Raw genomic sequence first — 72,089 nt, forward strand, 5'->3', positions numbered from 1 at the left:
ACAGCTCGTACTAACATCTAGTACTAAAGTTCTACCCATATCCGCCAATATCTGGTTACTACACGCTGACTACCTGTCAATCTGTAACAACTCTGCGAGAGAGAACTCATGATATTTCCGTCACAAGTACCGCTCCATCCAAATCACAATCTGATATCATCTAATGCAGCATTCTAGTAAATCTGACAATTCCTTTGACATTGATCTATGTCATCTGGTTCTGTTTGTACGTAATCTGGTACAAACTGATAGATATAGATTGAATATTCTGTCAATCATAATCATATCATATCATAAGCTGTAGAATTGACGGTACTTTTATCCCGAAAGCCATACTCACATTTTCTTATTCAGAAATATACTAAATCGGTAATCATCTTCTGATTCATATCTTTCTGGCTTCTTTTGTTCTCAATTCAAACATATCAGTACCATTTCTACCAATCTTACAACATAATTTGCTGTCCCAACTGATCTCATCTATCTATGCCACATTATCTGTTCGAATATCTTACATTCGGAAATAGCTGAATGAAACCTGAATCCACCCCAGTGCAGTTCTGACACTACCTGTGACTTCAGATTCGAACTAATGATGTACAAGATCAGTTAATAACATAAAAGAACGAAGAAATACCTACCTGGTATTCGGCTCTGACTATCAATACCCAAAAGCTGTAACAATTTGAAACCTTCTGATATAACACGATAATCGGTCTTATACAAAACACAAATTACATAGCTGTTATACTGATCTGATCAACAAAATACAGTTCTGAACATTCTGATTACATTTCTGAACTGTTTACACTAGTCTGCATCACACACTGACTCCCAATAACATCAAATTCTGAATAGAAAGAACCTATACAGATCTAGTGAGTTTAAGAAAACTCATAACATAATAGATGCTGGCTGGCTGACTAATCTTCATACTGCCCAGATCAACTGCTATATCTCATCTGCAAATAAAATATACTCCCAACCAATATAAGATGTCTCAAATACTGATTTAGAATCATAACAATACTTAGCAGACATAAAGCAATACAAGAAAAAGAAAATCAGAAGAAGATAATCTGGTTCTGACATATCTGACATTCTGCTAATGCTGACATTTCTGATACCGCATAGTCTGAATGAAAACCTGTATCAGTAACTACATACCGGATTCATACCTGACCCAGTGCTGTATACAATAATCACAATTCTCGAAATATTTAACCCAGGTCTTCAAATATTCAATATAATCAATTGAATGCTGCCAATATATCAATAAATCATAGAGATAACAAGCATTATTCTTCAGACTACCCTTGAACACATAATCTGCCAATCTAGAAACAGAACTGAAATGTCTTCAAAAGAAATATGTAATCAACTGGATTCTTCAGCCCATACCTTAATCTGTCAATTCTTTCAGTTCATTCTGATATAAAACACATCTGACATCCTATCTAGGCCAACACCAGTCAACTATTAGATTACTAGCCCATGTGTTACTGCTAGACTCGATTTCAGTGGATCTACTGAATACATAAGGATACTATCTATTCCTTTTTGTACTAATCGAGTCAAGAACAGTACAATGATCTAAGGAATTCTAGATCTAGAATCCTCATTTATCAACTATTTCCAGAACACATGCTACAATATTTCTGTACTTGTTTAGCAGTACATATCCATACTGAGATCGAAATCATATAACACAAGTACATCATAATCTAGCCCAATCCCGGTTTCATTCTACTGTAGTATATAACATGACACAGAAATCTCTGATATCAACATATTCCTCCAAACAGTAAGGAAATCAATACTACAGCACAACCAGACCCCATAAATATAGCATATCACCATGCTACTCAATCACATATACTCATGAAGAATGCATTAATATATATCAATACATCTGCAATATAATCATAAAGAATAGTACCTGTTGTAGTTTCTGGGTTTGTTTCTCAGTCATTACCACTAATGACTCTGCTCTTTAAGATCTTCGAAAATGTTTCTGAGGACAAACTTTAGCAAAGTGTCCCGTCTGCTTACAGATATTGCACCTACCAAGCACTCCTTTGCATTGCTCTGGGGAATGTCTCCCTCCGCAATTCCTACAATACACTCCGGTATATTTCGGACCAGGACTGCTAGAACTAGAGGAATCACTTCCTAACTTCTTGAACTGTTTCTTTTGAATTCTCAATGGTTCTTTTTCCTTACCACTATGACTGCCAATCTCTACTCTGGAAGGCAGTTGCTGTGCGGTCTGTTTTGGAAAAACATATGATGCTCCCTGTTGTCCTATCAGAACCGTTTCTGCTCTTTTAGCTCTATTCAAGGTATCCGCAAAATTACTTGATTGCTTCACATTCACCAACGTACGTATTTCTGGATTCAATCCTTGAATGAACTGGCTAGCCATAGCATCATCATTTCTAGCCACAAGAGGAGCAAAACGTAGAAGTGTGAAGAACTGTGCCAGGTATTCATCAACACTCAAAGGACCCTGTCTCAGGTTTGCAAATTCTGCACTTCTATCCTGTCTATATGAGGTAGGGAAGAATCTTTGATAAAATTCAAATCTAAAGGTCTTCCACGTGATCACTGAACGACTCTGCTCTAAGGCTCCTTTGGTGAGTAACCACCATCTTCTAGCAGTCTCTTGCAACTGGTTCTCAATAAGCCTAATTCTACACTCATCTGTGAAATTCAGGAATTCAAATAACATTTCTGTCTCCTCTAGCCATTTCTCACAATCTACTGACGTCTCAGTTCCTTTCAGAATTGGCGGTTGAAACGACTGAAACCTCTGTAACTGTGTTTCCATCTGAATTTCTGCCACATCTATCTGAGATTCTGTTCTATCTGTCTGATCATATGACGTACTGCCTTTTTCTGGAATTCTGCGGGGAGCTATATTTGATTACCAAAACATCAGTAATCCCATACCACAAACCTGTTTCAAATCTTTTCCTGACCATCTTACTGCTGGTCATGAATCCGATCTGATTCGTATTCAGTGATACATAATACCAATCTAATTCACATAATCAGGTAAACATGTATCTTTAAGCAGTAACACATAGTCTCATGCTAGCACACAATGTCAGTCAACATTAAAATCAATCTCATGCTAGCACACACATGCAAGGAAAGAAAATTCATCTACCCCGCTCATTCTCTTCTATCTCAATCTAAGTCAGTCTAACAGATCTCTCAGTTCTGACTATCTCAATCTAAAGATCTATCTCTAAAGGATCTTCGCTCTGATACCACCTGTTGTGGGGACCCGGACGCTAATCATTTTCTTAATCATCGTTGGGATTTAATTATCAATTAAGATAAAACAGGGTCTAAAAATTTTTCTTTTTAATATACAATAGCGGAAGGTAATGGAATCTAAATAATATACATATCTGTATAAAATACATTTCAGTATTAACATACGATAATCTAATCTAAGGTTCAACTACTAAATTCAAGTAATAAAACCCAATCTACTGTAAGTCCGGAGTCACCACGCTAACTCGTCTTCTCTCATCGTCATCTCGACCCTGATCCAGCCCCACCTGTTGTCATGCACACATACAAAACAAGACAACAGCCGGATAACTCCGGTGAGAATAAATCCCAGTATAAAACATGGTAAACATGTATATACATAAAATAATTCATGAAACATGCTGTTACGAATAAATTCGAAACATTAGATTTCATAAGCTATGAAATCTAATCACACAACAAGCATGCACTTCAAATCAACCAACCATGCATATGACCAATCTAAATCATAAAAACATGCTAGCACAATTGGAAGCAATAATGATGGGTCCTATGATCTAGGAACCACATCCATATAAGCATGCAGTCCTAATCAAATCACGTCTAGACTTGACTCGACTAGAACTCTAGGGATCCCGGTGTGAATAAGACGTCACTACCTACCCTCCAATCGGGGTAATGAACGTCTCATTCCTAGACTTCGGTCTGAGCTGTATCAACGGCGGCAATAAGAGTAATACCTACTCTTATGCTGAGATACACCGAAACGTCTAGATATTTGACAATGCCTGTCAAAGACTTTCCTATCTTAACTGCAATGAATAACAATCTGTAAACAAAGCATAATCATATTCATAACTGAATATCACAATTATCTTACCTGCTTGAATACAGATTCTATAATCAAAGCATAATCAGATAACAATATAACAATAATCTAGTATGTGATTTTATTGGGAAACTCAAATTAATCTAATTTGAGTTATGCGTCCCAAATATCACATGAATTATACCTTTGTCGTCCCCGTCTGATGCAGACGAAGTCTCGAAGTCGAATTTGTTCATCCCTGATCTGAAACGACAATAACAAATACACTGTATCAATGTGTAGCTCAAAACACAATCTGTTCTGATCAATACCCAATTCAGTACAAAATCTGATCACATCAACAATATCACGAGATAACAGAAACCAATACTGAATCTGATCAATCTGTACCAACTGATGTTTAGACGGCATAACACTACAGTCTTGTAACCCCGTCAGTCTTAACATCACAATTACACTACCAGAATTCCTAATAAATCTCAGTACAATCTATAACTTCAGTATCTGTACACTTGAAAATGAATAACAGCATAATTCTGATAGCAATCTCAATCAAATCAACTCTAAAATTCATAACAATTCTCTAAACAATCTGTTTCTAAATCTGACTTCGATTCTACAATATCTACGGTAGTAGAAACGCTATATCTGAATCATATGCAATTCTGACAACATCATAAAATCAAATCTTGTCTAAACGTAACAAAACTTACGTCCAATTGTAGCTATCGTTGCCAGGAACTCGGTACTATACTCAGATTCAAAATCAGACGGGTGGCTTAAAGTAAAAAGGCGTGAGAATTTCTTAGCTTCCTCCTTCCTCGATTTCCTTTCTTCTTTCTGAAGAAGGAATCGCATATATATATATATATATATATATATATACACGTTGCATTCCCAAGAGACAAGTGGCGATTTGACAAAATGCATGCCGCTCGCTAGGGCGGACGAAAGGTGCTCGCTAGGGCGAGTTGGTTTCGGTCGAGATCCTCGGCTGAACATCTCCAGTCGCTCGGGCGGTCAAAATTGCTTGCTAGGGCGAAGAACTCTCGGCCCTCACAAATTAAACATCTCGCTCGGGCGGACAAAAAGTGCCGCCCGGGCGAAGGACTCTCGGCTTTCTACCATTAAACCCTCTCGCTCGGGAGGTCATAAACTCCCGCCCGGGCGAATGACATTCGGCCCAAATCTTGTGTCCCTCATAATTTTTCCAATTTGATCTCGAACTGGCCCGGCTATAATTACATCAAGTCATAATCAACAAATCATCTCAGATTACGTTAATTAAATTTTCGGGCATTACAAGAAGAATTTTGTATTTTTGATCATTTGCAAGAAGAATATCAATGGCATCAACATCTACAACACCACATGCTACCGTTGCACCGGGAGAGAAACCGGAGAAGTTTTCTGGTGCAGATTTCAAAAGATGGCAACAAAAGATGGTCTTCTATCTCACAACCTTGAGTTTGTCAAGGTTCTTGAAGGAGGATCCTCCCACCGTTGCTTAAAACGAGACAGACATCAACATGAGGGCCACTTTGGATGCATGGAACCAAAGTGATTTCTTGTGCAAGAACTACATCTTCAATGGACTTGACAATGCATTGTACAATGTGTATTGTCAAGTTAAGACCGCCAATGAACTTTGGGATATGCTTGATAAGAAATATAGGGCGGAGGATGTAGGCTTGAAGAAGTTCATTGTTGGGAGATTTTTGGACTTCAAGATGGTGGATACAAAATCAGTCATGAATCAAGTGCAAGAATTACAACTTATCTTTCACGAGATTCATGCGGAAGGAATGAGTCTAAGCGAGTCCTTCCAAGTTGCTGCCATGATCGAGAAACTCCCTCTATTGTGGAAGGATTTCAAGAATTACTTGAAGCACAAAAGAAAAAAGATGGGATTGGAGGATCTCATTGTGAGATTGAGGATAGAAGAGGTCAACAAGAGCACCGAGGCCAAGGCAAGTAAAATGGCAGCAAGGGTGAACATTGTTGAATTGAGTGTCCAAGGGAAAAAGAGGAAGTTTGAGAAGCAATCACAACAAGGCCAACAACCACCAAATAAGAAGAAGTTCAAAGGCCCTTGTTATAACTGCAGAAAACCAAATCACATGGCTAAGGATTGTAGGAAGCCATAGAAGGGAAATCCTCAAGCCAACGTAGTTCAAGAAAGGTCGGTACCATTTGATTTTTCTGAACTTAATTTGTCTGCAGTTATTTTGGAATCAAATTTGGTGGAAAACCCCAACGAGTGGTGGGTTGATATGGGAACAACTCGACACATATGCTCCAACAAGGGGATGTTCTCCACATACACTCCATCGACCGGGAGAAAACTATACATGGGGAACTCCGCTACATCTGAGGTGGTGGGCACCGGAAATGTGGTACTGAAGATGACATCGGGTTTGGAAGTAACCCTTGTTGATGCACTTCATGTACCAGACATAAGAAAGAACCTCGTGTCACGCTCTCTGTTGGTCAAACATGGGTTTAGACTAGTATTTGAGTCTAACAAAGTTGTATTGACCAAGAATGGTCATTTTATTGGAAAAGGATATCTCGATGAGAACTTTTCAAGTTGAATGTAATGGCTATAAGCCAAAATGTTGTTGAATGTAATAAAGACAAAAGTTCTATTTACTTGCTCGAGTGTTCTCATTTATGGCATGTTCGTTTAGGACACGTAAATTTTAATACCTTGCAACGTTTAATGAAACTTGAATTATTGCCTAAACACAATGTCGATCCAACTCAAAAATGCGATATATGTGTTGAAGCAAAAATGGCAAAAGCGCCTTACCACTCGATTGAAAGATGTACAACTCCTCTAGAACTAATACACACCAATCTTGGTTATTTAAAGTTTGTACAAACTAGAGGAAGGAAAAGATACTACGTGACATTTATTGATGATAATACAAGGTACCGTTATGTATATCTTTTGAGGTCGAAAGATGAATCTCTTGAAGCATTTAAATTTTATAAGACCGAAGTTGTGAATCAACTAGGCAAACAAATAAAAAAGGTTTGAAGCGATAGAGGGGGCAAATACGGAGCACCGTTTGATGAATTCTGCACATTTGTGGGTATAATTCATGAAACGACTACTCCTTATTCACCACAATCGAATGGCATTGCCGAAAGAAAGAATCGAACTCTGAAAGATATGATGAATGGTTTCAGTTTATTTATCATTTTATAATCAAAATTATTTTGTTACGATGAATTATTTTAAGTTGTTGTTTCGAAAAACAATATTTACTTCCGCAGCTACTTTAAACATTTAAACTTTTTATCAGTTTATTTTATGAATGAGGCAAGTTATTTACTTTTAAAGAAATTTTTAAAATAAATCCGCAAATTTATAAATACGAAATACGGGCCTCTACAAAGATACCAGAGTTTAATGGGTAAGACTGGTTTTTGATCGACACAGGACCACCAACAAGGAATTATAAGATTAGACTATGTAAGGTAAAATGAGACAATACCAACAGCAAAACACGTCTTTTTTTGTACTTGTCATGCCATCATGGATAATCAAGGCTCGAGGAAGGCGTATGACCCTTTAGAGTTGTTGGAAGGACCAATCACAAGATGACGAATGAAGAGATTCAAGGAAGCATTTCATGGACTCGTGTTAAGAAACCAAGAAATTCTTACAAGCAAAGTTCCAAGTCTCGAAAGATTCGTAATGCATGGAAGTGAGTTTGGAAGTCATATCAACGTTGTTCAAGTGCTAAATGCTGAAGAATGTAGTCCCTTCTTGAGAGCACCATGATAGGGTGGCCCAAAATTCCCGCCTCAGCTCCCAGGCGCACCTCAACGACATGTTTTTCCTGCCTCAACACTTACCCTACATACCAGCACGCCCCAACAGATGAAATTATCCGCTCCAGCGCGCCTCTTGCGCAAACTTTATTAGACAAGCGCGTCACCCGTCCCAGCGCTCCGCAATGCAGAATTAAACAAGAAAACCATAGATTATGAATTTTAATGTATTTTTACATATAAACAAAATTTGTAACTTTTAGATGGACAATTACTGAAGATTTTATCGAATTTGTGTGTTTTCTCTCAAAATTTTCAAAGCTTTTCTTTGTACACATAAAAATTAAACTTACCAAAGATTTTATCTTTGTGGCGTTTATCTATTGTTTTTCACTCGAATTGTCAAAGACGAGTTATTTGAAGATTTTTTTGAGATCAGTTGTTATCTTCGTGAATATTTGTTTTTAAGTTTTCGTAGCTTAGAGGTGAAATTTCAAATCGTTACTTGTTTCAAAATATCGGGAAAATCCAACATTCTTTATTTCATCGATTAGATGGCGTGACTCCGTTTTTTAGCATGTTTGCTTTTCGTATTTGAAGAATCGCGTCAACTTGTGTACCTAACATATCAATCCATTGGCACATAAATAGATGCAACACGTCATGTACACTCAACTCTTAGTATGGAGCTCTGTCGTAACACAAAAAATATAAGGATATAAAATTGAGCATTTGGTGAAGCGGAATTGGTTGGTCCTATAATTGGTATCAATGCCAAAATTGTATGGTTTTGTGCCCAAAAACAAATGATTTTAATTAATGTGAGAAATATTTCAATATTATTTTTCCATGCATGTTATTTGATGCTTTATAAATATCTGGAATCCAAAGATTATTATTATGTGATTTTATATATTTGTATATAAGTGTTATATACATGATGATAATATTTAAAATATAATGATCTAATTTTGTCCGCAATTAAAAATTAAAGTTGGGATCTTTAATTGAAAATTTTAGCGTGGTTCATTTTAGAATGATCTTATCCGGATTATTATTAATGAGATTTGTATGAAAACGCTTTATAATTTGATTATATAGGATTGAAGCATGATTAATTTTGAATCTCTTTAAAGTTTCGTATCTCTTTGAGATTTCAATATTAATCAATGATGGTCATATATGAGTTGATCTTAATTTTGAGTAATTAATAAACTCCTATTTATGATATTGTGTTTTTTGACATGTCGAGTAACGACACAAATTATATAGTGTCAAAGTTCTTGGTACATTGGAAATACAATAAAATAAATAGCTGTGAATATTAATATACAAGACGAAATCCATTCCTTCGTAAAAGAAGATAGATAAATGGTTCTCTTAAGTGTTGATTCGGGACTTGAATAATAAGAGCGCTCAATTTATTATTAGATCATAAACATATTATTCATTAGAGAATCAATGGGACTTAAGGAAAAAGATATAATTAAATAGGTTAAGCTGAAATTACCTAACTTTATTTATGGACTATTTATGGAGGATTGATTCACATGTAGTGACTATATCAATGGACTATTCATTCTTGTTGAGTAATTTTATATCTATTTTTTCAAGAGTGTAATTCCAAGTTTATAGTGGAATATCTTTGGAATTAATAAAATTAATATATGTAAATTAAAGCGTTTAATTTATTATCCATTTTATTGGAGCTTGAAATTATAGGTCCATAGTTCCCCATGCCACCTCCGATTTACTTCGAACACATATTTATTAACTTAAAATATTTGAATTTTAAGTCATTGCACAATTTCAAATTGTTTGAAAAATCGTAAAGAAAAATGTTTTTTTAGCGATACATTTATCTCATCTCAATCAATTAATTTTGAATTAATTGTCAAACAATATTTTGTGATAGAGATCACAAAAAGATATACATTCCATATATTTAATTTTGAATTACTAATATCAATTATTTTCTCTTTGAAATATTTATTAGATAAATATTTGAGAAACTAATTTTTGAATTATGATGGAGATAAGATCTTCCCCACTATTATTCATGATGATCTTTGTGATATATATAAATATATAAATATATATATATAAAGATATGGAATGATATATATATATATATAGGGAATTGATACCCTGGGCGCCCTTTGGTGAGCGCCCAGTGGGCGACAGCTCCACATGTGCAGTTTATTTTTTTTTAAAGATTTGACTTTTCGCGACGGTTTTACAAATACGTCGCAAATGGCGACAGATTTTAACAAACCGTCGCGAAGCCCACATGTGCAGTTTATTTTTTTTAAAAATTTGACGTTTTGCGACGGTTTAAAAATCCGTCGCAAATGGCGACGGATTTTAACAAACCGTCGCAAAACGTCAAATTTTTTTTATAAAAAGAAAAGAGGGGACAGAGGGCCGTTCCCAAATTTCGTGTCCCACCTTCGCCCAACAGCCCTTCTCCCACCTACGCTCAAATCTTTACGTTAAGAAGATTGAGCGAACTTCTGGAGCTCTCGTGCGGGGAAATATTCCGACGACATCAGAAGGTAAATCGATGTAGTTCTAAATTTCATATTCCGAAGAAATTTCCAATTTATGATTTTGAAGGTTTCCGGTGTATTGGCATACATGTTCTTTAATGTTTGTGAAGTGTAAGTCTGCATATTTAATTAATTGCACTAGGAAATGGTGTTGATGATCTAGCTATTTATGTATCTGGAGTATTTATAAATTTATTCATTTCTAGTATGTTTTGTTAAAATATATTTTATACTTGATGTTGTTTCTCATATGATTATATTGTTACCGTCGCTAATCGTGCTCGGTTAATCCCCAGACAATCCTCGCCAGCACCTTACCGCCCGCAAAGATTTTCGAGCACCACCCCACGTCTGCCTAGCGCCACTGTAGATGAAATGGATCAATATAGTGGAGATGAACAATCGTACATCCCCCAAGTCGGTGATGATCAGAAACCCCAGATTGGTATGAGATTTGATTCGTTAGAGGATGCATTCTCATTCTACAACCAATATGCCCGAGAATCCGGTTTTAGCGCGAGAATGAGTAATAGCAAGAAAAGTAAGAAAACAAACGAAATTGTATGGAAGAAATTTGTATGCTTTAAAGAAGGGCATACAGATGATATTCGATGGAGCAAACAGACAAAAAAAGATCAACCAAGAAAAGAAAGAGCCCGTGGTGAGACTAGAACCGGATGTTTGTCCAAGATTTCAGTTGTCAAGGAACAAACAGGTCCGGGTTGGGTTGTCAGTACTTTCGTTGAAAGTCATAATCATTCATTATCGACTCCGTCGAAGGTGCATTTGTTACGCTCGCATCGCGGTATTTCTGCATCAAAAAAAATGTTGAGTCAACAATTTGCAGAAGCCAATGTGCCAACTTGTCAACAAATGAGATTATTTGAGATAGAGTCTGGTGGGCCTGAACATGTAGGTTTCATAGAAAGAGATATCAGAAACTACGAGCAAAGTGTTAGGGATGAGCATAAGGGTATTGATGCAGAAACATTGGTCGATTTCTTCGAATCTGAGAAAGAGAAGAATTCATTGTTCTTTTTTGATTATGAGACTGACTCGGACAACAGATTTACCAGGTGTTTTTGGACTGATCATGTGTCAAGAAGGGCATACACTGCTTTTGGTGACGTGGTTGTGTTTGATACTACATACAACACCAACAAATATGGGATGATTTTCGCACCATTTGTAGGAGTTAATCATCATCATCAGACCATTCTTTTTGGTTGTGGATTGTTGAGTGACGAAAAAACAGATTCTTTTGTTTGGTTGCTTAATAAATTCCTAGAAGCCATGTGTCAAGGTGCCCCAAACTTGATTATCACTGACCAAGATCCGGCTCTGACGAAAGCCATATCACAAGTTTTTCCTCGAACAACACATCGATATTGTTTGTGGCATATACTGAACAAATTCTCTGAGAAATTAAACCCAATGACTTTCCGTGATCACTACGAAAGCATAAGGAATGCCATTCTACATTCCTCCACAGATGAGGAATTTGAGAGTTCCTGGGAAGCTGCTATGTCTAATGCTAACTTGGAACAACATGATTGGCTGTCGTTGATGTTTGATTTGCGACATAAATGGGTGCCAGCATATTTTAATCATGTATTTTCTGCGGGTATGTCAAGTAGTCAGCGGTCCGAAAGTTCACATGCTTTTTTCAAGAGATATATATCTAGCAAGAACTCATTGATGGATTTTATCATTCGTTTCAATAAGGCACTCCGGCACCAAAGACACAATGAGTTAGTTGCAGATCATGTCGATATGAATGAGCGTCCCAAGCTACAGTCCAAATGGCCAATGGAATCTCAGATGGTGACGGTTTACACGAAAAAGAAATGGTTGGAGTTTCTAGAAGAAATGAGTCAGAGTCATGGTTATTACGTGCAAACAGAATCTGTGGGAAATGAGTTTGGGATTTACAAGGTAATGAATTTTCAAGCTTCTTCTTCTTCGAAACCAAGAGTGCTTACACATGTCATACAAGGGGATGATATATTGTGCAGTTGTATGAAATTTCAGTTTGAGGGCATTCCATGCAGGCATATGTTAGCATTTTTTCGTATAAACCAAGTCTTTCATTTGCCTGATAAATATATACTGAAACGTTGGACGCAAGCAGCAAAGAATGTAGAATTTTTTCCTACAGATGAGCCAAATGTGGTTGAAGCTCCAGAAAGATGTTTGATGTCAAGACATTTGAGGTTATCCTATAAAGCTTCTGCATTAGTTGATATTGCATCATTGACTGTTGAGGGAACAAATTTCTTGAATGCACAGTTTGATTATATTGGCAACAAAATGAAAGATTTGAATATGACTACAACAGTAAGCGGTGGAAGTCAATGTAGAAGAGCCACAGATAGGGCTGTTGATATCGTTGATCCTCAAAAAATTAGAACAAAGGGATGTGGGAAGAGATTAAAGTCATCAAAGGAGAAGGCAACCACACAGGGAAGAAAATGTCGTGGGTGTGGACGCCGAGGTGTGCAGCATGACAAGCGTAACTGTCCAAATTTGCAAGACGGGTATGTGTTTATCAACAATGTAAATTTTTAGTATTTTTGTATATATTTGGTTAATCATCAAAATTAATATATGGTGGCATACTCAACGTTCTTCAGGTCAACTATTAATAATAAAAACGAAGAAGAAAGCTCAGATGACGAAGATTTTGGATCGATAGATGGTAATTTAAATCTCTAAATATATGTTGTTAATCATCAATATTTTTTTTATTCATAACTGTTTTGAATTTTACAGGTTCTAACAACTGGATTTGATAAAGGTTATTATTTTATCAAGTTGAATATGTGCGATGGGGTAACCATTTTATAGTGCTTTATCAAACCTCTGTCGTGGATGAAACATCGAGCTTTGAGGTTTCTGTCACCATGAGAAGGATCCTCTGCTTAATTCAAGAATTAGCATTGTAGAATTTTCAAATTCAATATGATAACCATTCTCTGTCAAGAAATCTTGGTGTTTTAATTTTCCTGCTGCCATATTGTTGTATCGTTCTCTTTCATATGACTTATGGAACATGTATAAAAACCCGCCGTGGTCGACGTAAAACATCATGTTTGTGTCGCGTAGTAAATTATTTCTAATTTCCACCTGTCTAATGCATTTGTGGGCTGTTGGGCGAAGGTGGGACACGAAATTTGGGAACGCCCCTCTGTCCCCTCTTTTCTTTTTATAAAAAAAATTTGACGTTTTGCGACGGTTTGTTAAAATCCGTCGCCATGTGCGACGGTTTTTTAAACCGTCGCAAAACGTCAAATTTTTAAAAAAAATAAACTGCACATGTGGGCTTCGCGACGGTTTGTTAAAATCCGTCGCCATTTGCGACGGATTTGTAAAACCGTCGCGAAACGTCAAATTTTTAAAAAAAAATAAACTGCACATGTGGGCGACAGCTCAGGGCGCTCACCAAAGGGCGCCCAGGGTATCAATTCCATATATATATATATATATATATATATATATATATATATATATATATATATATATATATATATATATATATATCATAATATTAGATTGAGTAGTGGAGGAGATATGATCTCCTCCACTTCAATCACGTAAATCACTTCCCTCTTTTGAGGGAAGTGATATCAAATTTAAACAAAAAGTTGTTTTTATATCATATATAGAATATATGATTTTGGGATGAAATATCTTAACAAATTAAGAGATTCTACACAATAATATATTTTTTCTTGCTTTTTCTCAATGGTTGAGATTTATAAATGGATAAATATATCAGTGTACTGGTAAGCGACAGAAAAGGGAAGAGCAATATTTTGGTGACGCCCACACGTCGGTTCGTTGGTTCGAGAGTAGGCGTGGAAGAATTACGGCGTCTTAGCTCAAAGTTTTCCAACTTCATTCAACAAAGGTATATTCTATATCTTGTTGATTAATTATTATATTAATATAGATATGGATCGTTCAACATTTTGGTGGAAAATGTTGTTTTATACGATCCGATCTATGCCAAGCTTCCGCAAAATATAATTTTTTTTTCTAAATTCGGTTTGAGAAACCAACAATTGGTATCAGAGCGGTCAATACCCTATAATAGTGTAATTTTATAGAGATTTTTTGTCTCTATATTTCGGATACATTCATGCTAATTTATCTTGGTTGGTCTAGGATTATATGTTACACTCCTTCGTCAAATCCTTTCCTGTAATTAGCATGATTTTATTTTGATTTTTCTCCATGCAATTTGATTGTTACATTCATGTTGATGTATGTACTCATCAATGAATATTATGAATTTAATTGTTAAACTTTAAGGGGAACTTGTCAAAAAATCCCTATTCCCATTCCCAACTTCCTCTTTACTCCCGACTCCACTAAAACTTTGTTTCAACTCCCCATATCTTTTAAATTTCCAAATTTACCCTTATATCTTTATTTTGAATAATTTATTTTTCATTTGTAAATAATGGCCCATCATGCTTCCGTAAAATAAATTAAATCTTTTACCTCTTTGACCGGAGTACCACCGAGTTATATCCACCGTATTTTACAGACTGTTCCTCACAGCCCAACCACGCGATCGCAACTGATGGTTACCGCCGTAGATTTCTTCAGCAGTACTTGGCACAACCCTATTCGTTTCCTACCTTAGGGTGTACAATAAAAGATAAAATTTTTAAAATAATACATGAGAGGGCTGAGATCAAAGATCTCTTTATTCAAACACCAACATTTTATTAATACATAGTAAACTCCTGTAGAGGAGGAGAAACTTGTTTAGCTACTCACAATAGCTGAACTCACTACACACATAAACTTGAAAGAGAAAATATTACAAATGGTTTGAAGAAAAATGAAGAGGTTGATCGATTCCTTCATCTTCCTTCTGCCTGCTTATTTATAGAAGGCTTCTTTCAGATTTGAAACTCGGACTTCAAATCTTCATAAGTCTTTATAGCTTGCTTGGGGACCATGTAGTGGTTGGGTGGTCCTTTCCTGTAATGTCTTTTTCTAGATTATTAATCTAGACATCAACTTTTCACATTCTTTTATTTCACCGCACTGCCAGTAGGAATGCGTTTGAAATAGATCAGCTGTAATTTCGTCCCCTTTTTCTTGGAACGTTTGAGCTAATGATCTGAGGGCTTCTAGCTCCTTCCTTTCATACTTGAGTTTCCTTTTTAAAACCTTCAGATATGTAAAATACATTTTCTTTAGGTTTCTTTCTTGGTGTGTTTCAGTGGTTTCCTTCTATCATTATTTATAGATAAAAATTTCGGGACCAGTTGTCTTGCTTTTATTCATTGGATTCTCTTTTTTAATTAGGTATTCAATGATCCTTGTCATTTTCCCTACATTATTGGTGGTCTTGTCCTTCCACTCACATGATGGGTTTTCTTTTGACTTTGTCGAGGAATCTTTGGCTTTCGTTGTCCTCGAGGAAAATGTGATTGTGGTCCTCCCCACTTGTGCTTGTGTCGGTAAAGTGTTCCCGATCAGATCTCGGTTTGAATCCTTTACCGAATTCAGGTTCCTTCTGGTTTTGGCATTCAAGGCAGATGTTTTCTGACCATCTACCTATATGTGCCATGTTACAGAATTTTCGACGAGTCTCTTTAGTAGCCGGCAGCTTGCTGTTCCATAAAAGATTTCTCTTTTTCTCGAATAAATCTTCTGCAAAACTTGTGGTTTTTCCTGTCATGGTGTTTAACAGAAATGATCCGTTCACTGAATGATTATAAAATTTGAACGGGAACTTGACCTTGTCCATCTCAGTGAGACAGACCCATAAACCCCATGCTCGTCGTGTAGACATATCCTCTTCAGAAATTGAAGCAACCAGGAGTGTTTCTTCTGTTGGAGGGTCATTGATAAATTTTTGAACATTTGTATCCGACCTCCTTAACTTGATGAAATGAAAGGCTTCGTGATAACCTTTCCCTGCTGGTTCTGGTGCTGCACTAAAGAAGTATAGCTCCAAAACATCTCCTCTGGACAAATAATCATTATTCACCCAAGTCTCATGAACAGCTTCTTGGATCCACTTTGGTAGACCTGAGATTTCCGGAAAGCTGGGTGATGTAGTATAAACTGAGGCAAGAGCCCCGAATTCATAGAATGCTTTAACCTCCTTTGGATATGAATTTGGTTTCATCCATACCCATGGATATTTTCCTGAAACATCAACCCTGTTAGTAGCTGGGTTGATTCCAATTCTTGTTTTCAATTTCTCCCAATTCTGCTGATAAACCTGAAATGGAGAAATTGTTGCTTCGTTAGTACCAACCTTAGTTTTGTCTTTGTCAATACGAGGCCTAAGGTTGATCTCTCCCTCTTCAATCCCCGAGGTGAAGGGTTGACTTGAAGACTCAAGATAAGGATCAGGAGTCTCAATTTTTGTTTTAGCCGACTCATCCGGTGATGATCCCGACTTAACACTTGTGCAAGGGGTATTTGAATCCCCGCTACAGGTATAGAGTCCTGTACTCGAAAACTCTCCATTTAGGAAACAATGGCTTCTCAATGCCTTGGAGGATAGGCCTTTACATTACAGACCATAAATGAGTATATGCCAGTAGACAACCTGTAATTCGATCAGAGACAATTCTCTTATCAGCTTGTTGTAGCCTTCCCGCAACTTCTGCGTTAACAGCTAACTTGTTGAACTCGGTTTGAAGCATTTCAAGTTGTTCCCTCAAATGCCTCTGCATCTTGATAATAGCATCAATGTCAATGCTGTCCATCTCTTGTTAAAAAATCTGCAAGAATATTTTCATGAGATTTTAATATCACAATAACAAAATTATAATTCTGACATAATGCTTGCCATCTTAATAATCTGGCTTTCTCAGGTTTAGATTCAATTCTATTCCTTAAGAAAGCTTTCACCTGTGTATTATCAACTTTCAGAGTGAATTTCTTTGCAAGTAAGAATAATGGCCATTTTTCAAAAGACCTTTTCACTGCATAAAATTCTTTCTCGTTAATATGCCATCTGATGGCTTCTGCATCTGAGAATAACCCACTACAATATCTACATGGTTGTTCTCCATCTGGTGTGAGCTTAGTAAGAACTGCTGTAGGGGCCAAGATCTTGATTCTGTTAATCTGAGATTTTGATTATATTAATCTGAGATTATTAATTTTAAACTTATGTGATAATTGCCGGGCCATTCCGAGACCAGATTGAACAAAGCATATGAATTGTGCAAATCTTAGGCAGAACGATTGGCGCCCGAGCGGTAGAAAGTGACCGCCCGAGCACCAATGTTCAACAAGAACATGTTCGGGCAGAGGATGTGGTGCCCGGGCGGTCAAAACTACCGCCCGAGCGCCAAGGTGCAAGTAAAAAGTGCTTGGACAGAGAATGCCACGCTCGAGCAGTAGTTTAGCACCGCTCGAGCGCCGACCGAAGTTTAAGAAAAAGAGCCACATATCTTAACCATGCAACTTGTGATATATATATATATATATATATATATATATATATATATATATATATATATATATATATATAACGTTTTCCTTCAGAATTCATTAAAAACGAAGAAAGGTAAAGGAGAAAGATTGATAAAAATCCTTACGCCTTTACATTTCGATCTGTCCGTCCAAACTTGAATCCGAGTACGACACCGTGTTCCTAGCAAAGACAGCTACTATTGGACGTAAGTTTTATTGATGTCTGGTATCATTTGAAAATATGATGTTGTAGGAATTTGATATAATTCATATACAATGTTCTTGACGTAGTAGACATCATAGAATCGAAGTTAGATTAAGAAACATATTGATTATAGAATTGTTAAGAATTTCAGAATTAAATTGACTGAGATGTGATGTCAGATTTGTACGATGGTTGATTATAAGTTATTAGAATTAGTATATACTGGTGTGGTATCACCGGTATCGCAGAATTATACGGTTGTACCGTCAAAATTTAATAAGACAGAGATATCTTGATTCAAATAGAATATTGATACAGAATATTGATATTGTCATTGTCAGATTGAACAGTGACAGACTTTGAGTCAAGACTTCGATTGTATCAGAGCGACAGCAAGAAAGGTATAAATAAATGTTGATTCGGGATTGCACAACTCAAGTTAGGTTTGACTTGAGTTTCCCAAAATCACATACTTTATTTTTATTGCATTGGTATTTGCGGATTATCAGATTGATATATTTAGTCTATTGAATTATAGCAGAGCCAGAGTTTGAGTCTAGGGCAGAACCGCCGAGTCTTTGTCAGAACCGCTGAGACTCTAGACTTATGGTGTATCGATGAGCTTAGATGTAGATCGACGTCTATTGTAGACATTCGATACAGCATACCAAAGTCTAAATTAGATTGGGATCCCTAGGTTAGAAATAAGTTGAGATAAGATAAGAAGTCATTGACTTAAATACAGATTCGTATTTGTTCATGTAGTCAGATTGAATACATGTTTTAATGATTGTTTATGCTTTTATATATGTTTTGTATGATTGCATTGATATATTGTTTATACTGGGATATTTATATCTCACCGGAGTTATCCGGCTGTTGTCTTGTCTGTATGTATGCATGGCAACAGGTGGGACAGGTTCAGGGTCACAGAGGTGAAGAAAGATCGAGATTAGAGTGGTGATTTCGGACTTGGATATAGATAGGTTTTATTACTTTATTGTAGTAGTTGAACCTAGTTTTGAATTAGATGCATGTTATATAGAATTTGTAGTATTATACTGGTTTTTACAATAGAATAATTCCATTACCTTCCGCATTTTAAAAAAAAATTTTAGACCCTGTTTATTCTAATTGATTAAATTAGTCCCAATGACGGTTAAGAAGATGATTAGCGTCCGGGTCCACACAACAGGTGGTATCAGAGCTATAGATCCTTTAGATTAAGATTGAAGAGGGTAGTGAGCGGGGTAGGTTAAGGTTTTGTTTCCTGCTTTTGAATGCTAGCATGTCTTACTGCTTTAATACATGTTACTTGTTTATCTGATTTGATATAGTAATATGTTTTATTGAGATTGGATCTGTACTGATTTCAAATCAGCAGTAAGATGATCAGATGAGGATTGAAACAGAATTGTGGTATTTGTTACTAATCTATTTGATTATCAGATATGCCTCTGAGACGAGTATCAGAACAGGGAAGTAAATTAAATCCTCCAATGGATGTCACCCCGACTCCAATGGAAATGTTACTGAAACGATTTCCGTCATTTCATCCGCCGACTTTGAAAGGAACAGAAAACGCTGTGGAGTGCGAGAGTTGGCTTGATGATATTGAAATGATTTTTGACTCATTGGAGTATACAGATGAGAGGAGAGTGAAATTAATTGGACACCAGTTACACTATGTTTCCATTAACTGGTGGGTTACGATAAAGAGGGCATTGGAGCATAGAGGTACGACTATTACCTGGGATGTTTTTAGAACTGAATTTTATAAACGATTCTTTCCAGTGTCGTACCGAAAGGACAAAGGGGCGGAGTTTGCCAATCTAAGGCTGGGACAGATGAACATAGAAGAGTACGTGTCAAAGTTCTCCACCTTGCTGAAATTTGCTCCACATGTGGCTGACATCGAAGAAGCTACTGCTGATCACTTCATCAATGGCTTGAACCCCGATATTTTCACATTGGTGAACAATAATTTTACTGACGCCCTGAACAGAGCTAATGGAGCAGAAGCCGATCTGATGAGACAGAAAGGGGCTTCATTTGTGCCTCCAGCACCGAGACCACAACAACCACCTCCCAGATTCGAGGGTGGCAGCAGCAGTGGAGGGAAGAAAGAATTTTTGAAAGCCAGGGGGAAGCAATTCAAGAAATCTGGCAGTAGTTCTTCCAGCTCCGGGGGTTCCAGACAGAGCCAGAGTTACACTGGAGTTTATTGCAAGACTTGCGGAGGAAGACATGTAACTGAGCAATGCCAGGGAGTGACTGGTAGTTGGAACATTTGTAAACAGCCGGGACACTTTGCTAAAGTGTGTCCACAGAGAGGTTCTCAAAGATCTCAGGGAGCCGAGTCATCGGGACCAACAGCACGGACTGAGAGAAGATCAGCTGTTGTTCACACATTCCAGCCAGCGCCAGCTCAATCACAGCAGAGGCCAGTAGGTAGCCAGACTGTTAGCCAGACTGTTAGCCAGCCTCCGAGACAGCATGCCAGAGTATTCGCTTTGACAGATGAGTAGGCCCAGGAAGCACCAGATGATGTTGTGGCAGGTAACTGTTCTTTATGTGGTTACCCTGCTTATGTATTGATTGATACTGGTGCTTCAAATACATTTATTTCTGAACGATTTGCATTGAGTCATGCTTTGCCTGTAGAGTCGTTAGCCACTGTAGTGTCTCTCTCGTCGCCTTTGGGGACAGGTTTGATAACTATAAATTCTGTTAAACATTGTGTACTACGGTATGACAGGCATGAGATTGAATTATAGTTTATTGTACTAGGGTTGTCTGATTTCGACTGTATTATCGGTATTGATATGCTGACCAAGTACAGAGCGACAGTTGATTGTTTCCATAAGATAGTGAGATTCAGACCAGATATGGCTGAAGAGTGGAAATTTTACGGTAAGGGTTCTAGATCGAGAATTCCTTTAGTATCTGTATTATCTATGACTCAATTGTTACAGAAAGGAGCAGAGGGATTCCTTGTATATTCAGTAGATTTACTGAAGTCGAGTCCAGCATTGGCAGACCTGCCAGTGGTACGTGAGTTTGCTGACGTCTTCCCAGATGAGATCCCTGGATTACCTCCAGTTAGAGAAATAGACTTCAGCATAGAATTGATGCCAGGTACAGTACCAATTTCTAGAGCGAGTTTTGGTTAAGACATGTAGTATTTCTGGGTCATATTATATCCGGAGATGGGATATCAGTGGATCCCAGCAAAGTTGAGGCCGTGATTTCTTGGCCAAGACCGACATCCGTGCCCGAAATTCGTAGTTTTATGGGTTTGTCAGGATATTATCGTCGTTTCATTAAAGATTTCTCGAGTATTGCTAAACCAATTACTCAGCTGACTCAGAAAAATGCTCCATTTTTTTGGTCTGAAGAATGTGAGACCAGTTTTCTGGAGTTGAAGAAGAGATTGACCAGTGCCCCAGTGTTGACTATTCTGTCAGGTACTGGTGATTTTGTGGTTTATTGCGACGCTTCTCACAGAGGTTTAGGATGTGTGTTGATGCAGCTAGGGCATGTTATTGCTTATGCCTCAAGACAGCTTAAACCACATGAGACTCGTTATCCAATTCATGACCTTGAATTGGCAGCCATTGTCTTTGCATTACAGATACGGCGACATTACCTTTACGGTGAGAAGTTTGAGATATATTCTGATCATAAGAGTTTAAAATATATGTTTTCACAATCTGAATTGAATATGAGGCAACGAAGATGGCTTGATTTGCTTAAAGACTTTGATTGTGAGATCAAATACTATCCAGGAAAATCTAATGCAGCAGCTGATGCACTAAGTCGGAAGGTATGTTCTTTATCCTTGTCGAAGATTGGTGTTTCAAATTTGATAGAAGACTGCTGTTTGTCTGGATTAGCATTTGAAACAGATTATCGACCGTTGAGACTTTATACGGTGCAAGTAGAACCAGAGCTGATCATGAGAATTAAGGCAGCTCAGAAAATTGATCAGAATGTACAAAAATCAGTATCGATGGTCAGAACAAGACATCGATCAGAGTATCAGGTAAGTGATAACGTCTTGTATGTAAATAATCGTCTGGTTGTGCCGAATGTTTCAGATTTGAGACGACAAATATTGTCAGAAGCTAACAACAGTCGATTCAGCATTCATCCTGGGGGCAGGAAGATGTATAATGATTTGAAAAGACAGTTTTGGTGGAAACGGATGAAGAATGATATTGCAGAATTTGTCTCAAAATGTCTGAATTGCCAGCAGGTGAAGGCAGAAAGAAAGAAACCAGGAGGATTATTACAGAGTTTGTCCATTCCTGAATAGAAATGGGATCACATTTCCATGGATTTTGTGACACAACTGCCAACGTTCCTCCCGAGGTTGTGATGTGATTCGGGTCGTGATCGATAGATTCACCAAATCCGCATGTTTTATTCCGTACAAGATGACGTACAGATTTGACCAGATGGCAGAAATTTATGTCAGAGAAGTGGTCAGATTACATGGAGTGCCGAAGTCAATTGTATCAGACCGTGATCCTCGATTTACTTCGCACTTCTGGCAGAGTTTGCAGCAGGCTCTCGGTACGAAGTTACATCTGAGTACCGTATATCATCCACAGACCGACGGACAGTCAGAGCGGACTATCCAAACACTGGAGGATATGCTGAGAGCAGTAGTGCTGGATTTTAGCACTAATTGGCAAGATGCATTGCCGCTTTGTGAGTTTTCGTACAACAACAGCTATCAGACGTGTATCGTAGCGTTTTACGGAAAGAAGTGTCGATCCCCTCTCTATTGGGATGGTATCTCTGAAGTGCCTGAGTGAAACGTCTGCCCTTTTTCGTTTTCTTAAAAAGTGCTAGAAATTTTTATTTTTTTTTTAAACCTCACATACCATCGGCCGAACCACAAAATATTTTTGACATCATTTTAAAAATAAAAATCCAACTGCCATTTAAAAATCTAAAGAAAAGTATTTTAAAGCATAAATCGTCAAACATTTTACCAACCTAAAAACATTATTTGAAAAGTATAGCCCATATTATAACCTCTCAAAAATATCTCATAATATAAATAAAAGACGTAAAAATATCTTTAACATTACTTAAAATCATAAATAATAACTAGTGCGGAAAACTAGCGTCGGTCCTCGGGTTATGTGCTCCTTCAGTCCAGTCAAGTCAACCATCAAGACCTCTATTATCATATTCATAATCAATATAACCTGCATCAATCACACCTAGTGATTCTAAAGACTCAACACGTCATATTCTTGATAACGAGTAGTACATAATACAATTAACATATAACAGTGAAAAATACTTGTACTTAAAAATATCGTTTTCATGAAGATGCATGAACTTAAAACATAACATTTTCGTAAACATTTTCATGATGCATAAAAAAATTTTCGTAAAAACATTCACATATTCATATTCATATTCGTATTCATATTCATATGCATATCCATATTCGTATTCATGTTCATGTTCGTGTTTGTTGAATTTAGATCGTGATTGTGACTCGTATTCGTAATCTTAATGGGCGATGGATCCATCTAGAAAACCATAGTACTGGGCGGCGGGGACACCAGCAACACTCTCACCGGTCAACTGGGCCTTGGCCTACGTATTAACATATTCGTATTCGTATCACGTATTCGTATTCGTATCCGTATCCAAGGAAACACGATCGTCGGGCTCCCACTGGGACCATAACCCTCACGACATTTCCAACATATTCAGTAGTCACAATCTCTTCACATCCTTCAACATGTTATCATCACTTAATAAAAATCATGTATGTACATATCATTTTATTTTTTAAACCAAGCATGCAACATATCTTTTAAATGTCAAAGATTAATCCATAAAAATCCATGAACATTTAACATAAACGTTTTAACATATAAAAATCATAAAAAAACATAAACGTTTTTAAATCAACATCATGAAACTCTTAAACATTTCAAGTAATCATATTAACACATAAAACAGCATTCAGGGCAATGCCATGACGTTTACTAATTTTTAGGTGTAAAAAGACTGTTTTACCCCTGGACGTATAATTTTTCCGTTTTTGACTTTTTCTTAATTTCATTGAATCTAACATGTCCCAAATAATTATTTAATCTTACATTAACTTTCTCATATTTTTATTTAGCTTAATTCGATGACTTTTAAATTAATCTTTAAATGTGACGTATTAATGCGTTTTAATCCCGAATTAAACCAAACCTTAATATAAAATTCCCAAATTAAAAACTTAGACTTATAATAATTATTTAAGTTTAAATATAATTTTTCATAATTTTATAAAGCTTAAAACTAGGCTTTTCAATTAACTCGTTAATTAGCGTTTCGTGCGGCGATTAAATCCCGAATAAATCCAAAACTCGTTATTTCGATCCCAAATTTTAAACATAGCATTTTTATTATTTATTCTACCTTTCCAAGTCATGAGCCACCCCTGTGGACCCTTGGATCTATTTTTAGTTCTAAAAATCTCGTTTTTGACCCCTTAACCGAACACACCGAGCCATCTCCTAATTTACCCGAGCCACGCCCGAGCCACCTTGAACCAAAACCTAGCCAACTCACATAGGGACCCTACTGTGCAAGCCCAGCCCAAAAAACCCGCCTTGGCCCGCCCAAAACACTTCTGAACGTGGCCCAAAACCTGCACATGTTGTGTGTGTGCTGTCCTAGCTAGATAAGGTTTCTAGTTGCCTTAGGACTCATCAAGCCCCTAACCACTTGACCACCCTTGACCCTAACTGACCCTAGAACAGTGCCAGACCCGAGCCACCCCCAGCCCAAGCCCCTGAACCAAGCAGCAAGGTGCTGTACATGGACAGCACCTGCGCGTTTCTTACATACACTCTCGGGCAGGAGTCCTTGTCAACAAGGACTCCTTCCAGCCCACTTAGCTCGAGTCCTAGCATAGCTAGGACTCTTTCCTTGAGCCCTATACGACCCTGGCTAGCCCTGGACAGAAGCTATGACCAAGCCAAGCCATTGGAACCCAAAACCGAATCCTTTGTTTCCCATGACAGCAAGTTGCTGTACCAGCTTGTGTCTTGCGATTTTGTGCATGTTTGTGGCTTATTTTAGGACTCTAACCTCATGTAAAACAATGTCTAAACATGTCCTGATCATGGCAGCCCCTTTAACACATATAAAACATGATTTTGGAAATTAAAAACACCAATTTAGAACACATGAACATGTAGTTACGAAAATTTAACTTGGTGCTATGTTTTTTCTAAAAAAAATCATGCATAAACAAATACTATGGTGTGATGATGTTTTGAAGGAAAGAATAGACGTGACTTTGCGTAATTTACGCACGAATAGACGTCGACGATTTGTGAAGAACGGAGCAAGACCTTGGCTAAACTTTTCCCTTGCAATTTCTCTTTGAAACTTTCGAAGTTTCCTTTCAAATTGTGGAAGTGGGTGCCGTGTGATGTTGGAAGAGTTTTGATTTGCTAACAGGGGTGGGAGGCATGAGTCTTTCCAATTAATGGGGAGGGGTTAACATATTTTATACTTAATTAATCACTAATAAAGCTTAGGCCCATTAATAAATCTAATTAAGCCCATTAGTGTTTAATTAAGATTTTAAAAATAATTTTGTTTAGGAAAGTTTGTGAATTTATTAGCCGGGTTGGTAATACGTTTGTATTTTTGTTGAAAAACCAACACCGATAAAATTTACGTCCCGGCGTATAAAATCACCTCAAAATCTCTTATTTTTCAAAATAGGAAAAAACATCCCCCTTAACTTAAATAATTAAAAACAATTATTTAATAAAAATATTTTCTATTTTTCAGCCCTCGGTCTCCATTCCTCAATCACAACTCGAAAAACCTTTAAAAATTACATTTTAATGCAACCATGTAGAAAATATATTTTTAAACATGCAAAACATAATTAATTCATGCAATTAAAACCATTAATTGAAATGCACATGGAATTTAATAATTTGCGCATGTGGTTTGCGTGGATCTTTAAATTTTCGGGGCGTTACAATCTTCCCCCCTTAAATTGAATTTCGTCCTCGAAATTCGCTTATCCTTAATAACCCAAAGTTCAGACTTAATTCTAGTATCCCAATTAAATTTTCCTTCTAAATCCTTATTTGCAATTTCGCAACTTAAAACGACCCATTATGACTTAATGTTGTTACTATTATAACCCCAAATTTCAATTTTTCTTATGATTCCCAATATTAAAAAGATGGATGACAATACTTATCTTATATTTTTTCTCTTATATTATACCCAAAATATTAATCAACCTAACAATTTCAATCTTAAAGTCCCAAACGCATCTGCTAACGCTTAGATTTTTCAAGCCTAATATCGGTTCATCCTTAAAAAAAACCCTTGATTAACATTCCTTATAACGTTATAACTTAAGATATCTCAAGGTTCCAAATATTCTTAAAAGTCTAAATCCTCATAATTCTTATCATTTAAACCATCAAATTATCGCTTATTGCTAAATTAGTCCCCAATTTCTTTAATATTTGAAAAATAAATTCTTAATTTCCTCAAAAATTTATTTTAATTGGTCCTAAATTTCAAAAATTATATAGTTAACCCATAAATTCTCGGCATTCTTAATTTTCTTCTACAGTTTTCCCATGACATATTTTCAATAAACTTAAACTTATTTACCAAAAAAAAAATTTCTATAACCAATCTCACCTTTCGTCAAAACTTAAAATCCCAAATATCATTGCAGTCTTCAGATCATTATTCCTTACGTCTAATTCCCAAAAATTTCATCATTTTCACGATTAACTTATGCCCCAAAAAGTAGAACGTCAATACTAAAACCCAAAAATCAACATCGTCCAATTCCACCACAAAGCCAACATGCGTTAAAAAAAATAATAATAATAATTTTCCATTTCATATCGTAACACGAATAAAAATTCCAAAGCATATAAATCACATATCCTCATTAGGTTATTAAACATGTAACGTAAACATATGATTCATATAATTATGCAGGTAACATCATAAAAACATATACAGCATTTAAACTTACAAGTTTGAGGCTTGACGACTGATCTTCCCGGCGCTGATGGTGGCACAACCCTTTACAGAACCATTGCTCTGATACCAACTGAAACGTCTGAACTTTTTCATTTTCTTAAAAAGTGCTAGAAAATTTTTTTTATTTAAACCTCAAATAGCATCGGCCGAACCACAAAATATTTTTGACATCATTTTAAAAATAAACATCCAACTGCCATTTAAAAATCTAAAGAAAAGTATTTTAAAGCATAAATCGTCAAACATTTTACCAACCTAAAAACATTATTTGAAAAGTATAGCCCATACTATAACCTCTCAAAAATATCTCATAATATAAATAAAAGACGTAAAAATATCTTTAACATTACTTAAAATCATAAATAATAACTAGTGCGGAAAACTAGCGTCGGTCCTCGGGTTATGTGCACCTTCAGTCCAGTCAAGTCCACCATCAAGACCTCCATTATCATATTCATAATCAATATAACCTGCATCAATCATACCTAGTGAGTCTAAAGACTCAACACGTCATATTCTTGATAACGAGTAATACATAATACAGTTAACATTTAACAGTGAAAAATACTTGTACTTAAAAATATCGTTTTCATGAAGATGCATAAACTTAAAACATAACATTTTCGTAAACATTTTCATGATGCATAAAAATATTTTCGTAAAAACATTCACATATTCATATTCATATTCGTATTCATATTCATATGCATATCCATATTCGTATTCATGTTCATGTTCGTGTTTGTTGAATTCAGATCGTGATTGTGACTCGTATTCTTAATTTTAATGGGCGATGGATCCATCTAGAAAACCACAGTACTGGGCGGCGGGGACACCAGCAACACTCTCACCGGTCAACTGGGCCTTGGCCTACGTATTAACATATTCGTATTCGTATCACGTATTCGTATTCGTATCCGTATCCAAGGAAACACGATCGTCGGGCTCCCACTGGGGCCATAACCCTCACGACATTTCCAACATATTCAGTAGTCACAATCTCTTCACATCCTTCAACATGTTATCATCACTTAATAAAAATCATGTATGTACATATCGTTTTATTTTTGAAACCAAGCATGCAACATTTCTTTTAAATGTCAAAGATTAATCAATAAAAATCCATGAACATTTAACATAAACGTTTTAACATATAAAAATCATAAAAAAACATAAACGTTTTTAAAATCAACATCATGAAACTCTTAAACATTTCAAGTAATCATATTAACACATAAAACAGCATTCAGGGCACTGCCATGACGTTTATTAATTTTTAGGTGTAAAAAGACTGTTTTACCCCTGGACGTATAATTTTTCCGTTTTTGACTTTTTCTTAATTTCATTGACTCTAACATGTCCCAAATAATTATTTAAGCTTACATGAACTTTCTCATATTTTTATTTAGCTTAATTCGATGACTTTTAAATTAATCTTTAAATGTGACGTATTAATGCGTTTTAATCCCGAATTAAACCAAACCTTAATATAAAATTCCCAAATTAAAAACTTAGACTTATAATAATTATTTAAGTTTAAATATAATTTTTCATAATTTTATAAAGCTTAAAACTAGGCTTTTCAATTAACTCGTTAATTAGCGTTTCGTGCGGCGATTAAATCCCGAATAAATCCAAAACTCGTTATTTCGATCCCAAATTTTAAACATAGCATTTTTATTATTTATTCTACCCTTCCAAGTCATGAGCCACCCCTGTGGACCCTTGGATCTATTTTTAGTTCTAAAAATCTCGTTTTTGACCCCTTAACCGAACACACCGAGCCATCTCCTAATTTACCCGAGCCACGCCCGAGCCACCTTGAACCAAAACCTAGCCAACTCACATAGGGACCCTACTATGCAAGCCCAGCCCAAAAAACCCGCCTTGGCCCGCCCAAAACACTTCTGAACGTGGCCCAAAACCTGCACATGTTGTGTGTGTGCTGTCCTAGCTAGATAAGGTTTCTAGTTGCCTTAGGACTCATCAAGCCCCTAACCACTTGACCACCCTTGACCCTAACTGACCCTAGAACAGTGCCAGACCCGAGCCACCCCCAGCCCAAGCCCCTGAACCAAGCAGCAAGGTGCTGTACATGGACAGCACCTGCGCGTTTCTTACATACACTCTCGGGAAGGAGTCCTTGTCAACAAGGACTCCTTCCAGCCCACTTAGCTCGAGTCCTAGCATAGCTAGGACTCTTTCCTTGAGCCCTATACGACCCTGGCTAGCCCTGGACAGAAGCTATGACCAAGCCAAGCCATTGGAACCCAAAACCGAATCCTTTGTTTCCCATGACAGCAAGTTGCTGTACCAGCTTGTGTCTTGCGATTTTGTGCATGTTTGTGGCTTATTTTAGGACTCTAACCTCATGTAAAACAATGTCTAAACATGTCCTGATCATGGCAGCCCCTTTAACACATATAAAACATGATTTTGGAAATTAAAAACACCAATTTAGAACACATGAACATGTAGTTACGAAAATTTAACTTGGTGCTATGTTTTTTCTAAAAAAAATCATGCATAAACAAATACTATGGTGTGATGATGTTTTGAAGGAAAGAATAGACGTGACTTTGCGTAATTTACGCACGAATAGACGTCGACGATTTGTGAAGAACGGAGCAAGACCTTGGCTAAACTTTTCCCTTGCAATTTTTCTCTTTGAAACTTTCGAAGTTTCCTTTCAAATTGTGGAAGTGGGTGCCGTGTGATGTTGGAAGAGTTTTGATTTGCTAACAGGGGTGTGAGGCATGAGTCTTACCAATTAATGGGGAGGGGTTAACATATTTTATACTTAATTAATCACTAATAAAGCTTAGGCCCATTAATAAATCTAATTAAGCCCATTAGTGTTTAATTAAGATTTTAAAAATAATTTTGTTTAGGAAAGTTTGTGAATTTATTAGCCGGGTTGGTAATACGTTTGTATTTTTGTTGAAAAACCAACACCGATAAAGTTTACGTCCCGGTGTATAAAATCACCTCAAAACCTCTTATTTTTCAAAATAGGAAAAAACATCCCCCTTAACTTAAATAATTAAAAACAATTATTTAATAAAAATATTTTCTATTTTTCAGCCCTCGGTCTCCATTCCTCAATCACAACTCGAAAAACCTTTAAAAATTACATTTTAATGCAACCATGTAGAAAATATATTTTTAAACATGCAAAACATAATTAATTCATGCAATTAAAACCATTAATTGAAATGCACAAGGAATTTAATAATTTGCGCATGTGGTTTGCGTGGATCTTTAAATTTTCGGGGCGTTACAATCTTCCCCCCTTAAATTGAATTTCGTCCTCGAAATTCGCTTATCCTTAATAACCCAAAGTTCAGACTTAATTCTAGTATCCCAATTAAATTTTCCTTCTAAATCCTTATTTGCAATTTTGCAACTTAAAACGACCCATTATGACTTAATGTTGTTACTATTATAACCCCAAATTTCAATTTTTCTTATGATTCCCAATATTAAAAAGATGGATGACCATACTTATCTTATATTTTTTCTCTTATATTATACCCAAAATATTAATCAACCTAACAATTTCAATCTTAAAGTCCCAAACGCATTTGCTAACGCTTAGATTTTTCAAGCCTAATATCGGTTCATCCTTAAAAAAAACCCTTGATTAACATTCCTTATAACGTTATAACTTAAGATATCTCAAGGTTCCAAATATTCTTAAAAGTCTAAATCCTCATAATTCTTATCATTTAAACCATCAAATCATCGCTTATTGCTAAATTAGTCCCCAATTTCTTTAATATTTGAAAAATAAATTCTTAATTTCCTCAAAAATTTATCTTAATTGGTACTAAATTTCAAAAATTATATAGTTAACCCATAAATTCTCGGTATTCTTATTTTCTTCTACAGTTTTCCCATGACATATTTTCAATAAACTTAAACTTATTTACCCAAAAATAAATTTCTATAACCAATCTCACCTTTCGTCAAAACTTAAAATCCCAAATATCATTGCAGTCTTCAGATCATTATTCCTTACGTCTAATTCCCAAAAATTTCATCATATCAACAATTAACTTATGGCCCAAAAAGTAGAACGTCAATACTAAAACCCAAAAATCAACATCGTCCAATTCCACCACAAAGCCAAAATGCGTTAAAAATAATAATAATAATAATTTTCCATTTCATATCGTAACACGAATAAAAATTACAAAGCATATAAATCACATATCCTCATTAGGTTATTAAACATGTAACGTAAACATATGATTCATATAATTATGCAGGTAACATCATAAAAACATATACAGCATTTAAACTTACAAGTTTGAGGCTTGACGACTGATCTTCCCGGCGCTGATGGTGGCACAACCCTTTACAGAACCATTGCTCTGATACCAACTGAAACATCTGCCCTTTTTCGTTTTCTTAAAAAGTGCTAGAATTTTTTTTTTTTTTAAACCCCACATAGCATCGGTCGAACCACAAAATATTTTTGACATAATTTTAAAAGTAAACATCCAACTGCCATTTAAAAATCTAAAGAAAAGTATTTTAAAGCATAAATCGTCAAACATTTTACCAACCTAAAAACATTATTTGAAAAGTATAGCCCATACTATAACCTCTCAAAAATATCTCATAATATAAATAAAAGACGTAAAAATATCTTTAACATTACTTAAAATCATAAATAATAACTAGTGCGGAAAACTAGCGTCGGTCCTCGGGTTATGTGCACCTTCAGTCCAGTCAAGTCGACCATCAAGACCTCCATTATCATATTCATAATCAATATAACCTGCATCAATCACACCTAGTGAGTCTAAAGACTCAACACGTCATATTCTTGATAACGAGTAATACATAATACAGTTAACATATAACAGTGAAAAATACTTGTACTTAAAAATATCGTTTTCATGAAGATGCATAAACTTAAAGCATAACATTTTCGTAAACATTTTCATGATGCATAAAAACATTTTCGTAAAAACATTCACATATTCATATTCATATTCGTATTCATATTCATATGCATATCCATATTCGTATTCATGTTCATGTTCGTGTTTGTTGAATTCAGATCGTGATTGTGACTCGTATTCTTAATCTTAATGCGCGATGGATCTATCTAGAAAACCATAGTACTGGGCGGCGGGGACACCAGCAACACTCTCACCGGTCAACTGGGCCTTGGCCTACGTATTAACATATTCGTATTCGTATCACGTATTCGTATTCGTATCCGTATCCAAGGAAACACGATCGTCGGGCTCCCACTGGGACCATAACCCTCACGACATTTCCAACATATTCAGTAGTCACAATCTCTTCACATCCTTCAACATGTTATCATCACTTAATAAAAATCATGTATGTACATATCGTTTAATTTTTGAAACCAAGCATGCAACATATCTTTTAAATGTCAAATATTAATGCATAAAAATCCACGAACATTTAACATAAACGTTTTAACATATAAAAATCATAAAAAACATAAACGTTTTTAAAATCAACATCATGAAACTCTTAAACATTTCAAGTAATCATATTAACACATAAAACAGCATTCAGGGCACTGCCATGACGTTTACTAATTTTTAGGTGTAAAAAGACTGTTTTACCCCTGGACGTATAATTTTTCCGTTTTTGACTTTTTCTTAATTTCTTTGACTCTAACATGTCCCAAATAATTATTTAAGCTTACATGAACTTTCTCATATTTTTATTTATCTTAATTCGATGACTTTTAAATTAATCTTTAAATGTGACGTATTAATGCGTTTTAATCCCGAATTAAACCAAACCTTAAGATAAAATTTCCAAATTAAAAACTTAGACTTATAATAATTATTTAAGTTTAAATATAATTTTTCATAATTTTATAAAGCCTAAACTAGGCTTTTCAATTAACTCGTTAATTAGCGTTTCGTGCGGCGATTAAATCCCGAATAAATCCAAAACTCGTTATTTCGATCCCAAATTTTAAACATAGCATTTTTATTATTTATTCTACCCTTCCAAGTCATGAGCCACCCCCGTGGACCCTTGGATCTATTTTTAGTTCTAAAAATCTCGTTTTTGACCCCTTAACCGAACACACCGAGCCATCTCCTAATTTACCCGAGCCACGCCCGAGCCACCTTGAACCAAAACCTAGCCAACTCACCTAGGGACCCTATTGTACAAGCCCAGCCCGAAAAACCCGTCTTGGCCCGCCCAAAACACTTCTGAACGTGGCCCAAAACCTGCACGTGTTGTGTGTGTGCTGTCCTAGCTAGATAAGGTTTCTAGTTGCCTTAGGACTCATCAAGCCCCTAACCACTTGACCACCCTTGACCCTAACTGACCCTAGAACAGTCCCAGACCCGAGCCACCCCCTGCCCGAGCCCCTGAACCAAGCAGCAAGGTGCTGTACATGGACAGCACCTGCGCGTTTCTTACATACACTCTCGGGCAGGAGTCCTTGTCAACAAGGACTCCTCCCAGCCCACTTAGCTCGAGTCCTAGCATAGCTAGGACTCTTTCCTTGACCCCTCTATGACCCTGGCTAGCCCTGGACAGAAGCCATGACCAAGCCAAGCCATAGGAACCCAAAACCGAATCCCTTGTTTCCCATGACAGCAAGTTGCTGTACCAGCTTGTGACTTGCGATTTTGTGCATGTTTGTGGCTTATTTTAGGACTCTAACCTCATGTAAAACAATGTCTAAACATGTCCTGATCATGGCAGCCCCTTTAACACATATAAAACATGATTTTGGAAATTAAAAACACCAATTTAGAACACATGAACATGTAGTTACGAAAATTTAACTTGGTGCTATGTTTTTTCTAAAAAAAATCATGCATAAACAAATACTATGGTGTGATGATGTTTTGAAGGAAAGAATAGGCGTGCCTTTGCGTAATTTACGCACGAATAGACGTCGACGATTTGTGAAGAACGGAGCAAGACCTTGGCTAGAGTTTTCCCTTGCAATTTCTCTTTGAAACTTTCGAAGTTTCCTTTCAAATTGTGGAAGTGGGTGCCGTGTGATGTTGGAAGAGTTTTGATTTGCTAACAGGGGTGTGAGGCGTGAGTCTTACCAATTAATGGGGAGGGGTTAACATATTTTATACTTAATTAATCACTAATAAAGCTTAGGCCCATTAATAAATCTAATTAAGCCCATTAGTGTTTAATTAAGATTTTAAAAATAATTTTGTTTAGGAAAGTTTGTGAATTTATTAGCCGGGTTGGTAATACGTTTGTATTTTTGTTGAAAAACCAACACCGATAAAATTTACGTCCCGGCGTATAAAATCACCTCAAAACCTCTTATTTTTCAAAATAGGAAAAAACATCCCCCTTAACTTAAATAATTAAAAACAATTATTTAATAAAAATATTTTCTATTTTTCAGCCCTCGGTCTCCGTTCCTCAATCGCAACTCGAAAAACCTTTAAAATTACATTTTAATGCAACCATGTAGAAAATATATTTTTAAACATGCAAAACATAATTAATTCATGCAATTAAAACCATTAATTGAAATGCACAAAGAATTTAATAATTTGCGCATGTGGTTTGCATGGATCTTTAAATTTTCAGGGCGTTACACTGAGATTGGACCTGACATGATCAGAGATATGACAGAAAAAGTGAAGCTAATTCGAAAGAAAATGAAGGCAGCGCAAGACAGACAGGCCAAATATGCCAATGTTCGACGCAGGCCATTGGTATTTGAAGTAGGAGACCGAGTATTTCTAAAGATTTCACCTTTCAGAGGAGTTGTCAGATTTGGCAAGAAAGGGAACTATCTCCACGATACATTGGGCCTTATGAGATTCTCGAGAAGATAGGAGATCGTGATTATCGACTCGCTTTACCGCCTTCATTATCTGGGATACATGATGTCTTTCATGTATCGTTATTAAGGAAATACCTTCCTGATGCTTCACATACTATTCAGCCAGACGAGGCCGAACTGTATGAGACGATGAGTTATGTTGAAAAACCGATTCAGATTATTGATCGTAAAGAAAAACAGCTCAGAACGAAGAATATTCCAATGGTAAAAGTTCAATGGACTCGTCATGGCACTGAAGAAGCAACCTGGGAAACTGAATCAGATATGAGACAAGTGTTCCCAGAGTTATTTCGCTAATGCAAATTTCTTATACAGTTTTTGTATATATACTCCTTAGGAATACAATTGATTACCTGTGATTTCGGGGACGAAATCGTATCTTGGGGGGGGGGGGGGGGGGGGGAGAAATGTAAGGGCCAAGATTTTGATTCTGTTAATCTGAGATTTTGATTATATTAATCTGAGATTATTGATTTTAAACTGATGTGATAATATCCGGGCTATTCCGAGACCAGATTGAACAAAGCTTATGAATTGTGCAAATCTTAGGCAGAACGATTGGCGCCCGAGCGGTAGAAAGTGACCGCCCGAGCGCCAATGTTCAACAAGAACATGTTCGGGCAGAGGATGTGGCGCCCGAGCGGTAGTTTTTGACCTCCCGAGCGCCAAGGTGCAAGTAAAAAGTGCTTGGACAGAGAATGCCGCGCTCGAGCGGTAGTTTAGCACCGCTCGAGCGCCGACCGAAGTTTAAGAAAAAGAGCCACGTATCTTAACCATGCAACTTGTGATATATATATAACGTTTTCCTTCAAATTCATTAAAAACGAAGAAAGGAAAAGGAGAAAGATTGATAAAAATCCTTACGCCTTTACATTTCGATCTGTCCGTCCAAACTTGAATCCAAGTACGACACCGTGTTCCTAGCAAAGACAGCTACTATTGGACGTAAGTTTTATTGATGTCAGGTATCATTTGAAAATATGATACTGTAGGAATTTGATATAATTCATATATGGCGTTCTTGACGTAGTAGATATCATAGAATCGAAGTCAGATTAAGAAACAGATTGATTATAAAATTGTTATGAATTTCAGAATTAAATTGACTGAGATGTGATGTCAGATTTGTACGGTGGTTGATTATGTTATTATAATTAGTATATACTGGTGTGGTATCACCGGTATCGCAAAATTATACGGTTGTACCATCAGAATTTAATAAGACAGAGATATCTTGATTCAAATAAAATATTGATACAGAATATTGATATTGTCATTGCCAGATTGAACAGTGACAGACTTTGAGTCAAGACTTCGATTGTATCAGAGCGAAAACAAGAAAGGTATAAATAAATGTTGATTCGGGATTGCACAACTCAAGTTAGGTTTGACTTGAGTTTCCCAAAATCACATACTTTATTTTTATAGCATTGATATTTGCGGATTATCAGATTGATATGTTTAGTCTATTGAATTATAGCAGAGCCAGATTTTGAGTCTAGGGCAGATCAGCCTAGCTAGGGCAGAACCGCCGAGTCTTTGTCAGAACCGCTGAGACTCTAGACTTACGGTGTATCGATGAGCTTATATGTAGATCGACGTCTATTGTAGACATTCGATACAGCATACCAAAGTCTAAATTAGATTGGGATCCCTAGGTTAGAAATAAGTTGAGATAAGATAAGAAGTCATTGACTTAAATACAGATTCGTATTTGTTCATGTAATCAGATTGAATACATGTTTTAATGATTTTTTATGCTTTTATATATGTTTTCTATGATTGCATTGATACATTGTTTATACTGGGATATTTATATCTCACCGGAGTTATCCGGCTATTGTCTTGTCTGTATGTGTGCATGGCAACAGGTGGGACATGTTCAGGGTCACAGAGGTGAAGAAAGATCGAGATTAGAGTGGTGATTCCGGACTTGGATATAGATAGGTTTTATTACTTGATTGTAGTAGTTGAACCTAGTTTTGAATTAGATGCATGTTATATAGAATTTGTAGTATTATACTGGTTTGTATAATAGAATAATTCCATTACCTTCCGCATTTAAAAAAAAAAATTAGACCCTGTTTATTTTAATCGATTAAATTAGTCCCAACGATGTTAAGAAGATGATTAGCGTCTGGGTCCCCACTACTGCTGCCCACCAATGATCACTGGTATCGGTATACAAACCAGATCATCTTCGTCTTGAGGAATAGCCATTTTTGGAAGATTTTTACAAACTTTCTTTAAATGGATAAGTCCTTATGTGTGTTTTTTTGTCCGTATACATCTTTTTTCAATAATGGACTGAATACCTTCCTGTGTTTTGCTAGGTTTTTGATAAACATCCCAGCAAAATTAACAACTCCTAAGAAACTTTGAAGTTGCTTCTTGTTTTTGAGACTTTCTGGAAAATTTTGCACTTTTTCCACTATGTGTTCTTGCAGAATAATTCCTGATTCATCGATTTCAATTCCGAGGAATTCAATCTTCTTTGTTTTAATGACTGCTTTCTTTTCAGATAAAACCAGTCTTTTTTTTTTGCAAACATTAGAGAAAATCTCCAAATTCTTAACATATTCATTCATATCTTTAGATGCTATTAGAACATCGTCAATGTAAACAAACATAAACTTAAAATAATCTTTAAAAAGATTATCCATCTTTCTTTGAAATATCTGAGGTGAAATAGCCAATCCCATTGGTAATACTTCCAAAAATATAATGTCCTTGAGGTGTGGAGAAAGCTGTGAATTTCTTACTTTCTTCCTGCATCCGAATTCGGTAGAATCCAGACTTACAATCGAATTTAGAGAATATCTTGGTGTTGCGTATAAAACTAATCAAGTGTTCTCTACTAGGTATAAAATACCCATCAAACTTCAGAATTTTATTAATTTCTTGATAATTAATAACCAATCTAGGTTTTTCTCGTTTTATCAAACCATGATTTCTTACCAGAAAACCTAAAATGCTATATGGTGACATACCTGCTTTGATCAAACCAAGGTCCAAATGTTCCTTGATAATAATCTGCATATCCCTTTGATCAATGATGTTCATTGGGATGGGTTTACAACGGAAAAATCCATACTCTTTGCCTTCCTTGATCTTAAGGCAAGCCCTGAGTTGATTTCTGTTCCACCATGCCAAGGGATCTTCATTATAATTTTCTCTGATCCTCTTCTTGACATCTTCCAATGATACCTTAGCTTCAAACTCTACTTCATTTGTATGTAGAGTTATCTTAAGGCATTCTATATCTTCTGGTTGAAGTTCTTTATCTGCTCTCAACTGGAGCATTGTTTCTCCAAACCGTCTTGAATCCTTCATTTTTGGGTTCAGAAGTTTTCCTGAATCACAATGCTTGCTGCGAAACTGGGTTTGCAATTTTCTGTAAAATGCCTCTCGTAGTCTCTGGACTACGATTTTGTGATCACAGGGTGTTGTGAACACTAATCGTCTAGTCTCATTTTCTTGAGTATAGGACTTAAACATTTGTAGGAAATTATTTCCTAACAATATGTCAGCTCCTGTATCATAAAAATAAATTGGTGGTGTCTTTACCTTGTACCAAGGTGTTTGTCCAGTACCGCCAATCATGATTTCAGTCATCTTAATCCCTTTACATAAGATTAAGATTCTTCTGGAAAAATCTCTCCCAACAATCATGGGTAATTCGTCTTCCAAATTATTTGGAAAAACTCCTCGTTTTTCTGTGCAAATTCCAGCTCCTGAATCAATATAAGTAGCAAAATATTCTGCCTTATATTGTTCATATAACATCCCTACTGGAATTTATATGGAGAATGGACTTGTGGTCATTGGATTTTCCACATTTTATCATATTCCATAAACTCCATTCCATACTCTAGACGTTTACAAGGTTTGTGTTACTCAAGAAACTCTAGTCCAAGAATCAGTCGATCTGATTCTTTCCCTGGAATTCCTTCAATGTGAACCTCCAATTCTCCGATATTAATCAGTCCTTGGTAAGTTCCTATCATCGGTTGTTCCAAATAGTATATTGAATTACAAGGAAATTGATTCTTTTGTTTTGTAATATCAAATACTATTTCTACTTCCTTCCAACCTTTTGGGCATCTAAGTTTTCCCATTGTAGAAAAACTTTTTGGATCCTGTTGGGTTTCTATGACAGGCGTTTTTCCCCACCTGTAACTGATTATTCTATCTCCCTGAAAAGATAGTCTTCTTGATTCCAATCTAAGACTTTGATTCCTTTGTAGAATCGGTTTGTCTTGTATTTGGATATCTGTTTCCTATATTAAAGGAAACTCAACTCGTTCTGGATAAACTGGCTGAGCAACTTTTCCAAATATTTCAGGGATTTCAATAAACTTATTTCTAATAAACAGTTCAGAATTATGTGTATTAGATAGAACATATGAAATTTGATAGGTAATAGAATATGGCCTATTACCTTTCATCAGCCTTTTTTCCTTGAAGTTTTGATGCAATGTCAAGGCTCAGCTAAAATCTTGATCTGCCAGGTTGTAGGCTATCCTTGGATAGACTACTCCTACATTCTTTCCCGCACAGAGATTTCCTGAGATTGTTCCCAGTACTGAATCTTGTAGATTCCCCATTCATTTATCGCAAATAGAAATATCAATAGGTGAATCTATCCCTTCTTTGAAAGTAGCCTTTATCATAATCTGGATTGCCCCAATATGAATCCAGGACATGGTCCTTGCTACTTCTATCTTGAGTTTTTGTAATTCTTCCTTAATTTCTTCGGAAAGAATTAACTGCATCTCCATTCTATTTCCTGTAAGTTCCATCAGGATAGCCATTTTCCTTCTAGAAACTTTATAGATTAGATGATGCTTTCTGTTTCTTAGGCCAAGACTTCCTAAGAATTTTTCTACCTGTCCTGCAGAGAAACCTTGATATCTCTGTAGACTCGGATTTTCTCTCTTGATTCTTTGAACCATGTTATGAGATATTGTAGTCTGGCTGAAAAATCCATACAGATCTTCATGTGTTTCGTGTCGAAACACCTCGTCTTCAGTCAGATTCTGATTCTGTTCCATCAGATTCTTCCTGACTTAAGACTTCTTCTTCTTCATATATACTTTCATCTGATGCGATATCCTCAAATCGGTATACTTGAATAAGATCTTGGTAATAAACTGCTTCTTCAATATCCCGGGTAGGATCAAAGCGTTTAATACCTTTTTTTTCATTTTCTGGACAGTTAATCGAGATATGACCTCTTGCTCCACATGTCAAGCAATTACAATCCTTGAAACTTTCATTGGCTCGAGTATGAGCTCTTCTGAAAGTTTTCTTTGTAGGTGTTCTTCCTGTGATTCGAGTTGAACTCGATGCTTGGGATGATATCCTACTTCTTAATGGTCCACTTCTTTGTCCAGATTTGTAAGATCTGGCTTTATGTCTAGACCATACTATTCTTGGTTTCCAAGAACTTCTTCCACTTTTTGCATAAGGATGAGTCCTGAAACTTTTCCTTTTATGCTTCTGGGGTTTATTTCCAATAATTGTTGGAAGATCATTTTCCTTATAACACAAAGGAGTTCTTTTGTTGATACCCCTTAGTCGTTTGAAATTCTTTTGTAATGCTGCCATGTGACACTATTCTGCCAATTTTCCTTTAAGGAAAGAGGCTCTTCTTGCCAACGTATCTGGATTACCAGGTACGTATTCCCTTATGAGCATTTCTCTCCAAGGGCTTGGCATTTTTGCGAAGAAAAGCTGCATAGCTATATCTTCTTCGACTCCTGAATTCTATCTATATTTAGTGAATAACATGATGTAATCATCCACCAAACATATATCATGTAATTCTAGACTATATAGAGCTTGAGTATATTTCTTCTTCTTCTCTGTATCTTGACTATTGAAATAGTCTACTCCTATAAAGTGTGCTTAAAATAGGGTAGCCATTTTACCAGGATCTCCCTAAGAGATTCACCAGCTAGGACTGACTCCTTCATGTCTAATGAAGTCATGTCCCAAGCAATTTTCACTGATCCCATAAGACTCATTTCCAACATTTTAATGAATCCTTCTTTGTTGATATCGAGTGTTCCTGCTGCAATTCTCATAGCAGATGTCCAATCATCTATGAGATCTTCTCTGATTTTGAAGTTTAATACATCAAGGTTAAGCATAACCCCGTAAAGATGTATAGGATCCAAAACAGTTTTCCCATAGGGTGTTTGGTGCAAAGGAATTTGATTTCTCCTTGCCCTTGTCCCCGCTGGGTGTGATCCTCCACCAGTATGGAAATCAGATTGGGATTCTCTCATGTTTACATTCTGAGATCCCACACTTTCCCTTGGTGGTTCTTGAGAAGATGACCAGGTTATAGCAGGTGGTGTTTCACCTACTGCTTTGTTCATCTTTAGATATACTACTTTGAGATTTGCAAAAGATTCTGCAACCTCTTATAGATCTTCTAAACCAATCATTTCTAAAGTTGTAATCAGATCAATTTCTTTTCTGAGACAGACTTGATTAGATTAATCATCATTTCTTCTTCAGTCAAAGGTTTTGACACCACTCTGGCATTTCCTTGTTGATGTAACAAAGATTCAGTACCAAAGGATGGCGGTAACCAACCTCCTGAAGTTCGTCTACTAGAATTGGGTTGTTGTTCCAGTTTCTGAATTCTTGTTTGAATATCCTTTAGCATTCCAAGTATTTCTTCCTGGGTTTCAAGGATTTTCTCAACTCGTTGCAGTACAAAATATAGCATATTGCCATAATTTTGTACTGTCTTCTGAATTTCTCTAAGATCTAAAGAGAGCTTAGAGGAATCTGGAACTATCTTCAGAAACTTATTATTTTGAATCATAAGTTTACCTGAGATTTTACCTGAGGGTGCAGTAGCTTCCTTTTCTGTTTCTGATATATAACAATAGTTAGATACACTTGTTTATATTCCAAAATATTGGAATATTCCTTGTGAATTAGTTTTCTCGAACCGAATTTCGGATTCATAATTTTTTCAAAATTCTCTTTCTCATACAATTAGTTACTAGTAATAATAAAATTTGTGTTTGAAATAAATCAACCTAAGGCTCTTATACCATTTTCGAAAGCGCGGGGATCAATTAAATTAAATTGCATATAGGGGTATTTTTGACATTTATAAAAGAATTTTCTCTCTCCAGGTACTAAATCCAACTCAATTCTTTTTAGGTACTGATTTCAAATTTACCCATTTTTTAAATTATTCGTGTACTGCTTGTGGTGCCTCTTAACACAATATTTATAATTTTAAATTGTTTAAATTAAAGAACTTGACAATTTAAAATGTTTAAATTGATTAAGGGTTTTATAAAATAAGAGTTATTTTATAAATTGTGTATTAGTGGTTTAAAAATGTTTAAATTCACTATTTATTATAAAATAAGAGACGATTTAAAATGTTTAAATTCACTATTTATTATAAAATAAGAGACGATTTAAAATGTTTAAATTGATTAAGGGTTTTATAAAATAAGAGTTATTTTATAAATTGTATATTAGTGGTTTAAAAATGTTTAAATTCACTATTTATTATAAAATAAAGAGTTATTTTATAAATGAAATACATTTTTTTGTAAAATAATGAGTGGGAGCGGGTAATATGACAATATTAACCTTTGGTCTCCACCGTTAGAACAACACCGTGAGTTTTTTGTAGCGCTTCGAGAATTTTTTTTATGTCCTCCCTACGGAGGGTGTCTACAAATTACAATAGCAAGGTTGTTTTCCATGAGATAAGATTTTAAAATGTATTTTAGTTTTGATCTACCCTACGGAGGCAATTGCTAAATTAAGTTTTAAAATCTGATTCGGTGGGTTACATTCATAAAAAGTTGATTAAATTAGTTAATTATCTTTTTGACTAAAATTTATAAGAAATCAAAGGATGCTAGAAATATAAGATATTTTAGATAGCATTTATTAATTGAGAATGTCTTATTATAATTAGCCATTTTTGAATAACCCTACGGTGGCATTTAATTGTGGTGGTTACAATTCTTTAAGACTTCAAGTAAAATGTTTTGTGTATTATCATGTGCTTTTATGCATTCTATTACTTTGTCTTTAAATTATTTTGTGATATTCATGCAACTGCACATTGAAAATATTTCTCACTTTTTTCAGAAAATATGTCAAATCCTATTCTTCTTCTTCTTGCATCGCAAGTTTTGACTGGTGAAATTTTTTCTAAATGGAAAAGCAACTTGAATATCCTCTTGATCAATGAAAGTTACCGTTTTTTCCTCAAGGAGGATTGTCCTCCAGTGCCTCCAGCTAATGCTTCTGGGACTATGTCACAAGCATATAACAATTGGATTGTTGCAAACAACAAGGAACGTTGCTACCTGTTAGCAGCAATGAATGAAGTTCTTAGAGCTAAGCATGAAGCCTTTGAGACTGCTAAAGAGATTATGGAATCTTTACAACAAATGTTTGGCGTCCATCTAAACAAGCTCGCTATGAAGCTGTGAAAGCGGTTATGAACTGCAAGATGAAGAACGGTTCTTCAGTTTGTGAGCATGTGTTGAAAATGATTAATCATTTCAATGATGCTGATATCAATGGTGTGAACATTGATGAAAAAACTCAAGTTGGCATGATCCTAGAGACACTTTCTCCTGCTTTTCTCCAATTAAGGACAAACTATGTTATGAATCACAGGGCATGTAATATGACAGAACTCCTAAATGAGCTGCAAAGTTATGAATCTCTGATAGATGATAACAATGGCAAGGAAAATGTTGCCGAAGCTAATGTGGCTATGGGAAAGGCTTCTTCTTCTAAGAATAAAAAGAAGAAAATGTGGGAAAGTTTAAGGGCAAGAAAAAGATTCAAAAGAAGAACTGGAAGGGTGCTGAACCCAAACCAAAGGGAAAATGTTTTCATTGCAACGTGGATGTCCATTGGAAAAGGAACTATAAGAAGTACCTTGATGAGCTGAAACAAAAGAAAAAACAAGGTAAATTATATTTACTAGTCATGGAAACATGCTTTGTGACAATGATTTCTCAAGCTGGATAATTGATTCAGGAGCGTCTAACCATGTTTGTGTTTCTTTGCAGATGCTGGAGTCGTCCAGGGATCTTGATGAGGGAGCTTTCATGATGAGAGTAGGAAATGGGGAAAGATTATCAGCGACAACAGTTGGGACAGTGCGACTATCATTTAAGAATAATAAATATTTGATTTTGAACAATGTTTATTTTATTCCTGGTTTCCAACGCAATTTGATTTCAGTTTCGAAGTTGCATGAACAATTTATTTATGTTTCTTTTGATTTGATTCTGTTTCAATTAATAAGAATGGTATGAATATTTGTTCTGGTTATGTTGAGAATGGTCTATTTTTTATTAAGCCAATTTCACATAATTTACTTCAAACTGAAATTTTCAAAGTCGCTGAACCAACCCCTAAGAGAAAAAAATCTGATGAAAATAATGATACATATTTGTGACATTTAAGGCTTGGTCATATCAATGTAGAAAGGATAGAAAGACTAGTAAAGGATGGTCCTTTGAAGAGTTAAAACTTGGTACTCTACCAGTCTGTGAATCCTGTCTTGAAGGAAAGATGACCAAAAGACAATTTTTGCAAAAGGTGAAAGAGCTAGAACACCTCTACATAATATATATTCCGATGTATGTGGACCTTTGAATGTCAAAGCAAGAGGAGGTTATGAATATTTCATCACTTTCATTGATGACTATTCAAGATATGGATATGCATATTTAATGCAAAGAAAGTTCGAAACTTTTGAAAAGTTCAAACAATTCCGTGCTGAAGTAGAAAATCAACTCGGCAAATCAATCAAGACTCTTCGATCAGATCGAGGAGGAGAATACATGGATTATGAATTCAAGAACCACTTGATTGAAAATCGAATATTGTCACAGCTCACGGCACCTGGAACACCACAACAAAATTGTGTAGCCGAAAGAAGAAATCGAACTTTGCTCGACATGATGAGATCAATGTTAAGTTATTCTTCTTTGCCTAACTCATTTTGGGGTTATGCACTAGATACATCAGTATATATTTTGAATATCTTTCCATCTAAGTCAATCCCTAAAACTCCCCTAGAGTTGTGGAATTGTAAGAAACTTGGTTTGAGACACATCCGCATGTGGGGGTGTCCTGCACATGTGTTAAAGGGAAAGACTGGAAATTTGGAACCTCGTTCAGAAGTGTGTATTTTTGTAGGCTATCCCAAGGGGACAAGAGGAGGTCTGTTTTATAATGCTACTGAAAATAAAGTGTTTGTATCGACAAATGCTACTTTTCTTGAGCATAAATACATTGCAGATTTCAAACCCAGAAGTAAAGTAGTTCTGGAAGAGTTGTTGGCTGCTGAGATAAGCCCCATACCAACAAAATTTGTTGAAAAAGAAAGGATGGAGACCAATACTTAAGGTTCAACAATCGCGCCTCCAACACGACATAGGGAAAGGGAAACACTACAAGAAAATTGATTTATAATGACAAAAATTTAATGAGGGTATGAAAAATGGGTCACTAAAAACATAATTTTTGAAGTTATTATGAGGGTAAAAAAAACCATTATTAAAGAGTTAAATTATCAGTGACGAATTCTCAATTTCGTAGCTATAGATAACTAATCCCGTCATTATTTGATTACAAAAAAATTCCCCTCATAATTGCCTACAGATTTTAGGCGCAATGTATAAATTATTTCCCTCCAATTACTCCTACAGAAGGCGCCTACACAATGTATTTTTATTTTTCATTATTAAAAAAATTAAAAATATCTTTTACCCCAAATACAATTATATTTCTCACTTTCAACAATTAATTTGTGTAAACCCTACCCTCCTCTCCCCTCCCCTCCCCCTTCGACGTTTTTTCTCACATACTGATTTTTCTCGCCTCTCACAATCGCTTATCTCTCAATCTCGGTTCTCTCTCATAATCGGTGCGACTGAGAGAAGAAGAATCCCAGCGGCGGGGTTTGTGTAAGACGTGTAAGGTTGCCTCTCCCAGTGAAAAGTCGATTTGCACTCCGCCATCGCGTTTCTCCGAGAGAGGTTTGCGCTCATTCTGAATCTGAAATTTACTTTATTTTTCGGTTCTTCTCGTTTTTGAACTAATTACCTTTTGAATATTTGCTCATTATTTTTTATAATAAATTTATTTCCCTTTCTATGGCATTGTATGGTAATTTACCATCTGAAAGCCAGTTGGCAGATTGGGAATTTACCGTTTCACAGCATTCAGCTGTTACTCAAGGGATATTGGTACGCTTGTCTTTTCCCCTCCACAGATGTTCAATAAGAACAAATTATTTATTGAAATTCTTTCTATCATGCTCATCTATGGCGGAGAATCACTTATAAATCACTCTTTTCTTTTAACCACCCGTATTTTTTGCCTCTGTTACTCAATCTAATTCCTGTTAGAAAGAGATGGTATGTTTGCTCAATGTATTTCACGATGTTTTGCAGGATATTATACAGTCGATGCCCCATGATGCACACCCAATGGGTGTCCTTGTCAGTGCAATGAGTGCTCTTTCTGTCTTTCATCCAGATGTTAATCCAGCTTTAAGAGTAAGCCATTAGCTTGAGAATCCTAGTTTCTTACTGCCCTACTTCTCCTTTAATTTATCTGTTTTGCACAATTGTCCTTGTTTTGGTAGTTGAAGCTGAGAGACCAATCTCACCTCAAAGTGTGGGTTTTTTTAGCATGAATTCCAGGACCCCGCTTCCATACCATGGCATGGACACGTTGAAGATACTAACTTTTGGTTACATAGAATGTTTTTGTGACGTTCTGGGCTTTTAGAAATGTCGCTAGAATCAAGATTGAATAACATTTCCTTTTCTTAAAGTTCTTAAGCTGCTTGCATCCTTCAGAAAAGTGGCCATCTTTTTGTCTCTTTGAGTCTGGTAGACCATCATCCTATTGCTAGACATCTTATTTCCTTGATGTTTTTCAACTTATATCAATAATCTGCAAGTTGGATGATTTGTTTTGTATTTTGTTTAGGGGCAAGACTTGTACAAGTCTAAACAAGTGCGAGACAAACAAATAGTACGCATACTGGGGAAGGTGATGTCTTTGTTCTTTACTTTTCAGTTCTAACAACAACTCTGTTACCGAGTTCATGACTAGATATTGTCATTCTTGTGAGAGAGACTATTGTTTCTGCATTCTTTGTCATATTTATCATGACCTCTTGTGGTGACAGCACTAACAAACATTCTAATAATGCAGGCGCCAACTATAGCTGCTGCCGCTTATTTGAGGATGGCTGGTAGGCCACCGGTTCTACCATCTGGCAACCTTTCATACTCAGAGAACTTCTTATATATGCTTGATTCATTGTACGACCTATTTTCTACCTTCTTTCCAAACCGTTTCAATATATTGGATTCATGATATTTGATTTACTTTCTGTTTTCACTTTCTTTTTCAAACCAAGAGAATATCCACTTCAATACAAAAATACATTGGCAAATGTTTATTTTTCAAGATTAAGATGCTTTATAACTGGAGGTTTTCATTATGCAACGAACAGGGGCAACAGAACTTATAAACCAAATCCTCGACTTGCTCGGGCCCTCGATATTCTTTTTGTATTGCATGCAGAACATGAAATGAATTGCTCCACTGCTGCTGCTAGGCACCTAGCTTCAAGGTTGTATCTTCTTGCTTGCCTGAGATGGAGAAAATCATTCTTTCAAATTTTAGCTAACGTTATCTTGCTTGGTCAGTGGTGTTGATGTGTATACAGCCCTTTCTGGAGCAGTTGGAGCCTTGTATGGTCCCCTTCATGGTGGAGCTAATGAGGTATGAAGTATTTTAGTGCCCTTGTAGCTGCTCTTTCGACATCAACAAAGTTTTCACTCTTACTTTTTGTTTGAATTACATCTTTATTTTAATTGATTTTTTCTATTTATGTTTTACAGATGACATGCTGCCTTAATCTGATTCGTGCTTCAAAGAAGATTAGAAGAATTCAAGCATTGATTAGGAAATTTGTCTATGATATTTTGAAGCAACTACTAAGTGATCACCATTTATGGTCCTCAAATATTTTTGTACTCCAAGGAGTAGATATTAGGAAATACTTCAAGTATCCATCAAAATGGAACTCATGTTTTGGAACAAATCGAAATTCTGTAAATTTTGAATATATGAATAGACATGGATGTCGTTGTTTATATAAAATATTTTGTTCAAAAAAATTACTTGTTCCATGTTTCATATTTTATTAATAATGACATCTTTAATATAATAACAAATTCATATCAAATAATTATTATAAATTTCATTACAATTAAAATATTTTTTAATGAGGGTAATAAATGATTTAATGAGAGGTAATGTCATAGTTAAATAGATTTTTGGTGAGGGGCTCATAACTAATAATTATAGTAAATTTCATCAATAAAATAACTTATAGTGAGAGGTAAATAATGATATAATGAGGAGATGTGTTGTCATTAAAATATTATTTAGTGAGAGGCAAATGGTAGTATAATGACGAAATATTTCGTCATTTATATTCATTTTAATGACGGTATAATCGCATCACTAAATATGTTATACCAATAATGACGGGATCTCATTACCGTCATTAATTACTTTTACCTAGGAGGGCAGTAATGAAGGTATATGACGGGAATTTTCCCGTCATTAAAATTAATTTATGACCGGTTTTGGACATTTAATGACGACATTTCCCGTCACTATAGATCAATTTTCTTGTAGTGAAATAAGATTGCCTATTCGCTATCGTGTAATAGGTGTAGCACAAGTTGCAGTCACTGATGGAGGTGAAGATGATCCATTGACATTAAGATGGCGATGGTTGATGTTGATCAAGAAAAATGGCAAGAAGCCATGAAACTTGAAATGGAGTCTATGTACTTGAATTCGGTCTGGTTACTTGTAGATCAACCTGAAGGTATTAAAACTATTGGTAGCAAATGGATCTACAAGAGAAAGAGAGGGCCCGATGGGAAAGTCGAGACTTTCAAGGCTAGATTAGTGGCGAAGGGTTTTACCCAAAAAGGAGTAGACTATGAGGATACTTTCTCTCCAGTTGCGATGCTAAAATCTATCTGGATTCTCTTATCCATTGCTGCTCATTATGATTATGAGATATGGCAAATGGACGTTAAGACGGCTTTCCTGATCGGTCATCTTGAGGAAACCATTTATATGGTACAACCAGAAGGTTTCGTAGTTAAAGGCCAAGAGCAGAAAGTCTGCCAACTGCAAAGATATATTTATGGGCTTAAGCAAGCTTCTAGATCATGGAACATAAAATTTGATGGAGCTATAAAATCTTATGTTTTTAATCAAAATATAGGTGAACTTTGTGTATACAAGAAAATCAAAGGACAAAAGGTGGTCTTTTTAGTTCTTTATGTAGATGATATATTGCTCATTGGGAATGACGTTGAAATTTTATCTAGCATAAAGAATTGGCTAGACAGCAAATTTCAAATGAAAGATTTGGGAGAAGCAAGTTACATTCTTGGGATTAAGATTATTCGAGATCGGAAAAATAAACTTGTGGCATTGTCTCAAGCATCATACATTGACAAGGTATTTGCCAGATTTGCGATGCAAAACTCCAAGAAAGGAAACTTGCCTTCTAGACATGGAGTTCATCTCTCAAAAGAGTAGCGTCCTAGAACACTGCAAGAAGAAGAGACAATGAGACGGATTCCCCATGCATCAGTAGTTGGTAGTCTCATGTATGCAATGTTGTGTACAAGACCGGACATATGCTTTGCAGTGGGAGTGGTTAGCCGATATCAATCAAATCTACGATTAGATCACTGGGTAGCAGTGAAGCATATACTCAAATATCTTAGAAGGACTAGAAACTATATGCTAGTATATTCTATTCGGGATTTGATTCCTATTGGATATACAGATTCTGATTTCCAATCAGATAGGGACTCTAGAAAGTCTACATCTGGTGCGTGTTCACTTTAGGAAATGGTGCGCCATTATATGGAGGAGTGTTGAGCAAACTTGTGTTGCTGATTTAACTATGGAGGCCGAGTATGTAGCAGCTTGTGAAGCGACAAAAGAAGCAGTTTGGCTTCATGAGTTCTTGAGAGATCTGGAAGTTGTTCCAAACCTGCATGAACCAATCAATCTCTATTGTGATAATAGTGGAGCGGTGGCCAATGCCAAAGAACCTAGAAACCACCGCAGAGGAAAGCACATAGAGCGAAGGTTTCACTTGATAAGAGACATTATCAAGAGAGGAGATGTGTCAGTTCAAAAGACCGCTTCTGCGAACAATGTAGCTGATCCATTTACTAAGACATTGCTTGCTCGAAGTTTTGAACAACATCTTGAAGGGATGGGACTCAAAAACATGTCTCATTTTCTTTAAGGGCAAGTGGGAGATTGTTGGGTTTTGTGCCCAAAAACAAATGATTTTAATTATTGTGAGAAATATTTCAATATTATTTTTGCATGCATGTTATTTGATGCTTTATAAATATCTGGAATCCCAAGATTATTATTATGTGATTTTATATATTTGTATATAAGTGTTATATACACGAGGATAATATTTAAAATATAATGATCTAAATTTGTTCGCAATTAGAAATTAAAGTTGAGATCTTTAATTTAAAATTGTTAGCGTGGTTCATTTTAGAATGATCTTATCCGGATTATTATTAATGAAATTATTCTGAAAACGCTTTATATAATTTGATTATATAGGATTGGAGCATGATTAATTTTGAATCTCTTTAAATTTCCGTATCTCTTTCAGATTTCAATATTAATCAATGATGGTCATATATGAGTCGATCTTAATTCCGAGTAATTAATAAACTCCTATTTATGATATTGTGTTTTTTTACATATCGAGTAATGACACAAATTATATAGTGTCAAAGTTCTTGGTACATTGGAAATACAATACAATAAATAGCTGGGAATATTAATATACAAGATGAAATCCATTCCTTCATAAAATGTAATGCCCGAGAATTAATTATTGTAATCAGGCGTTGATTAACTGTCAGAATTGTGATTAGCAAATATCACAGGAGCCAAATAAGACATGAGAGGTGAAGCCGGGCGTCGGTGCATTACGAGCCAAGATTCTGGACAGAACCTCTAGCGCCCGAGCGGTGGAAAAATACCGCCCGAGCGCCAGTGTCCCACAAGAATAGGTTTGGGACAGAACATGTGGCGCCCGAGCGGTAGAAAGTTACCGCCCAAGCGCCAATGGCTAAGCATCCGGGCAGAACATTCCGCGCTCGAGCGGTAATGTTTAACCGCCCGAGCTCCGCTTAAGAGTTGTGATAATATGCCACGTCTGGTAAGCATGCAACGTGTATAAATATATACATACAAGTTCATTTTCTTCAGTTGGCAAGAAGGAAGAACGATAAGCTTCCGGGAAAAGCTTCAGCGAAGAGTAGTTAAAAATCCTTACGCCTTTTTATTTCAATCCGTCCGTCTGATTTTGAATCCGAGTACGGTATCGTGTTCCTAGCGACGACAGCTACAATTGGACGTAAGTTTTATTACGTTTAGACATGTTCTGAAATTATGATATTGTCAGAATTGAATAGGATTCGTATATGATGTTCTGGTCATGTTAGACATCATAGAATCGAAGTCAGATTGAGAAACAGATTGATTATGTAATTGTTATGATTTTCGGAGTCGATTTGATTGAGAATTGATATCAGATTTATGTCATCATTGAGACTATGATTCCTAATGATACTGAGTACGAATTCTGGTATTTTATCTGTGATGTTTGAATTGACGGGGTTATCGAGACTGTATTGTTATGCCGTCGAAATATCAGTTGATTGATATTGATCAGATTCGGTATCGATTTAGATTGCATCTTGATTCAATATTGATTAGAGTATATTTCGATTTGAATATTAATCAGAACAGATATTGAATTGAGTTGTGTATTGATATTATACCTATTCAATTGTCCTTATCAGATTGGGAATGGACCGAGATAGAGTCGGGATTTCTTCTTCTTCTTCTGAGCGAGAAGATAAAGGTATAAATTAATGTTGAGTTGGGATTGCACAACTCGAGTGAGGTTTGACTCGAGTTTCCCTAAATCACATACTTTACTTTATTGCATTGATATTTGCATTGAGTTGACTGATGTACTTGCTTTCTTGAGTATAGATAGCAGGTATCAGATGTGTAATCTTGTGACAGAAGTTCCTGATAGTGGTGGAATCGCCACGAGAACATTGCACGATGTCTCAAGATAACGATATTAGCGATAGAACTACAGTCTATGACGGATAGGTCAGGACACCGGATGTTGGTTATATCGAGTAAATAGAATTGGAATCTATCTATTGCGGAAATCGATATAGGAACACCATAATTGGTTATAACGGAATTCGATATAGGAACACCATATTTGGTTATATCGAGTAATAGGAACAGAGTTCCTTCTATTACGGAATTCGATATAGGAACACCACATTTGGAAACCGGGATCCCTAGTCTAGGATTGAATCTAGTCTAAAATGTAGAGTCACGAGTTTGAGTGACAGTTATATCGATTGATATTGACAGATGTTGAGTTATGTTCCTGATATTGGTACATGCTTAGAATATGATTTATTCTTGATATTGAATTATGTTCCGGATCAGGGTACATGTTTAGAATATGACTTATTCTTGTTATTGAGTTATATCATGATTTTGATATAGGATATGATTTGTTGTCTTATGCTTTATATTGTTTATATATGATGGCATGCATACATGATTTATACTGGGATATTTATATCTCACCGGAGTTATCCGGCTGTTGTCTTGTTTGTATGTGTGCATGGCAACAGGTGGGCTAGGATCAGGGTCAAGAAGAGAACGAGGCTGGACTAGATAGCGTGGAGATCCGGGCCTTGAAGCAACTTAGGATTCAGCACTGACTTGTAGTTGAACCTAGTTGGATTATTGTAGATTCTACAATAATTATGTTAATATGTAATGTGAATCTAATTACATTATGTTTCCGCTGTGTATTTTTTTTAAAAAAAAAGAAAATTTAGACCCTGTTTATTATAATTGTTTGAATTATTCCTAAAGACGATTAAGGAATGAATTAGCGTCCGGGTCCCCACATAAAAAAAGATAGATAAATGGTTCTCTTAAGTGTTGATTCGGGACTTGAATAATAAGAACGCTCAATTTATGATTAGATCATAAACATATTATTCATTAGAGAATCAATGGGACTTAAGGAAAAAGATATAATTAAATAGGTTAAGCGGAAATTACATAACTTTAATTATGAACTATTTATGGAGGATTGATTCACATGTAGTGACTATATCAATGTACTATTCATTCTTGTTGAGTAATTTTATATCTATTTTTTCAAGTGTGCAATTCCAAGTTTATAGTGGAATAATTTTATAATTAATAAAATTAATATATGTAAATTAAAGAGTTTAATTTAATATCAATTTTATTGGAGCTTGAAATTATAGGTCCATAGTTCCCCATGCCACCTCAGATTTACTTCGAACACATATTTATTAACTTAAAATATTTGAATTTAAGTCATTGCTCAATTTCAAATTGTTTGGAAAATCGTAAAGAAAAATGTTTTTTTAGCGATACATTTATCTCATCTCAATCAATTAATTTTGAATTAATTGTCTAACAATATTTTGTGATAGAGATCAAAAAAAGATATACATTTCATATATTTAATTTTGAATTACTAATATCAATTATTTTCTCTTTGAAATATTTATTAGATAAATATTTGAGAAACTAATTTTTGAATTATGATGAAGATAAGATCTTCCCCACTATTCATGATGATCTTTGTGATATATATATATATATATATATATATATATATATATATAAAACATAATATTAGATTGAGTAGTGGAGGAGATATGATCTCCTCCACTTCAATCACGTAAATCAAAATGAGGGAAGTGATATCAAATTTAAATAAAAAGTTGTTTTTATATCATATATAGAATATATGATTTTGGGATGAAATATCTTAACAAATTGAGAGATATTCTACATAATAATATATTTTCTCTTGATTTTTCTCAATGGTTGAGATTTATAACTAGAGAAATATATCAGTGTATTGGTAAGCGAGAAACAAAAAAAAGAAAGAGCAATAATTTGGTGACGCCCACACGTCAGTTCGTTGGTTCGAGAGAGTAGGCGTGGAAGAATTACGGTGTCTTAACTCAAAGTTTTCCAACTTCATTCAACAAAGGTATATTCTATATCTTGTTGATTATTTATTATATTAATATAGATATTGATCATTCAACATTTTGGTGGAAAATGTTGTTTTATACGATTCGATCTATGCCAAGCTTCCGTAAAATATAATTTTTTTTTTAAATTCGGTTTGAGAAACCAACAAAAATCTCATATTATATTCTCATTGATTTCAAATAATAAAATTATTCAGAGAGAGATTGTAATGATGTGAAAATTCCCTTGTTAGAACAGTGGTCGGAACGTCATGCTTGAGTTATTGTACATTTAACTAAAAAATGGAAATTACAATGTTAGCAACAACTATAAGTTTTAGTTAAATGACAAACACTTGATCCTATAATCTTTTTAAAAAATAATCTATTAAGTTGTTAACTTTAATAGTATTTATAAATAATAATAGATTAGTATTTATAATCTATTAAGTTGTTAATTTTCTTAATGTAAAACTTATTATACATAAATTATTTATGCAGACACAAAATATACGTACGAGAATGACCTAATCGAAAATCTTATTGTTGTGAATTGAGCTAGAACATGACACACCATTTATAGTCCCCCATTTGTCCAACTTAAGTCAATAATTTTGTGGCCAAGAGGTTCGAAAACAACATATATTTGAACTTCACTTTCATCACAAATCTTCACGGAAGAGGAAGACAATGACATTCACCATCCATAAGAGACGGCTAATCGAGTGAAATTCAATTATCATATTTCAAATTGTTGGATTACGTTATTCGCATCCGTGCACGAGTCTTGTATAAATTTTATATAAAATCGATATAATTAATTAATAGCCTAAAGATTACATTATAAAATATATCTTGAGTGGGTCTCATGTGAGACCGTCTCACGGATACTAATCTGTGAGACAGGTCAATCATACTCATATTCACAATAAAAAGTAATAGTACTCTTAGCATAAAAAATTATATTTTTTCATGGATGACCCAAATAAGATATCCGTCTCACAAATTCAACCCGTGAGACCGTCTCACACAAGTTTTTGCCATATATCTTACCCCGATACAGCGTAACATCGACCTACAAGAAATCACAATCAATCAACAAGAGTAAGTTAAAATTTCAAAGGAAAAGGGAATAAAAGGATGCAAGTTAATTAGGTTGTGGAAACTGCAGAAAAAGTTCATATTTGGACGTTTTGTTAAGGAATTTGATAGATACACGAATGTTCTATGCACACACATTACATCTGTATAAATTAGAGTACTTTTGCATTTTTTTTTTTTTTTTATAAAGACAGCACATATACTGATTTTTTTTAAAAAAAATAACTTAAAATGCTCCCTCAAACTGTTATTTTTGCAAAAAAATAAAAAAAAAAAATTCCAGACAAGTTTTGTGCACTAGTCTATCTAAATAATAAAGTAATTGAAATCAAATAGTGGTACTTTTTTTATTGTGAGAGGTTTCAAATTCAATTAGAAAAAGTTCATGATGTGATTCTGGTAATATAAATAAATAATTGAACTCTGTATATGGAACTATTCAATTCAAAAATAAAAAAGACGTAACTACGGCTAGATGGTACATTTTAAGGATCAAAATATTTAGAGATTTACATAAATGAACAGTATTTTTGTCACACACTTGGCATACCAATAAGGATATATCAGGGATCGTACCAGCTATGTGATTTATGTTAGAAATACTAACATAAATTGATGTGATCCGCGTAAATAGGGTACGTTGAGTCGAGCAATTTACTGGATCGAGTATAAAATTGATAAGAGATGAGAGCACAGGAAGATGTATCCAAACCAAAGGCCTTTATCCCGGGAAAAGCTGATGCTGACTTGCAAACATGAAGATAACCACGTGCATGGGCGCTGGAGAGGTATCCGACTTGCTCAATCCGATGCTGAAGTCAGTAGGTGAATGAAGAAAACCAATTTAGCAAAAAGAATATTGTGCCACTGATGTATAAAATTTTAGAGAATAGTATGGTAAAATGATGTGGCAATATATATGTGAATGAATACAAATGCTATACAAAACCTGGTATTTATAGGAAGTAAATCAATGATGACTTTGTTTTCAGTGCCTACTTGCTAATTATGACAAGATAGTTGCCCATACCCTTTTTTCTGACACCAACTTCTCTGAAATGCCAAACTTTCCCTTTCGCCCTGTCAAATCCATATGATTTTGACAGTAATGATTATCAAGATAAGGTATCACATGCTTGTGCACTCGAGTGCGGTTCTATTATCGAGGAAACCCGGGTAGACACCCATCACCCGAGAACTCTTCTGAAAGCCCAGGCTTCTGGTAGCCCGGGGAGATGATGGCTCGGGTAGTCATTTGCCCGAATATTACCGGACATGCCTAAAGCTTTTCATGGCCTAATCCATGAACGGGATCACTCTGTACCCACGACCCGGGTCTCCTCGGGTGGTATCACCACTCCCTCTCTAAATAGTCGGGCTAAAGTCTTTCTCGATGTTCCGATCACTCTCTAATTCCCGGTCAAGGAAAATTTTTGTCGTTTTCTTATTCTCGGGTTGGTAGGACTGATGTCATGATGACGTAAGCCCCAGAATTTGAACGGCCCACAAAGCTTTCTTATTCCGATAATGTGAACAGGCTGAGACGCTTCGAATTCTGATCTTGTCTTTTCATATCCTTGCACAATTTCCAAGATTCATCTTAACCGTCCTTTTATTTTTAGATCAACGGTTGCGATCAATTTCCTTCAGCTTATATAAAACAATCAACCCTCCTACTTGTCACTTTTACATTTGCATTTTTTCTCAATATTCTGCTCCCTTCTCTAGGCGTTGTGCACTCTTTATATTCCGGCGATTTCCAATCTCTGATAAGTCGACCTTTCCTTCAGAAATCTTATAAGTTTTCTTTGCGGCATCTTTTCTTTGAAAATGTGCCATTCTACTTCTTCCACTTCTGGAGCGAACGCTAGCGGTTCATCGGAGTATGAATCTGCGGTGATTCACTCTGATTCCTCTCCCAGTTCTAGAAAACTAGTCCCTTCTTATTCCTTAAAACCCAGAAAACAAAAACCCAAACCTTCTGCCTCCCGACCCCTGAAGAAGGGTAAGGAAAAAGGCAAAACCCAGGCTACCATCCCTTCTCACTATGAGATTCCTTGGTTTTCTTCTATGAGCAGCACTTTGCGCTCGAAATTCGATGAAGAACTCCAGGCTCTTGGAGTCTAACCCTTCTTCTTTCTCTATTTTGATCCCCGACCCCTTTGATATGGCCGATCACCCTCCCCCTGGTTTCGCTCATTTCTTTCGGGACCAAGTTAGAAATAGTTTTCGATTTCCCAATCCTTCCTTCTATATCGAGGTTTCCAAGTTCTTTGGTGTGAGGGCCCGTATTTCGTATTCATAATTTTGCAGAATTATTAAAAATTTTCTCTTTAAATAAATAAACTTGCAACGTATAAAAGCTTTCATAAAATAACCCAACGGTTTAACATAAACATAGCAGCGGAAACTGAATAATGTTTTAAACAATAACTTAAAATATATAAAAGTTATAGCAAGAGTTTGAACATAAAATTGAATAACTAAACATGAGGTCCTCGAGTTCGTACTACCGCCGATCTGAGCTAATTCACTGGTCCTCGCCCTCAGCCTCTCATCTTCAGTACCTACATCAATCAAGTCTAGTGAGTCTAAAGACCCAGCATGCATATATCATGAATAACAAGTAAATATATCATAAAATTGCCTGCAACGTAAAAATATCGTATCGTAAAGCGTAACATGAAAATAGTATCGTGAGAAATTATAAATACGTGCATATCTGAAAAGCATAAGTAAAAGTTTTGCTCGATAGAGCTCTGTCATAACATATCATATCGTAATTTTTCTGTAGAGATAATGTTCTACGCAAGTGGCTCATAACATAATATGCACGTCTGATCAGACTAAACCACAGTATACTGGGCGGTAGAGATCATCACAGCCCTTGGACTGGATATCTGTATCCATACATAATCGTAAACCGGTCGTAAGTCACCGGGTGAAGCAATCCCATAAGCGTAAGGTGGCCACAAGACATATCACATATATCTCAAAAATAAACATTTTCTATTTTTATGCACGTAATATAATTATTATCCTGTTTTAATTAACCAATTGAGTTTAATCGTTCTCAGGCTCGCTGCGACCTAATTCTAACATGAGACACATGCAAATAATCTCAACTTGACCAACACTTCATATTCAAACTAAAAACGAGACAATTACGCCCAACAAACTAAGTATTTAACCATGACTCCGTACCAACCCGAACCAACATCGAATCATAGTTTAGTCATGATTAAAATACACCTAAAATATAGAAAATATATACCAAGGGCTGTAATACACGAAAATTGTGCATGGAGGCCAAAATCATGAAACGCTCTTTCGAGAGTCACTTTGGCACATTGCACCGTCGTACGACCTCTAAACGTAACCAAATCACAAACGGCCAAAAACATGACCTCCCTAACTCAATAAGGTACTGTCCAGTGCAAGGCCATTGGCTAAAAGCCAACCAAGAACTCGTACATGACCTCTGAACCGAAGCCCAAGCTGCTGTAAAATTCGAGCGGCAGCAGCTTTGCTTGTGTTGCTTCGTTTACAAGGCTAATGGACATTGGGGCTTGAACCACCAACCAAAGCCTCTTACCAACATCCTAAGGTGTGGCTTGAACCATGGCTAAGGGCCCTAGGCCAACCACAATCCATGCAACCACCCAAAACAATCCAAAGCTTCACCCGAGAACACATATGCTGTACCGTGGGGAGTGTTGCTTGTTCTTGTTGTCATGTATCATTTTAGTGGCCATATGATCGACCATGGCATGATCTAAAAATCATGAGGTATTGTGTCAACCATGGCTAAGGGCTAGAAGCCAAACACAACCCACTTGACACCATAGATTCGAAACTCAACACACACAACCAAAACCAGAAAAATGAATACCGATGGGGCGATGTTCTTGTTTTATTTTTAAAACCGATGGGACCATGAACCAAGCCATGAAAGGTCATCTTGGTCACATACTAGACATGCTAAGGAAGTGTTCAAACCATGATTATAGGCCCTAGGCCAAACAAGAACCGAACCCTTTCCTTACACAAACAAGAATCAGAAATTGAGACTCGAAATGGCAGCTATGGGAAGTTGCTGTCAAATCTCTTCCTCCAGCGTGTAGGGTTGGAACCAATGGACTAACATGACCCTAACATGCCCTAGTACATGTCTAGATGCAGCCTTGAGTGCCTGGAACCGAGCAAACCCCAGAAATCACAAAACCAACAACAACCGTGAAGCATGAAGGTGGCCGAGAAAACATTCTGCACAGATTTTTTTCTAATGTTCTTGACATGATTTCTGTTCTGTCATGGATCAAGCACATGTAATGGTTTAAAAATAGATATATAACTTGATTGAAGAGCAAAGAAATAATATAGACATGCCTTAAGTTGTTTTTACAATAAACAATACAATACGTCGGATCGGGAGACACAACAACGAAAATGAAGACACCTTACTATTGTTGTTGTCTTGGCCAAGAACGGGAGCTTCTAATTCTCTGATTTTTCATTCTAGGAGAAGTGAAGAAGATGGTGAAGACTTGGGGTCAAATAAGGTGTGCATGGGGGAGTAAATGATGCCAAGTTGGGGGGAAAACATGCATGTTGATTGGTTGGCTTTTGTTTTCTTGTTGTTGAGAGTTAAATGGTATTCATTGGAATTGTGTGGAGTGGAGATGACTGAGACTTGTCTTCTCAGTTAGTGTAAGATTTTATTTAAGTTTTGCTAAGCAGAATCCTATGTTAGATAAGCTTGATTAAATGTTAATTAAGCACAATCTTGATGAATTAAGAAGACTATAATTAAATTGGTGATTAATTAATTAAAGTAGACTTAAATCCACTTGATTTCAGCAAAATAAATTATTTCTTAGCTCGGAATAAATTTAGGAATATTTTTGGATCATAAAATTCATCTCCGATTTTCTATCTTCGGTCCGGTCTCGCTTAAATATCTAAAAATCTAAAATTTGAAAAACGCGATTTAAAATCTTTAAAAATAACGTAAATGATTTAAATGCAATTAAATCAATCATTTCTTTAAAAAATAACTATTCAAAATTAAATAATAGAAATTATGCAAATATATACGCATATTGGTTTTTCGGGTATTACAACACTCCCTCCCTTAAATAAAATTTTGTCCTCGAAAATAGAACTCACCGAATAAATCTGGAAAGCGACTCCGCATCTCTGACTCTGACTTCCAAGTAGCTTCCTCATCAGAATGATTACGTCACTTGACCTTCACTGATTTTATCACCTTGTTCCGAAGCTTCTTCTCCTTACGGTCTAAGATCTGCATTGGTCTCTCTTCATAAGACAAGTTCGGAGAAAACTTCAACGGCTCAAAGTTCAACACATGAGAAGGGTTCGCTAAATACTTCCTCAACATGGAACACATTGTGTACTCCGGTCAGATTCGGCGGAAGAGCAACACGATATGCTAATGTCCCAACTCTGTCGAGGATCTCAAATGGTCCGATGAACCTCGGACTAAGCTTCCCCTTCTTTCCGAATCTCATGACACCCTTCATCGGTGCTATTTTCACGAAAACATGGTCACCAACGACAAACTCTAGATCTCTCCTCCTCCGGTTGGCATAACTCTTCTGTCGACTCTGAGCAGTCCTCATCCTATCACGGATTACGACTACTAGATCAGCAGTCTGCTGAACGATCTCTGGTCATAACTCTGATCTCTCGCCTACTTCATCCCAATGAATAAGCGATCTACACTTCCTTCCGTACAGTGCTTCATAAGGATCCATACCTATAGACGAGTGAAAGCTGTTGTTATAGGTAAACTCCACTATGGCAACTTCGATTCCCAGCTCCCTGAGAAATCGATAACACAAGCGTGGAGAAGATCTTCCAAGATTTGAATAACTCTCTCTGATTGACCATCTGTCTGAGGGTGAAAAGTTGTGCTAAACAACAACTTCGTACCCAACGCTGAATGCAGACTCTTCCAAAATGAGGAAGTGAATCTCGGATCTCTGTCAGAAACAATAGAGACTGGGATACCGTGCAATCGGACTATCTCACGGATATATAACTCGGCATACTGAATCATGGAGAAAATCGTCTTAATAGGCACAAAATGCGCTGACTTGGTAAGAAGATCAACAATCACCCATATAGCATTCGAACCTCTAGCCGGATTCGGTAAACCAACCACGAAATCCATGCTAATGTTCTCCCACTTCCACTCGGGAATGGGAAGTGTCTTGAGTAAGCCGGCTGGTCTGTGATGTTCAACTTTCACAAGCTGACAAGTCAAACACTCGGATACAAATCTCTGGATCTCTCTATTCATACCGGGCCACCAATATAACATCTGCAGATCCTTGTACATCTTAGTACTCCCAGGATGAATAGAGTACGGGGACATGTGGGCCTCAGCTAATATGTCTGCTCGAATAGAATCGCTGCTAGGAACCCATATCCTATCTTGATAAAGAACAATGCCATCACTCACTGTGTACAAAACACTGCCCTTCACCTCATTTCTCTGCCTCCACTTCGCCAACTGCTCATCAGATGACTGACCGCTGCGAATACGGTCTAATAAAGAAGACTTAATCGTCAAGGTAGATAGATGGGGAACTCTATCTCGAGTATAAATCTCTAGATCAAATATCTGAATCTCACTCTGAAGAGGTCTTTGAACTGTCAAATGAGCCATCACTGCGACTTTTCGGATCAAAGAATCCGCTACTACATTAGCTTTACCAGGATGGTAGCTAATGTCTCAGTCATAATCCTTGACTAACTCCAACCAACGCCTCTGACGCCTATTCAACTCTTTCTGCGTGAAGAAGTACTTGAGGCTCTTGTGGTCTTTAAAGATCTGACACTTCTCTCCGTATAGATAATGCCTCCAAATCTTCAAGGCAAATACTATAGCAGCTAACTCAAGATCATGAGTAGGGTAGTTCTTCTCGTGGACCTTCAAGTGACGAGAAGCATACGCTATTACTTTCCCATGCTGCATCAACACTGCGGTTAGACCGAGCTTCGAAGCATCGGTATACAATACAAAATCTCCGGGCCCTGAAGGCATGGCCAAGATCGGCGCTGAAATAAGAGCTTGCTTCAAAGGATCGAAGCTCTTCTGGCACTCATCGCTCCACACGTACTTAGAATTCTTCTTAGTCAATGACGTGAGTGGAACTGCGATAGAGGAGAAACCCTAAATAAACTTCCGATAGTATCCTGCTAGACCAAGGAAACTACGGATCTCTGATGCACTCTGCGGCACCTCCCAATCTCTGACTGTCGCAACCTTCACCAGGTCTACTTCAATGCCACTGCTAGATATGATGTGGCCTAGGAACGCCACTTTCTCCAACCAGAACTCGTACTTGCTGGACTTAACGAACAGCTTGTGCCTCTGCAACATCTGCAATATTGTTGTCAGATGCCTATTGTGATCCTCTTGATTCTTTGAGTAGATGAGAATGTCGTTTATGAATACAATAACGAACTGATCAAGATACGACTGAAATACACGATTCATGAGATCCATGAAGAACGCTGGCGCATTCGTCAGACCAAACGGCATAACAAGGAACTCGAAGTGCCCATAACGAGTCCTAAAAGCAGTCTTAAAAGTATCGGCTTCTTTCACCCTCAACTGGTGATATCCGGAACGCAGATCTATCTTGGAGAATACTGAGGCTCCCTGCAACTGATCAAACAAATCCTCGATCCTCGGAAGTGGGTATTTATTCGTCACTGTAGTCAATGCAAATCCTCATAGATCCGTATTTCTTCTTCATGAATAAGACAGGCGCGCCCCATGGAGAGAAACTCGGGCGAATAAACTCCTTGTCAAGAAGCTCCTGAATCTGTTTCTTGAGCTCAACCATCTCTGATGGTGCTAATCTGTATGGCGCCTTAGAGATAGGCGCGGTACCTGGCATAAGATCGATCGAAAACTCAACCTCTCGTACCGGTGGTCTACCAGAGACGTCGTCGGGAAAAACGTCTGAAAAGTCCCTGACAACTGGGACATCTGCAATTGACTAGCTGGGGACCTCGGGAACAGATATAATGGTCGCAATGAATGCTCGACAACCCCTATGCATGAGCTTCCTAGCCTGAATACAAGATATCATGATAGGAAAATTAAAGTACCGGTCAGGCTCAAATAGGAATTGCTCCCTTCCAAGCGGTCGTACTAGAACAGATCTCCGCTGAAAATCAATAAGTACTCTGTTCTTGTGCAGCCAATCCATGCCAAGGATTATATCGAACTCTGGCATTGGCAGCACGATCAAATCCGTATAGACAAGATTTCCATGAAGCTCGAGGTCTATGTCTCGTACTACGCTAGTCGTTGCCATCTCCTCGCCAGATGGAATAACCATAGAATACGCCACATCCAATCCAATCGTCTTGACCTCGATGGAATTCGCAAAGGTCTCAGATATGAATGAATGAGTGGCCCCTGAATCAATCAAGGCGTTCGTAGAAGCTCCTCCTATAAATATTCTTCCTGAAAGGTTGGAACAACTATCTAAACCCAATAATTTACCAGAATTAATCCTATAGACATGCAAAGGTCAAAGTTATTCTAACTTATATTCCCCAAAAGGACCCGAATAGAACACGCAATCTTATCACAATTTCTAAGTTCAAATCTTATAACCCCATAATTCAAAGCAATTAATCCCAAAACGCTGAATAAAAAATGCTAATTTTTTTTTCCAAATATAAACTTAAAGATTTAAGATACCTGTCAAGAGCATAGTCCCTGGGTTCATCTCCGCTGCATGGAGTGCAAAAACTCTGCCCTGAGTAGGCAATGTCCCCTGAGGACAATCCTTTAGCTAATGGCCAGTACCGCCACACTTGAAACACTTCCCAGAGCCATACATGCAAGTTCCGGTATGGCGACGTGTGCACTGGCACAGACCGGGTACTCCTGCCTCCTCGGGACCACACGTTCCTGCTGCTGCTGCTGATCTCTGCTCCTTGATGGGCCATGGAAAGGCCTCTTATGCTGCTGCTGCTGCTGAGGAGGGCGATATCTCTCTGCTCGTGCTCTGCAGCAAGAGCTCTAGAGACAGCGACCTCATATGTCGTAGGGTCAGCAACCATAACATCACGGCGCAAGATCGACCGCAATCCATCCATGAAATGCCTAAGTCTGGCACCCTCGTCGTTCGCGATCAGGGGTACAAAGTGACAACCCCTCTCGAACTTACGGATAAACTCCGTAAAAGTTATGTCACCCTGTCTCAGGGTCATAAACTCCCTGGTGAACCTCTAACGCACGTCATCAGTAAAATACTTAGAGAAGAATACCTCTCTAAAGCGCGTCCAACTGAGAGTAGCTAGATCCAGAGCTACAGATGCGCCCTCCCACCATAGACGGGCGTCTCCTCCAAAAAGATAGGTCGCACAGCGGACCCTGTCAACATGCTCCAGCTGCATAAATCTGAAAGTAACCTTTAGGGACTTAATCCATCCCTAAGAAACCATGGGATCAGATGTCCCAGTGAACTCCTTAGGGTTCATCCTCATGAACCGCTCACATATAGCCTCGGGTCTAATCGGCCTTGCTACCGCTGCAGCATTGTTCACCGCAAACTGTGTGAAGAACTGAGTCATACCCGCCATCATCTGGGTAAGCATATCAGGTGGTGGAGGAGGTGGCGGTGGACCTCTATACTCATAATGGTTCTGAGTCTCATCAGCCTCGCTCTCAGCACCCGTCAGGCGATCAATAGCTCGTCTAGAAGGCATACTGTACCATGTAAAATCCTTATGTAACCATTCATGCATGATTCTACTATTTTTATTGAAATTTAAATATATATTTGCTAAAACGTAATCTTGACATAAAATATTTTTTTTATGAGAATATACTGATAAAATATTTTAGGAGAACATGTTGGTAAACTATTTCATGGTAAAAAAATTGTAATACGTGAAAGTAGGACTTATAGACTGAAGACGTGACTTCGTGAGCTTCTCGAGATCAGTAGTAAGTACAACCCTTTACAAGAAACATCGATCTGATACCAACTGTGAGGGCCCGTATTTCGTATTCATAATTTTGCGGAATTATTAAAAATTTTCTCTTTAAATAAATAAACTTGCAACGTATAAAAACTTTCATAAAATAACCCAACGGTTTAACATAAACATAACAGCGGAAACTGAATAATGTTTTAAACAATAACTTAAAATAAATAAAAGTTATAACAAGAGTTTGAACATAAAACTGAATAACTAAACGTGAGGTCCTCGAGTTCGTACTACCGCCGATCCGAGCTAACTCACTGGTCCCCGCCCTCAGCCTCTGCATCGTCAGTACCTACATCAATCAAGTCTAGTGAGTCTAAAGATCCAGCATGCATATATCATGAATAACAAGTAAATATATCATAAAATCGCCTGCAACGTAAAAATATCGTATCGTAAAGCGTAACATGAAAAAAGTATCGTGAGAAATTATAAATACGTGCATATCTGAAAATCATACGTAAAAGCTTTGCTCGATAGAGCTTTGTCATAACATATCATATCATAATTTTTCTGTAGAGATAATGTTCTACGCAAGTGGCCCATAACATAACATGCACGTCTGATCAGACTAAACCATAGTATACTGGGCGGTAGAGATCATCACAGCCCTTGGACTGGATATCCGTACCCATACATAATCGTAAACCGGTCGTAAGTCACCAGGTGAAGCAATCCCATAAGTGTAAGGTGGCCACAAGACATATCGCATATATCTCAAAAATAAACATTTTCTATTTTTATGCACGTAATATAATTATTATCCTGTTTTAATTTACCAATTGAGTTGGATTGTTCCCAGGCTCGCTGTGACCTAATTCTAACATGAGACACATGCAAATAATCTCAACATGACCAACACTTCATATTCAAACTAAAAACGAGACAATTACGCCCAACAAACTTAGTATTTAACCATGACTCCGTACCAACCCAAACCAACATCGAACCATCGTTTAGTCATGATTAAAATACACCTAAAATACTAGAAAATATATACCAAGGGCTGTAATACACGAAAATTGTGCATGGAGGCCAAAATCATGAAACGCTCTTTCGAGAGTCACTTTGACACATTGCACCGTTGTACGACCTCTAAACGAAACCAAATCAAAAACGGCCAAAAACATGACCTTCATAACTCAATAAGGTACTGTTTAGTCCAAGACCATAGGCTAAAAGCCAACCAAGAACTGGTACATGACCTCTGAACCGAAGCCCAAGCTGCTGTAAAATTCCAGCGGCAGCAGCTTTGCTTGTGTTGCTTCGTTTACAAGGCTAATGGCCATTGGGGCTTGAAAAACCAACCAGAGCCTCTTACCAGCATCCTAAGGTGTGGCTGGAACCATGGCTAAGGGTCCTAGGCCAACCACAATCCAAGCAACCACCCAAAACAATCCAAAGCTTCACCCGAGAACACATATGCTGTACCGTGGGGAGTGTTGCTTGTTCTTGCTGTCATGTATCATTCCAGTGGCCATATGATCGACCATGGCATGATCTAAACATCATGAGGTATTGTGTGAACCATGGATAAGGGCTAGAAGCCAAACACATCCCACTTGACACCATAAATTCGAAACTCAATACACACAACCAAAACCAAAAAAATGAATACCGATGGGGCGCTGTTTTTTTTTTATTTTTAAAACCGATGGGACCATGAACCAAGACATGAAAGGTTATCTTGGTCACGTCCTAGACATGCTAAGGAAGTGTTCAAACCATGATTATAGGCCCTAGGCCAACCAAGAACCGAACCCTTTCCTTAGACAAACAAGAATCAGAAATTGAGACTCGAAATGGCAGCTATGGGAAGTTGCTATCAAATCTCTTCCTCCAGTGTGTAGGGGCTGGAACCAATGGACTAACATGACCCTAACATGCCCTAGTACATGTCTAGATACAGCCTTAAGTGCCTGGAACCGAGCCAACCCTTGAAATCACAAAACCAACAACAACCGTGAAGCATGAAGGTGGCCGAGAAAACATTCTGCACAAATTTTTTTCTAATGGTCTTGACATGATTTCGGTTTTGTCATGAATCAAGCACATGTAATGGTTTAAAAATAGATATATAACTTGATTGAAGAGCAAAGAAATAATATAGACATGCCTTAAGTTGTTTTTACAATAAACAACACAATACATTGGATAGGGAGACACTGCAACGAAAATGAAGACACCTTACTATTGTTGTCGTCTTGGCCAAGAATGGGAGCTTCTAATTCTCTGATATTTTGTTCTAGGGGAAGTGAAGAAGATGGTGAAGGCTTGTGGTCAAATAAGGTGTGCATGAGGGAGTAAATGATGCCAAGTTGGGGGGAAAACATGCATGTTGATTGGTTGGCCTTTGTTTTCTTGTTGTTGAGAGTTAAATGGTATTCATTGGAATTGTGTGGAGTGGAGATGACCGAGACTTGTCTTCTCAATTAGTGTAAGATTTTATTTAAGTTTTACTAAGTAGAATCCTATGTTAGATAAGCTTGATTAAAAGTTAATAAAGCACAAGCTAGATGAATTAAGAAGCCTATAATTAAATTGGTGATTAATTAATTAAAGTAGACTTAAATCCACTTGATATCAACAAAATAAATTATTTCTAGCTCGGAATAAATTTAGGAATTTTTTTGGATCATAAAATTCATCTCCGATTTTTTATCTCCAGCCCGGTCTTGCTTAAATATCTAAAAAGCTAAAATTTGAAATACGCGATTTAAAATCCTTAAAAATAACGTAAATGATTTAAATGCAATTAAATCAATCATTTCTTAAAAAAATAACCATTTAAAATTAAATAACAGAAATTATGCACATATATACGCATATTGGTTTTTCGGGTATTACATTTGGTCTCCCCGTAAACCAATTAAATCCAAATTCCTTTCGGATTATGGCCTCTACTTATATGCTTTTTAGGATGCATAACCTTCTTATTATTCCTCTTGTTCTTCATTATTTCTTTGTCTGTCGGCTCGGGGACAATGCTTTCCCCTTATCTGCCGATTAAACACCTGCTTTCTCCATGATATCCTTTCTTCCTAGAAAGGATTCAGGCGCTTTTTTTATATTCACCTCCCGGCTCCTCTCTCTTTTTAGACCGTCTTCCTCCCTCATCTTCCTACACAATCTGCTCTTCCCCGAGCCTAAAATTTTGAGGAGCCCTATCTCCGTAGTCAATAATTGGCAACAGATAGAAAATTTTCATCCTCTTCTCTGATATCCGAAGAAAACTGGATAGCCTATGGGTTGAGTGCCCGGGCAGAGGACCCTATTGACAGGGTAAATGACGCTGTAGCTAGCTCGGGTGCTCAACCTGGTAACTTATTCCTCTGTATTCTCCTTTTACTTTTCTTGTCCATTTTATTGTTGTTTTTATCATTTTTTATTTTTGCGAGTTTTTTTTATTATGAATGTGCCTTTGTTTCATCTTGTAGGTGAAGTAGAAATGCAAGCTGATTTTGCGCGGAGGCGTACTGCTGAGAAGGCAAAGGAAAAGAAAAAAAATGCTCGGAAAGTAACTGCTGAGGAGAAAACCCTTGCCCGGAAGGTTATGAGAGGAAACCCGAGCTAAATGGTCAAGCCAAGTGAGGTGAGGCCATTACCTAAGTATACTTACAATGTCGGTATCTCTCGAGGATGCAGAGGACCAGATTCCTCTACGGAAACGCAAGCGTAGGGCGATGGCTGCTCCCGAGACGATTTTGGTGATCGCCACCGAGGAGAAGGTTCCGCTGACACGTTAGACTACCGGGTCATGCCCCCTATGACCGAGTCCACTCCTTCATCTTCCAACACTCACAGTCAACCAACCTCCCGAGCCAATCTTTCCTTGAGGGAGCCTTCCCCACTAGGGTCTGGCCTTTCAAAAGCATGCTCCTTCCCGCGGAGAAGACTTATCTGAAGAGCTTCCTCCCAACACCAAAGCTTTTTGAGGGTTCCAACCGAATCCTCTCAATAAGTTATGCTTCCTTCTCCTCTTTTTTTTTCTTTTTTTTACTAACTTTTGCTGGACAGGGTGTCAAAATGTTGATCTCGACTTTCGAAGAAGTAGCTGTGGTGGCTAAAAAGAAGCTGGTCGAGCTCGAGTTAGCCAAGAACTTCATGGGCAACTCAAAGAGGAAATAACTCGGGTCTGACTGCCTCATGAAGAGGTTGTCTCTAGTTTCCGTACTTCTCTAGAATCGGCCAATTAGCAGTTGTCTGGGGCCCAGGAAAATCTGGCGAAGGCCAAAGAGGATGTGGATACAGGTCTTGCCCGGGAAGAAATACTACAAAGGTAAATATCTTTCCTAGAATCAAAGAATCATTCTATGGCCGAGGAAATAGAGAACCAACAGTCCCGAGCAAATGCTGATGAGAATACCCTGGCGGCCTCTCTGCATTCTCAGGAAGAATGGCAAACCTCCTTTCTCCAGTCTCTCGAGTTCAAGCTGGCAATAGAAGACAAATCCTGTGCCTTCTTTCTGCAGACAAGGAAGGCTTTCCCGATCTCGACAAGGCCATCGACTCTCTTCCCAAGTACGATGCGGAGGTCGAGAAGGAGAATGCCAAGGAAGGGGAAGAAGATGCCGAGAGGGCTCGAGAGGAGGAAGCTGGGGGCAGCCCAGTCTGAGCAAAATAGACTTTGAGTAGGATTGTAAAATTTTTCTTTTTCTATTATTTTCATGCATTCTTGGCCTTCGGGCTTTTTATTAATGAAATTTCCCTTTTTCCCATCTTTCCTTTGTTGATATATCAACTGGTATCAAAATGTCTTGAAATTTCTTATAACTTGAATATTTGTCTAAGCCTTGAAAAATAGTCGGGTTGTCTCGCCCTTTGTGCTTAATACTGTACTGTGGCCATATGCTTCTCGGGCTTAAGTAATCACTCGGGCCTCATGCCTCCCTGGTTAAATATATTACTAGGGCGTAGATCTCCGTGCCAAGGTACGAGTCCCTGGCCTTACTGGATGACCGAGGTACAGAGCCCCGGGCCAGGGTACCGGTCCTTGGACTTATTGAATAACCAGGGTGCGGGTCCATGGACTTATTGGGTAGCCAGGGTACAGACCCAGGGCCAGGGTACAGGTCCCTGGACTTATTGGATAGCCGGGGTATGGAGCCCAGGGCCAGAGTACAGGGCCCTAGATTTGTGCTACAACTTTCTGAGTCATTCTCTCATTTTATTGAATTGTAGAGTACCAGTACAAAATTTTTATCTAGCATAATATTTCATCAAATAAAAAACATTCCACGGTCTCTTAACAGAGCATCTTCTTGGTGTAATGCTCCCAAGCTAACTCTTCGAATGATTTTGAATGGACCCTCCCAGCAAGATTCTAATTTGTCCACATCCCCGCTAGATTTACTTTCTTCATAACCGAATCTCCAATATGAAAATCTCGTATCCAGACGCATCTATTGTATGACTTCATGACCCGACCTCGATAATCCTTCATCTAGACAATTTTCCGCTCTCTCTTCTCTTCCACCAAATCTAATTCCATTGCCCTTGTTTGATCATTATTTTCCGGGTAAGATTCTACCCGGGCAGAATATTGCCCAATCTCCACGAGTAATACAGCCTCAAAATCATAAACAAGATTGAAATGAGTTTCTAGAGTGGTCGTTCGTGGTGCAGTCCTGTACGCCCAGATAACACTAGGTATCTCTTCTACCCATTCTTTGCCTTTTCCTTGCAGTCGAGGTTTTTAAAGCCTGCCCAATAATTAGGTTTGTTAGCTTAGTCTGCCCATTTTCTTGGGGGTAGGAAACTGAGGTGAAAGATTGAGTGATATTAATTTCTTGGCACCATCATGTTATCTTTTTACCTTGAAACTGTCTATCATTTTCTGAGATTAATCTTCTAGGTATCCCGAATCGACGCACAATAATTTTCCACAGAAATTTCAACATGTCCTCCTCAGTAATTTTAGCCAGAGGCTCGGCCTAGACCCATTTGGAGAAGTAATCTACTGCTACCAGGAGAAATTTATTTTGAGCCCGAGCTACTGAGAAGAGACCAACGATGTCCATGTCCCATTGATCGAAAGGATAGGATGCCCCAACAGGCTTCATCGGAGTGGTCGGGCTGTGATGAAAGTTGGAATGATACTGACTTCACATGTTCGAACCACTCGAGAAGAGTCTTGGCTTATGTTGGGCCACCAGAATCCAGCCAACATTTTTTTCTGGGCCAACGCGGTTCCTGAGATGCTCCCCGCAACATCCCTCATGTATCTCCTGGAGGACATACTCTACTTCTTCCTTAGCTAAACATTTCAACAAAGGCCCTTGGTATGATCTTTTGTACAAGATATTATTTAAAAGAACGAACTTGTGGGCTTGTTTCCTAATCTTATGGGCTTGGGCTCGATCTTCAGGTAATTTGCCATGGGTTATGAATTCGACCAAAGGTGTTATCCATGAATTTTCCCACATTGGTTGTACATCCTCATCGATAGAGAGAACCAGCCGAGTGAAATGTAGCACCTCCCGGGTATTGACATCTGATAGGGAGGCAGCCATCTTTGTCAGAGCATCTGCTTCACCATTCTCGCCTTGAGTTATATGTTCAATGCTCCAACCAACTAGGGATGCTGCCTGGGTTATGATGAGTTTCAAGTATCTGAGCATCTTTTCATCCTTGGACTCATAGACTCCTTTTATTTGTTGAGTGACCAACTGTGAGC

General features: G+C 36.9%; 4 protein-coding genes across 4 annotated transcripts; all 4 read left to right on the forward strand.

Annotated features, from left to right (window-relative positions):
- The first annotated feature begins 10,347 nt into the window (after positions 1–10,347).
- LOC140812274 (protein FAR1-RELATED SEQUENCE 5-like) lies at positions 10,348–13,508 on the forward strand. The gene is made up of 3 exons (XM_073170507.1): positions 10,348–12,983; positions 13,080–13,144; positions 13,219–13,508. Exons 1-3 carry the CDS (start codon positions 10,822–10,824, stop codon positions 13,236–13,238), a joined length of 2,247 nt encoding a protein of 748 aa, XP_073026608.1. The 5' UTR covers positions 10,348–10,821; the 3' UTR covers positions 13,239–13,508.
- A 29,657-nt stretch (positions 13,509–43,165) lies between these two features.
- LOC140811181 (uncharacterized) lies at positions 43,166–43,507 on the forward strand. The gene has a single exon (XM_073169051.1). It carries the CDS (start codon positions 43,166–43,168, stop codon positions 43,505–43,507), a length of 342 nt encoding a protein of 113 aa, XP_073025152.1.
- An 8-nt stretch (positions 43,508–43,515) lies between these two features.
- Positions 43,516–45,445, forward strand: LOC140811182 (uncharacterized). The gene is made up of 4 exons (XM_073169052.1): positions 43,516–43,960; positions 44,067–44,188; positions 44,338–44,486; positions 44,602–45,445. Exons 1-4 carry the CDS (start codon positions 43,516–43,518, stop codon positions 45,443–45,445), a joined length of 1,560 nt encoding a protein of 519 aa, XP_073025153.1.
- Positions 45,446–46,165: 720 nt separating this feature from the next.
- LOC140811183 (citrate synthase 2, peroxisomal-like) lies at positions 46,166–48,271 on the forward strand. The gene is made up of 7 exons (XM_073169053.1): positions 46,166–46,288; positions 46,496–46,600; positions 47,040–47,102; positions 47,268–47,377; positions 47,572–47,691; positions 47,768–47,843; positions 47,963–48,271. Exons 1-7 carry the CDS (start codon positions 46,196–46,198, stop codon positions 48,269–48,271), a joined length of 876 nt encoding a protein of 291 aa, XP_073025154.1. The 5' UTR covers positions 46,166–46,195.
- Positions 48,272–72,089: the final 23,818 nt, after the last annotated feature.

Source organism: Primulina eburnea, chromosome 14 (assembly GCF_022965805.1).
Source record: "Primulina eburnea isolate SZY01 chromosome 14, ASM2296580v1, whole genome shotgun sequence".
In the NCBI taxonomy this organism is placed as follows: domain Eukaryota; kingdom Viridiplantae; phylum Streptophyta; class Magnoliopsida; order Lamiales; family Gesneriaceae; genus Primulina; species Primulina eburnea.

What these genes read in the sequence shown, in the direction of transcription:
- LOC140812274 (XM_073170507.1), top strand. Translation starts at nt 10,822, where the DNA reads ATGGATCAATATAGTGGAGATGAACAATCGTACATCCCCCAAGTCGGT. An exon ending in TGTCCAAATTTGCAAGACGG is followed by an intron (nt 12,984 to 13,079) that starts GTATGTGTTTAT and finishes AACGTTCTTCAG; the next exon opens with GTCAACTATTAATAATAAAA. An exon ending in AGATTTTGGATCGATAGATG is followed by an intron (nt 13,145 to 13,218) that starts GTAATTTAAATC and finishes TGAATTTTACAG; the next exon opens with GTTCTAACAACTGGATTTGA.
- LOC140811181 (XM_073169051.1), top strand. Translation starts at nt 43,166, where the DNA reads ATGTCAAATCCTATTCTTCTTCTTCTTGCATCGCAAGTTTTGACTGGT.
- LOC140811182 (XM_073169052.1), top strand. Translation starts at nt 43,516, where the DNA reads ATGAACTGCAAGATGAAGAACGGTTCTTCAGTTTGTGAGCATGTGTTG. An exon ending in TGGAAAAGGAACTATAAGAA is followed by an intron (nt 43,961 to 44,066) that starts GTACCTTGATGA and finishes TAATTGATTCAG; the next exon opens with GAGCGTCTAACCATGTTTGT. An exon ending in GAAAATAATGATACATATTT is followed by an intron (nt 44,487 to 44,601) that starts GTGACATTTAAG and finishes CCTGTCTTGAAG; the next exon opens with GAAAGATGACCAAAAGACAA.
- LOC140811183 (XM_073169053.1), top strand. Translation starts at nt 46,196, where the DNA reads ATGGCATTGTATGGTAATTTACCATCTGAAAGCCAGTTGGCAGATTGG. An exon ending in TAGTACGCATACTGGGGAAG is followed by an intron (nt 47,103 to 47,267) that starts GTGATGTCTTTG and finishes CTAATAATGCAG; the next exon opens with GCGCCAACTATAGCTGCTGC. An exon ending in GCTAGGCACCTAGCTTCAAG is followed by an intron (nt 47,692 to 47,767) that starts GTTGTATCTTCT and finishes TTGCTTGGTCAG; the next exon opens with TGGTGTTGATGTGTATACAG.